General features: G+C 51.5%; 1 protein-coding gene and 1 pseudogene across 1 annotated transcript; one reads left to right on the top strand and one right to left on the bottom strand.

Moving 5' to 3' along the window:
- Positions 1–4,023: 4,023 nt before the first annotated feature.
- Positions 4,024–23,213, top strand: LOC144946960 (uncharacterized). Its single transcript, XM_078876030.1, has 4 exons — positions 4,024–4,986; positions 15,906–16,956; positions 18,206–18,524; positions 21,406–23,213. The coding sequence occupies exons 1-4, from the start codon at positions 4,363–4,365 to the stop codon at positions 21,875–21,877; spliced, it is 2,466 nt and encodes an 821-aa protein (XP_078732156.1). The 5' UTR covers positions 4,024–4,362; the 3' UTR covers positions 21,878–23,213.
- Positions 23,214–38,970: 15,757 nt separating this feature from the next.
- On the bottom strand, positions 38,971–71,280 carry LOC144946920 (patatin-like phospholipase domain-containing protein 4; annotated as a pseudogene).
- Positions 71,281–72,089: the final 809 nt, after the last annotated feature.

The following is a 72,089-nucleotide window of genomic DNA, read 5'->3' as shown; positions in this document are numbered from 1 at the left end:
TCTCCACCTGAAGAAGACCGCTTGTGTTGTGATCGAAACGTCGTGGGTTTTTTGCTTTTGATTTTTGTTTTCTATCTACGTGACTTTACCGAAAGAAGCAAGAATATATCCAGAAACTTACACAGATATCCGTAGACTTACACATAGATACATAGACTTACGCAGACATCCATAGACGCACATAGACTGCTCTGTGAATAAACCGGGTTCTTGAGTGAGTTGATGGCTATCAGGACAGTCACCAGCGACTTACACAGAGATCCATGGACTGACATAGACTGGTTTGTCACTAAACTGGGTTATCTAATCAATTGAATTGATGGTGCAGCTGTGAAACAGTACCGATCTGCGTTTTTCAGATCTTAGCTTCCGAAGAAGTGTATCGTAATCATATTTTCTTTGGTCATCATCAAAAATAAATTACGTGCCTAGTTTGTTGCCCTTCCCCCGCACCTCCATGCGACAAGCACGGTTGGCTACGTACGGTGCAAAAGAAGTTCAACATACATGCAAAATTTATTCGAGCAAATGTGACCGACTAACAGCAGCAGTGAGGGAGCGACAGACCACCGTGCGCCGGTGCAATGGGCTAATGGGCTGCAGTGTGGATATCAGGAGCACACGTATGTGGCTCCCACACAGAGGCAGACTTTGCAGTCGTGAGCAATGATGACTATGCAGCGCTGATAAACTAAAAACTGAAACTATTTTTTTTTATTTTACCAGGTAAGGCCCACTGAGCTATACAGCTCTTTTTCAGAAGTGGCCTGGCAATCACAAATGATAGCTCAACGAAGTGGCTTATCACGTGGACATTTATAGCAGCCGAATACTCGAAACGTGTCATGTTGTTTCTAAATGTGGAGGGGAAAACCCGCAGGACCCAGAAACAAATCTACGTGACCACAGAGAAATACAAACTCCAAATATACAGGCGTCAGGGTCGGGATCGAATCCACGACCTCCTGTATACCAGGCGAAGTAGTTAACATCTCGCCACAGTTGTCTGTCTGCATCTCTGCTGCTGTCAGTTTGGTCTAATTTGTTGTGATGGTGGCCTAAAACAAGGTGAACCACAATGCAGTTCATCCGGAACTGCTGAGGTGTATTTCTTTGCATGTGCACAAAGGTTGTATGTGGTTTTCCTTGAATACATTTTGGGTGAGTGGTTTGGAATCGTATTGGTTGTAGCAGGAAAAGCCATGGCCTGTTTCGATCACTCTGAGTGGCATCAGCAGTGCGTAGCCTGGTAAACACGTGCCGCAGCTGTACAACATTGGTCCAGAAGCAGCATAGGCTGATTGAGACTAAAATTGTATTGTATCTAAATGCGGAGAGACAAACATCGATAATCCGTTATTTATTTATATTCACACCCGCATCAGAACATCAACAGGCCGATGCACACATCTTAACAGTAAACTGAAGACAGAAGCCACGAGTGCAATTGTGGCCATGCAATGCTTATATAGTAAACGCATATAGACCCACAGATATGCATAGAGACTCGTGGAGAACCATAGATACACATTCAAAGCAAGCTACAGTAGTGTGTTTGTGGCCATGCAACCAACACTATGGACCATAACGTAAACCCATACAAGCACATAGAGACTCGTGGATATACATCGAGACACACAGAGACTCGTAGAGCTGCACAGAGACTCAAAGAGTTACCGTATATAGATACCCACATAGATACATAGAGACTCGTGGAGACCCATAGATACACATTGACGAGCTTCACGATTGTATGCATGTTGAACTTCTTTCGCACCGTACGTAGCCACCCGTAATAATCGGAGGTGTGGGGAAGGACAACAAACGAAACAAGTTCCAAAGAAATACGTTTTAAATCGAGACGATGATTTAAATGTGCACAGCTCCAGTGGCTTCCTAATATCGGAAGAGCGTTCCAGACGGCCGCAGAAGCGCATCTGTAAGCGTCGCGCGATGACGCGGTGGCCGCCGTCTTTGTTCCGATGGCCGGCCAAAAGCTGTGGGGGGTTAAGTCTTCCTACCGCGAGTCACGGTGGTGTCGTGACACCGCCGTGTTTATTCTCTGTTGTTAAACCACAAACACAAAGTTTAACAAAAGGAGCGTTGTTAAATATTTACTCGGCTTGCAAGCGCGCGTCGGTGTGTCCGCGTCTGTGGGGAGTGGCGGCGTTGTTGTTTAGCGCGCTACGCTGCAAACCCAAGAGTTCGATTCCTGCTCACGGCCAATAATATTTGAAGCGGTCCTCGGCTTCCCCTAGGTCGACTCAGCCTTAAATGAGTATCTGGTTCGGTGTGTAAACATCAGTACGTGGGAGACAAAGGCGGCCGGGCGTGGTGCTGGCCACCCACTCCCTCGTGTACCGTGTCGGCCTTCATAGTTGCTCGTTAACAGCACTTTCCCCACAGTCTGTTACAGGATATACGGAGATCTTTGCGTATGTGAACACGTGCGTCATGGGGTGTATTTGAGTGACAGACACGCGCGTGCACACATAATACACGCCGACTCTTCAATATACATACAATGCACCGGACAAATATCCCCCGTATAGCCTTCAACAGACAGTTTGGGAAAGTGATGTTAGCGAGCGCCTATGAAGGGCGGAACTGCACACGAGGAGGCGGGATGGCCAACGCCACGCCTGGCAGTCTTTGTCTTCCCAGCCATGATGTTTATACACCGAACCAGGCACTCATTATTTAGGCTGAGTCGACCTAGGGGAGGCCCATCACCGGTTTGTATATTTGCCACTAATATTAGTGGTCGTGAGCGGTAATTGAAATCGGTCGTTGGAGTCGTAGAACGGGATGCTAACCGCTGCGCCACACACATACACATACATACACACGCACATACATACACACACACATACACACATACAAAGACAAAAAACCCGCATAGCCTTGACAGACTGTAGGGGCAAGTACTGTTAGCGAGCACCTATGAAGGCCGGTACGGCACACGAGGGGGTGGGTGGCCAACACCACGCCCGGCCGCCTTTGTCTCCCCAGTGGCGATGTTTACACACCGAACCAGGAACTCATTAAAAGGCTGAGTCGACCTAGGGGAGGCCCGGGACCGGTTCAGATAATCGTCACTTGTGTTGACCGTGAGCGGGAAACTAGCGCGGATCAACACACAAACACTTCCAATATACATACATTACCTCCCCCCCACCACACAACCTCGCAATATACAATGCAATGCACCAGACGAGGACATACACGCATACATTTACGCACTCGCCACTTACAATGCACGTGCAAATTGCCACTCACACACCTCACCACGCGGCCCTATATAAGCCCACCGGCTCTGCCCCCAATCCCCCTTTGCGGTGTGGCCCGTTTCGAGGAAGACTCGGAGTTCGCACGGCGTTAATCGCACGCACCGCGCATTGCAACACCACCGCTCGTCGTACAGGTTGGACTCCCTGATAGTCGGACTTGGACTTGTTTTTTCTACCCAGGTATATAACAAAATGTTTTCGTAACTCTGCACCACAACGACCACGGCCGTCATCATCGTCATCATTGCCGCCCGTGTCTGAAGATGTGATGCGGGATTGACTCCGGTGACGGGATGTGGGCACCTATCGGCGAGTCGTTTGCATGTGGCGCGTGGTAGTGAGGATTGAGGTCCCCGGGTGTTGAACGGTGCGATCATTACACATTGAACTCAAAGAGACTGCGTTAGTCGGCGCTAGTTAGGTGGTTTAGCCACGTACTGACACCCACACACACAAACTAACAAAGACCCCCCTATAGACTTAACAGACTGTTTGAGCAAGTTCTGTTAGCGAGCACCAATGAATACACACATACACTAAGACACACGAACACACAAACTTCGACACTCACACATTCTCACTCACACTAATACATACATACACAAAAACACACTTAATACATACACATTCACACACGTATACATATATTCACACCCTAATATATACAGCAATATAAACACACACTCGCACTCACATATGCACATTAATACAAACAAATACGACGTTGCCCCCGTGTAGCCTACGCAGATTGTTGCGTAACAAATTCTGTTAACAATCACCTATTAAGGCCGGAACGGTGCACTCACACCCCTAAAACACAATACACGCACACCTATAGCACAACGCACACCACACACCTCTAACACACCACACACACACACCTAACACACCACACACACCTAACACACACACCACACACACAAACCACCCCTATCACACAATCACAACACACACACACATCTAACACAGCACACACACCTAACACCACACATACCTAGCACACACCACAAACCACCCCTAACACACAATCACAACACACAAACCACCCCTACCTAACACACACACCGCACACATGGCGCGTCGCGTCCCCCAAGTCGCGCGTCTTCTCGCCACCGCCTCGACCGTCGCCCTTTTCATCCTTGCCACCACCACCGCCGCCGCACGCGCGCGCCCGAGAGCCCCGAAGCCGCCGGTGCCACTGATGTGCGCCGGGCCCACGTGCAGCTGCCACGACCTGGACGTGAAGTGCGAGGGCCAGGGCCTCGATGACCTCTCCCGGCTCGGCGCACCCCCGGAGGGGCCCTTCCGTCTCTTTCTGCAGCGCAACTCGATGCGGCGGCTGCCCGCGCTGGCGTTCGCTCGCCTGCCCGGGCTCAGCCTCCTCAACCTCGCCTCCAACGGCCTCGTGCACATCGCCGAGGGCGCCTTCAGCGGCCTCGCCGAGCTGCGGCGCCTCCACGTGAACCGCAACGCTCTCGAGGAGCTACGCAACGACACCCTACTGGGCCTCAGCTCCCTCGAGTACCTGCAGGCGGACCACAACCTCCTGCGCACGATCGAGAGCGGCGCGTTCGCGCGCGCGCCGAAGCTCAGCGTGCTGCTGCTCAACGACAACCAGCTGGAGAGTCTGCCCGCGGGACTCCTGCAGGGCTCCGCGGCTCTCACGGCCCTGGACCTCAGGGGAAACCGCCTTAAGGTGAGCGAGGGAGACGGACGATCTCCGTCTGCCTTCCTGCGTCGCGTTGGGTGGACGTTTGAAGAGAGCGTCACAATAAAGCTGCGGTAGCGGCAGGACGACGACGCAAAAGCCAAGGCGTTACACTGAGCAGGACTCACAAGTTGTACGATGTTTCATGGTCGATATTGGGGGAGCCACTGGAGCTCTGCACTTTTATACTCGATTCGATCTCGGAGATCTGCCGAAGCCGTCTGCTGACCCTGTCAGGCAACTTCGAGCCACCAAAATCCGGGCACCCTGAATGGTACCAAGGGCAAATCCGCGTTCAGTGGGTGACGACGGAGTTTTCAGTCGCCAGGCGACTCGTTTGTGGGACGCCTCGCCTCAGTCCTTCAGGCTCGTCTGAAAACCACATTATTTTCTCGTGCGTATCCATCTGTGTAGGACTGTTTCACTCTTAGTTTTAAAGTTAAGGGGTTTTACTGCGATTGTGTTGTAAGCGCTGCGAGGCCTTGCGTGAACGGAGCTATAAACAACTGCGTTTTACTTACTTTTACTTGCTAAGTCATCTCGATTGAAAACTAATTTCTTTAGGACTGCTTTTTTGTGTTTAGTTTGTTGTCCTTCCCCCCGCACCTCCGATTCGCGCGGTTGGCTACGTACGGTGCGAAAGAAGTTCAACATACGGCACATGCATCACACGGGCAGCATCCTCGGTGGTGGTAGCTGAGCGGAGCAGGCGGGTTGGTCCACCAGAACACAACGTGGTTGTACTGGGTGGGCATCCACCAGCAAACTAAACCAAGGCCGTAGCCATGGAGTCAACATTGGGGGGGACCAAATCTTCTAGGGGGTCTGGGGGTCCCAACCCAGAAAAAAAATCTAAATTTGAAAACGAATTTCCTGCCTAAAATAAAAAAAAAATCACTAACACAGGATAATCTCTAACAGTGTATTGTATTCCATTGCTCTTTTTTACCTTTTCTTGTTTCATTGTATGTAATGGCAGATATTAGGGATTAATAAAGTACAACCATAACCACTATCATATAAACATAAATCTATTTTATAGCAATTTATTGGGGGGAACATTTTGAGCTTTTTGAATATTGGGGGGGGGATGTGTCCCCCCCCAATATATATTATAATTACGGCCTTGAACTAAACTATGTTTTATTTGACCAGGTAAGGCACACTCATTCAGAAGCGACTTGGCCACAAATTATAACTCAACGAAGTGGCTTATTATCACGTGGAATTGTATTGCAGCCAAATACTCTAAACGCGTGATTGCTGATTCTAAATGTGGAGGGGAAACCCGAAGGACCCGGAGAAAAGTCCACGCGACCACGGGGAGAGAGACACGCAGACTCCAAATATACAGCAGGCGTCAGGGTCGGTATCGGAACCACGACCTCCTGTACACCAGGCGAGGTAATTAACATCTCACCATCGCATTCACAGTTTAGTTGAGCCCCCCGATCGTTCCACTTGTGGATAAAATATCCCAACACCGTCTTCTTCTTCTTCTTCTCCTTCACGTGGCGTGATGGTGGTTGTCGTTGGGACTCGGGTTGTTGAGAACAGGCTCCCGACTGTCTTCAGGGCAGCAGAGAGACAGACACCAGCGCTGTCCCTTCAGTGCCGTTCTCGTGAGGGACGACCGCTGTGTTGCCCACGTCTCGCGGCAGAATCAGAATATGTATTTGTACTGGAGGGATCCGATGAGCTATAAATCTTTTTTCACAGATGTCCAGTAGGGGGCAGGTCAGAACGTTACAACAACAAACAAGACACACACGATAGGAGTGCAAAATACAGGAAACGTGAGCAAATCACTGAAAAAATATACAAATTAAATGTAACTATTTGTATCTTACGAGGAAAAGCCCGCTGAGCTCTTAGCTTCCTTTTTCAGAAGCGACCCGGCCACAAATGATAGCTCAACGAAGTGGTTTGTCACGATATAGCAGCCAAATGCTCTAAACAATCGAGCGGCATGAGGAAGACAATGTATCCTCCACGTAAAAGAGCATCTCTTACTCATCCCATCAGCCACACGCACCGCCTACTGGGACTCCATTCATTTCAGCAGCGTTGATTCATGGCAAGCAAAACTATTGCACCGGTTTCGACACGCAAGTGTCTCATCAGCAGAGTCAGGCTCAATGCTCGAATCGATGCCGGCCAACTGGTGATGTTACAGGCAACGACTGGTTTCGACACATAGTGTCTCGTCAGTAGAGTCAAGCTTGACGCTTGAATGATCGCTGGTGAAGCTACCGAATTTACAGGCAAGAACCATCTCTCCTTACCCCAGGAGGTCCCAATTCGACGCAACATTCGACAGCGGTACATAACTCAACGACCACCAACGTTGTTGAGGAGAATCTAAATAACGAGAGACACGCAGACATTGTCTCTTTCGCGTATCCGTCTCTCTACATTAACCCATCAAAGTATGTATTTACACATCCCATCAGCCGAGAGGCGTAAATAACGACATTATCAGCTCAGGGGTGTGGCAATCGGTCAGGTGGGGCCCCCAATATTTGATTTGTCTCTCGTACGGTCGCACCGAGAGGCTTTAAAATATCGCGGCTCCTTTTGCCCTCATCACATCGTCGTTCCACTCACGGTCTCGAACATTTAACGCTGCAGGGGGGGCTGCGTCTTTGCAAAATGCGGCCACTACTAAACAAAGTAATTGTCATGCAGAAGGACACAAAATAAACGGCGTTTTAAATATGCAGCCGCTGTTCTTTTACACTGTTGTTGAGAAGACACATCTCACGGTGGTTGTCAAGGGGGGCCTCAACTCTTCACTTTGGCCAACGGGAGGGGGGAGGGGGTTGGGGGGGGGCAAGCCATCCCGTGCCCCCCACGCGAAGTTATGCCGCTGCATCAGCTGCAAGCACTTGGTCTGCTGATCTGTTTCGTTCGTTGTATATTTTCATCATGAAGGTGTTTTTTTTTCATTTGGTTAGATCGCCTAAGTATAAATGTGTCGTTAACACAGCCAATTAGGAAGGTTTGTCACGTAAACAAAACGTGACAATTAGTTGCTAGTTCAGCACACCGGTGTGTTAGAGAGTAAATCCACAACATTTACAATTTGAGAACCCAGTGGCGTTTTGTCGGCAATTACATCCAGCATCATTCTGCCAGAATTCTGGCAAAGTCGCCCGATGATGTTGGATATAATTACAGGCAAAACATCATACTCAAGAGTTAACGACACGTGTATACTTATGCGATCTAACCCAACATAAAAAAAACCTTTACTGTGAATAATATTTGTATTCACCACGACGCTGGTGATTAGTTCTATGTGAGGGGAAGGGTCGGTTTCAAATTTTCCGAGGTTGTTTTGGTCAAAACCAGCTGGGGAGATAACTTGGGAGACCAGGGATGGGTCTCGTTCGGGTCACCACTTGACTATAGGAAAACATATAAAGATACAGAAATGAAGGAAAATATAAATCAAAGAAAATAATCAGGAATATCAATGTCGTGCATGTGAAGTATTGGAATGACGGCAAGAAACCACTTGACGGGTAGCACACTTTTTATTAAACCTTGACTTGTCACGATACAACGTGTGGTCACTATTCCTCTGACTACACACACTTCACTTGACACGTGTGGTCACTATTCCTCTGACTCCACACACTTCACTTGACACGTGTGGTCACTATTCCTCTGACTACACACACTTCACTTGACACGTGTAGTTACTATGCCTCTGACTACACACACTTCACTTGACACGTGTAGTTACTATGCCTCTGACTACACACACTTCACTTGACACGTGTAGTTACTATGGCTCACACTGCATTCCGCCCCGTAACGTCCGTGGAGCCTACAGGCCCACCCCAGCTTGGGCGTGGGCCACAACCTCTGGTACTCTCTCCCCGTGCGCCAGTGGGCATCCCCTTATATAGTCCCCGCTCACGGGAGACGGAGTGTATGCGGACCTCGACGTGAGCATCGCTCCTTAGTTGACCAATCACGACGCGCTGTTCCTACGATCCGTTTTCCCCAGCGCGTGTTACCACTACACAACCAATCACGCCGCGCTGCCACACGATCACTCCCTCTCAAGCGCGTCACCGGCACACAGCCAATCACTACCACATAACCCATGACCCCGCGCTGACCCCTGATCCTTCACCGTCAGCGCGCGTCACCAACACACACAGCCAATCACTACGCGCTGACACACGATCCCTACCCCAGCGCGTATCACCACTACATCACCCCCTCCCACATAGCTCGCAGCCGGCCCGGCTGCTAAACAACAACACAACACAACGTCAACACAAGAAAAACCCCACCCCCCAGTGTGCCCTGTAACGCAACAACAACAACACAACAACAACAACCTATGTACAAATCGACAACCAACACAATAAAAGTCAACAACAACACACACAACACCTAGATAAGAAGCTATGTACAGCCCGACGAACAACACAATAAAAGCGAATTCCAGAAAATGAACGCGTCCAGTGTCTCTGCGACTACATGCAGTGACGAGGCGCTCCGGCCGCCTCGACTCCTCAATCGGTAGATCATAACAAGTAGCGCGACCTAGCGCGAGTCCGCCTGGCCGGTCCGTCGTATGGGACGGGACGCTGACGACCGTCCGGTGGCTCCGGCTGCTCTGGACGGCGCGGATCGGGCCTGGAAGGACCGGCCGCGCCGCGAAGATCCGGCCGCCGGTGGTCGGCAGCTGTCAGTTCCGAGACACCTGGGAGCGGATCAGGCGGAGACATGTGAGGATCAGGCAGAGACATTTCCCCCCTTGGGTCGTCGGTCACGTCACATGCTCGGCCCTCACGACACAAAGGGAGGCCATATGGAGGCGAGAACAGTTTCAGTCGGGAGGGGTGGACGTACCAACGGCGCTTTCCCCATTTTATTTGAACGCACTGGGGGCGTGCAACCCGCACGACCTCCACGGGTCCCCGCCATGGCTTCAACAATTTAGGCGACGTAGCCAAAGGTGCCTGAGGGCAATGCAGCCAGGCCCTATCACCTGGTTTCCAGTCGTGCATGGACACCTTCCGTGCACGCAACCGCTCGTTTGCAATTTGGCGAGCCCGCGAATTAAGCCGTGCGGCCTCCCTTGCCTCTGTCAGCTTATGGATATTAAATTTAATATGTTCTGCCAATTTCGAATTTGTTCGTGGTGCGGACAGGCCCAGCTGCGTTTCCATGGGCGGGTCGGCTTCCCGACCGTACATCAGATAGAATGGGGAAAATCCCGTTGCTGAATGGGGGGCCATTCTATACGCGGCGAGGACCCCCGGGACCTGCAGGTCCCAATCAACATGTGCCTCACACACCTGCTGGCACAGCATAGAAGTCAAAGTCCTGTGGAGTCTCTCCACCATCCCGTCCGTCTGTGGGTGGTACGGGGAGGTACGCACCTTCTTAGTACCCAATAGGTCGCACACCTCTTGCAGCAATTTACTTGAAAAATGTTTCCCTTGGTCGGTCAGCAAGCGTTCGGGAGCCCCCTAGTCCAGGACGTAGCCCTGGACAAAGGCGTCCGTCACAGCCGCCGCCGACTGGTTGGCGAGTGGCCACGCCATAGGCCACCGGGTAAAATATTCGACACCCACCAACAGGTACTTATTACCCCTAGGCGTGACTGGAAAAGGCCCCAAAATATCGAGCGCAACGAGCTCGTTAGTGCGCGAGACCTGAATAGATTGCAGCGGTGGATTAGATGCCATGGGCGGTGGTTTCCGTCTGGCGCAATCAACACATCCCTTTAGAATATTCACCACGTCATTCCCCATCCCTGGCCAATAATAGTCACGCTGAAGCAGAGCAAGCGTTTTGTTTACTCCCAAATGCAAGAGGCGTTCATGTGCGGCCAGGACAACTTTCCCCCTCACAGCGGAAGGCACCACAAGTGCGTGCCGCCGAGACAAACTATCCCATCTCATTAATAGGCCTTGCTTAAGTACCCAGGAGCCAGTTCACTCCCGGCCCTCCTCGGGACCCCCCACCCTGCGGCGCAATGCTAGCAGGGAGCTGTCTTCCATTTGGAGACGGCCCCACTCAATCAGCGACAGTGAGAGTAGCGAGTCCTCTCCCTCAGGGGTAGCGGGAACATCCCCGATTGGTGCACCCGCGGTCGCAGCCAACGCCCCCATACCTTCCCCAACTGTCGGTTTACAGCGCGCCGATCCCGATAAGCACGCACATTTGTGACAAGGCGACAATCGCGACAGGGCATCGGCGTTTGTGTGGCGCAACCCCTTACGGTTTGTAGTCGTGAACTGATAGTCCTGGAGGACTTCTAATCACCGTGACAATTGGCCCGAGGGTTGGGCGACCCTCAATGAATACTGAAGCGCCGCGTGGTCCGTCCGGACCGTAAAGTGACGGCCATAGAGATACGGTCTAAATTGTTGTACAAAAAAAAACAATAGCAAGCAGCTCGCGACGAGTGACGCAGTAGCGCTGCTCCGCCGGTGACAATACCCTGCTACCATAGGCGACCACCCTTTCGACTCCCCCAACGACTTGCGAGAACACCCCCCCAATGCCCGTGTTGCTAGCATCCGTGTCTAGCAAGAAGGGACTCGCAAAGTCAGGATAACGCAAGGGTGGGGCACCCACCAAGGCGTCCCAGAGGGAGCAGAACGCGGCCTCCTCCTCTGGTCCCCATCGGAACTTGACTCCTTTTGCCGTTAGAGCGTGCAAGGGTTTTGCAATGGTGGCGAAATGCTCAACGAATCGGCGGTAATAAGAAGCAAAACCGATGAAACTGCGCAAGTCCGAAACTGACGTGGGCGTCGGCCATGAACTGACACAGTCCGTCTTCGCGGGATCGGTAGAGATCCCCGAAGAGTCGACAATGTGGCCCAAGTTTCTAACGGACTTACGAAGAAGGTGGCATTTGGCCGGTTTAAACTTTAAATTAGCCGATCGCATTCTCAAGAACACCCCTCTCAATCGCTGGAGGTGTTCCTCAAACGTCTTACTGAAAACAATGACATCGTCAAGGTAAATCAAGCACGTATCCCATTGCAAGCCCGACAAAACCAACTCCATAAGGCGCTGAAACGTCGCGGGAGCGGAGTGAAGTCCCATGGGTAACCGGTTAAACTGGAACAGGCCCCCTGGAGTCCGAAATGCTGTCTTAGGTTTAGACTCGTCGTCGAGTGGCAACTGCCAGAATCCCGATAATAAATCAAGAGTCGAAAAATATCGCGCACCAGACAATGCATCGAGGGACTCGTCCAATCTGGGGAGCGGATACGCGTCAGCCACAGAGATTTTATTCAGGCGACGGAAATCTACGCAAAATCGCAAGGACCCATCCTGCTTTTTAACCAGCACAATAGGTGCTCCCCAAGGACTGGAAGAAGGCGAAATAATGTCGGCTTCCAGCATATCGTTGACGGCCGACTGAACGTGTTCCTTCTCAGCAGGACTCAGTCGGAAGGGATTTTGCCTGACCGGTGCCGCATCGCCCGTTTCAATATGGTGGCGTAACAGGTTCGTGCACCCAATATCATACTTATGCTTACTGAACACATCAGAAAACTCTATCAGCAACGCACGCAGCGCACCCAACTGTACCGTTGACAAATCGTTCGAGTCCGCGCACAGTGAATCGACCCATCCAAGGTTCTCCCTTGCTGTAATGTTCCGCGTGGGGCTCGGATCAACCTGCCCAACCAGCCGCTCTTCCGCAGGGACCCGTGCCGCGTGAGCTAGCACGGTTTCCTGCTGAATAACGGCCGGCCGCGACCCAGCGTTTAAAACCATCACAAACGGGTCCTTGTCAGCCCGAACCAAAGTGTGAGCCACCGACACATCGAGACCTCCGACAGCCCTATTTGAAGGACCCAAAAGCATGCCTTGTTCCGAGGTCTCCCCCACCCACGGTTTCCGCAACCGGAGGGGAATTAACATCTGTGAACCCGGGGGCACGTGCACGGTCTGTGTCGCCAACGCTTGTATCGTAGCGCACGCCGTCCGAATTTCAGTAGGGTTCGTCAAAAATGAAATACGGCGACCCGATGGTAGTTCAATGCAACGCTGATCGATGAGAATTTTAATGGGCATTTTAGCCAAAACATCTGTGCCCAATAGACAAGGAACCGCCAAGGAAGAAATATCGATCTCGTCGGCCGTGTTGATGGGGATCCCCAAGTCCTGCGCCAACTTGAGCAGTTGCTCCAAGACCATCGCATCCTGGCCCTCCTCGTCCATACGAGGGAACGCGGCGTCGGCGAGAGCCAGCAACGCCGTCCGGTAGGCGAGCACGGTCTCCGTGTCCGCCTTCCGCCTTGCGTAAAAAGGATGGCGACGCGCCGAGGGAGGTCCGTAGACCTTGGCCATGAGACCCAACGCGGCCTTAAGCGTGGAGCGGTCCGACCTCCGTGCTGATGTGAAGGCCGCGAGCGCGTTGTCGTCCAACATGGCAGGCAGTGCCCGCAGCGCCGTAGCGTCGGACCAGGTGGACATTTCCTGATGCGCCAGAAATCTGCGCTGGAATTGGCCCCAGTCCCCGCTATCCGCCTTGAAGGCTGACAATGTTGGAAGGCGCTGTTGAAAGATGAAGTCGTCCTCTGCCTCGTGGTTCCTCTCCGCCGCTCCGTCGGTGTGCGAGATGGCGGCCCCAATGGCGGGTGTCTGATGGCGGTCCGCAGCGCGCGTTGATGACGTAAGCGGGCGCGCTTGGAGAACCGCCGCCACGTGGTGCTCGCCGTTCCCGCCAAAAGATGGCCGCGCAGTAGAAAGGGCGGGAATCCCCCAGTCATTTTGGCGGGAATCCGCGGGGCGACCCTGTTGAATGTCCGCCGACGTCCCCGCTCCTCCCGACGTGCTGATCTCCGCCAGGATGGACGCGGCGGCGAGCAGCAGCTCCGCCAGACGGGAGTGCGCCTCGCGGAGCATGGCTTCGGTCCCCAATCACTCGTCCGGCGCCCTCGGCGGATCCTGCGGCGTCGGCATTTCTTCTTCCTCACCCCCCGATGCCAGCTGGCCCGAGTCGTCAAGGTTATCCTCGCGGTCAATCTCGTGAGTCCGACGGGTCTTCCTTGTATCCATGCTTGGAAGACTGTTTCACTTCTGACGCCAGTTGAAGTATTTGAATGACGGCAGGAAACTCCTTGACGGGTAATACACTTTTTAGTAAATCTTGACTTGTCACTATACAACGAGTGGTCTCTATTCCTCGGACTACACACACTTCACTCGACACGTGTAGTTACTATTCCTCCGGCTACACACACTTCACTTGACTCGTTTAGCTTCTATTCCTCCGGCTACACACACTTCACTTGACTCGTGTAGCTTCTATTCCTCCGGCTACACACACTTCACTTGACCCCGTAACGTCCGTGGAGCCTACAGGCCCACCCCAGCTTGGGCGTGGGCCACAACCTCTGAGTCCCACGAGCCGGCCCTCTCACGGACGTTCGGCCCCGGGTCCCAGGGTTCCGCCTCCTCCTCCGTCTTCAGTCTTCGCTGGTACTCTCTCCCCGTGCGCCTGTGCGCATCCCCTTATATAGTCCCCGCTCACGGGAGACGGAGTGTATGCGGACCTCGACGTGAGCATCGCTCCTTAGTTGACCAATCACGACGCGCTGTTCCTACGATCCGTTTTCCCCAGCGCGTGTTACCACTACACAACCAATCACGCCGCGCTGCCACACGATCACTCCCTCTCAAGCGCGTCACCGGCACACAGCCAATCACTACCACATAACCCATGACCCCGCGCTGACCCCTGATCCTTCACCGTCAGCGCGCGTCACCAACACACACAGCCAATCACTACGCGCTGACACACGATCCCTACCCCAGCGCGTATCACCACTACACATGTAATACGTGTAGGTTCCACGATCGATGGTATGATTCACTAATTCAGTACGTTTAGGAATTGGCACTGCCGTTCTTTGAGCAGAAGGCGATCATCACGAAGGAAGGCGCTGCTCTGTTTCACAGACACAGGCTGCAGTGGTTTCACAGTACCAGGCGATGTTGCTGCTGCTGCCACATGTGATGCCAATTGAGTCAATTGCGGCGTAATTGTTGACATTTGGCTATATTGAAACGTCGTGATGCCAGCACACGGTGGCCTTCCTCGTTCAAATAACGCCACTGGATCTTTAGAGTGTTCACTGTGAGTGAAACAGGATAAATACACCAGCACCACTGCCACTACCGCAGTGTATTACCAGGCGGCCTGCCACATTCGAACCACGAACCTCTGAAATGAGCGGCAGAATGCACGACTGCTGGGTCAAACTAAAACTATATTAACTATTTTTTTTATTTTACCCAGGTAAGGCCTACTGAGCTGTAAAGCTATTTTTCAGAAGCGATCTGGCTATCACAAATGATAGCTCAACAAAGTGGCTTGTCACCTAGAAATTTATAGCAGCAGCCAAATACTCTAAACGCGTCTTTCCAAATGACCTGGAGAAAAATCTACGCGACCACGGGGAGAGAGACCCGCAAACCCCAAATATACATAAGGGTTGAGATCGGACCCTTGCCTCCTGTATACAAGGCGAGGGAGATAACATCTTGCCACCGGGTCAGTTCCTGGCGCGGGTGGCTCGGCGGATTGTTGCATTGCAGGGTCGGGAGAGATGCGGAGGCAGGCCGTCATCCAGCCTGCGGAGTGGGTGGGATGATAGGGAGGGGTAGGAGAGAGAGTGGAAGGGAGTAGAGCGAGATTAATACACATTGGCGCGATCACTCAGCCACTTCGTGACAGGCGTGGCCGCTGCTTGTGATGTTGACGGTGATGATGTGATGATGTCGTGGTAACGCGTGTGGCGTAGCTTTGCTGATGATGGTGTTCAATGTTGATGCTGGCAGTGTAGTTGATAACGATGTTTTTGCTGATGGTGACTTGTTGGCTGATGATGATGACGTGTGTCCTGTAGGCTTTACCGTTGAGTGGAATCCTCGATTGCCTGGGTCACCTGGCTCAAGTGCAGCTCTCCGACAACCCATGGGACTGCTCTGCTTGCAGCCACGACTCCCCTCATATCTCCTCCTCATCCTTCTCATCCTCCTCGTCATCTTCGTCATCTCCGGTGCTCCCCTTGTGGGACTGGCTGCAGCAGAGGCCTGAGACAGCAGAGGTGGCGGCGGGCTCTTTCGACTTCCCACGGTGCTGGTGGCCTCCGTCGCTCCGCAACGCGAGCCTGCGCGACGTCCCCAGGTCCCACCTGGCTTGCCCTGTGGGCCTTCAAGCACCGCAAGGCAAATCCTCTCCCGCCGAGGGTGACGCCGACGGGCAACAGCAGCGGCCCCAGCGGCCCCAGCGGCCCCAGCGGCCCGACGCCTGCCCGGCCGCATGCCACTGCAGCCCCTTGACCGAGGAGGATGCCGGCGTCGCCGTCTTCTGCCGAGAGCGCGGCCTGGCCGCTGTACCGCGGTTCTGGCCGACGCAGGCGCCCGAGGCCAGGAGGCTCGACCTGAGCTGGAACCTCATCGAGGAGGCGTCGCCCGACGACTTCGAGGGCCTCGGCAGCCTCCTGGAGCTCGACCTGTCCCACAACCGCGTGGCGGGCCTGCGCCCCGGCACCTTCTCGCGGCTGCGCTCCCTCCGGCGCCTGCAGCTGAGCGGCAACGCGCTCACCAGGCTGGGGCCTGGCGTTTTCGCGGGCCTCGCCTCGCTCGCGTTCCTCGACATCGAGCGCAACGCCATCCGGGAGGTGGGCGCCGGGGCGCTGGCCGAGCTGCCCGCTCTGCGGCAGCTGAAGCTCGCACGCAACCTCCTGCACGAGCTGCCGCCGGCGGCGCTGCGGGGCCCGGTGGAACTGGCGCGCCTGGACGTGCGCGGGAACCGGCTGAGCGTGCCGCCCGTGCGGGGCCTGGGCGCCGCGGTGCAGCTGGAGCTGCGCGACAACCCCTGGCACTGCGACTGCGCCGTGCGCCGCGACGTCACCCGCTGGGTGGCGGCGTGGAGGCAAGCGGCGCCACAGGGAGGTACGGGCACTGCCAGACGCGGTGGTGGTGGTGTTGGAGAGGTGGTAGTGGTGAAGTTATGGGAGAAGGTGGTGGTGGTGCTGTTGGTGAGAATGGTGGTGCTAGGTGGTGGAGGTATGGGTGGTGGTGGTGGTGGTGGAAATATGAATGGTGGTGGTGGTGAAGTAGTGGTGGTGGAGGTATGGGTATGGGGAGCGGTAGTGTAATGGTTAGCACGCTGCGCACCCAGCGACCCGAGTTAAATTCCCCTCCACGGCCAACACCAGTGACGATTATCTGAACCGGTCCTGGACCTCTCCTCAAATAAATACCTGGTGTGTTGTGTTTAACCTCGCCACTGGGGAGACAAAGGCCGTCAGGCGTGGTCCTGGCCACCCACCCCCTCCTGAGCAATACTGACCTTAATAGGCACTCACTAACAGCACTTGCCCTACTAGTCTGGTAAGGTTATAGGGGCGATCTTTGTCTCTGTCTGTCTTTGTTAGTATTTATGGTGGTGGTGGTGGTGGTGAAAAGAGTGATGTTGGTAGTGGTGGTGATGTAGGTAGGATCATGGTGGTGGTTGTTGCATTGGTAGTGATGGTAATGGTATGTATAATGGTGGTGGTAGTGGTGTTTAGGGTCGTGACCTTATCCACTGTCGACCAAACCCACACATATCTCAGTCAGCATGATGTATATTATCAGAAGGGTGCAGTTTATTGTGATGAGGCTGAACACAGCCATACCGACACCAGATCTCGGTACAAATTAATGCCAACTACAGGAGGTGACCTGAGTGGTGGTGGTAGTGGTGATGATGGTGGTAAGAGTGGTGGTAGAGGTGTAACTAGGAGCGTGGTGGTGCTGATGGTAAGAGTGGTGGTAGTGGTGTAGGTAGTGAAGCTGGCAAGCAGTTGGATTTACAACTTACACATGGATCTAGAGCTGCTACTCAACTCGTATTCTCCCTATTTTGCGGCCGTCTGGAACGCTCTTCCGATATTAGGAAGCCACTCCAGCTGTGCACTTTAAAATCTAAAATTAATTTCGTGAGAACTGCTGTTTAGTTTGTTGTCCTTCCCCCGCACCTTCGATTAGCGCGGGTGGCTACGTATGGTGCGAAAGAAGCTCAACGTGCATACGTCGAGCATGAGAGAGAAACAGAGTAGAGAGAGAGTAGAGAGCAGTCTCCGTGTTTGTGCTTGAGAAGTGTGGAGACCCCTTCCCCGCTCACGCGCTCACCACTACCACCACGTCTTCCCCGCAGCTCTCTCCGCGATGCCTCCCGGCGTGAGCGGCGCTCTCTGCGAGGTCCCCGCCGCCATGGCTGGCCGGTCCCTGGCGTCCCTGCGGCCCGATGAGCCGTGCGTGGAGGCCCCCACTTCCACGAAATCTGCTCCCGCCGGACCCCAAGCAGGCACCCCCCGAGCGCCCGAGACCTCCTCCTCCCCCTCGTCGTCGTCACCTCCTCCGGCGGCCGGGCCCGAGACCTCGCTGCCGTTGCACGTGTTCGTGGCGGGCGTGGTTGCCGTGTTCATCGTGACGGCCGTGGGCACCGCCGGGATCTTTGTGCTCGCGATGCGCAGGTGTGGTGATGCTGCCCGGCATGGTGGGATCTGCGATGACAATAATAACAATAACAACAATAATCAAACCCTTTTCCGTTTCGAGACGACTGCAAGGTGCAGGGTGGGTAGTATCCCGTTCACCGCCCAATCTCGGAACGTGCAAGCGGCTCAGCATAGCGCCATTGTTTTTAAAGACATTGTACTCACCGCAGAGAACTGTAGCGACACGACCGCACTATGATAGCTGGCGCAAAAACTGTACCATGCCCTCCCGCATTGACTTGTGGGAGCCTCGTTACTAAAAAAAGTTATTTTATATTAGTTCTTCTTACAGGAAAGGGTTAATAATGTTTACATTTTTAAATTGGTGCCGCTGCTGCCACACGGCATTCACTTATGAGGAGAAACCATAGATGAGAGGCAAGGTCGTCTCACAGTGAGGAGCCGGTGCTACCAACTATTGCCCAAGTTCTGCGGTCCTCTATATGTTAAGGTGTTGTCAGCCAGTTAACGAGTGTTTACATGTGGGAGGAAACCGAAGCACCTGGGGAGACCCCACACGTGCAAGGGGACAGCACTCTACCCCGCACCGATCGAACAGGTGGAGTCCACACTTTGCTGTACCGCCTTTCCCTGGCGATCCAGAGTACGGCTCCTCCTCGACGCTCATGGGAGATACTTGCACAGTGGATTACATGCCTAAAAACGAAACTATTTTTATTTTACCAGGTATGCCCACTGAGTTATATAGCTTCTTTTCAGAAGTGACCTGGCCACAAATGATTGCTCAATGAAGTGGCTTATTATGTGGAAATGTACATCAGCCAAATACTCAAACCCACAACCTCCTGTATATCAGGCGAAGTAGTTAACATCTTGACACCGTGGGACCTGAAGCCCACATCACCTGGCTGATTAGGCCACGTAACAATCTGGCCAAGTTTTTTGTGGCGTTGCGAGCATTTAACAATGCAAATTGTTCACACAAAAACCCACAGATCCTTACGCGTGACATTCAAATGCATGTATCGTTAGCTCAAGCGTAAATACTAATCCATGTAAATGTGAACATTGCGAGTAGGATCACACATGTTGAACTTCTTTTTCACCGTGTATAGCCAACCGTGCTAATCGAAGGGGCGCGTTTCTCCGAGGAGTCACTTCTCGAGTCATCGCGTGACGTCGCGACTTTGCCCAGACGTGTAGGGTTTTGGCAGCTGCTTGTAAATCCATGCGTCACGAGGGCTTCATCCCCTGAGCCTTAGCCACCAGCGACTCGCTGCATGCGGCACGTTCGCGGTTGTTGTTTCAGCTCAGCTCATCCGAGGAGTTGGAGAACAATTCTCACAATCAAGATTGAGTAATCCAGCATCCAGATCACCTTATTTTTTGGATTATAGAAATATGTAATACCCTAAAGTAGGTTTATTGTGGCAAGGCATACGTTGTATTCCAGTGGTAGTGCCTTACGCCAATAAATCCCTACTCCGAGAGAACTAGCAGAGTTGCGAGATATATCAATTGAGACATTAACCCTTTCCCGTTCAGATGACGTATGTGCATGTCATTGGTTTTCCTTCCGATTCTGTTCAAATGACGTACGTTTACGTCATCGGAACGGAATTGAATCAGAACGCAATCAGAAGTAAAAAGCCATGCGGGAGGGTCATGTGGTGCACTTTGGCACCAGCTATCATAGAGTACGGTCATGTCACTACAGTACAATGTCTTTTAAAAACAGCAGGGCTGCGCCGGTCTAAATAAAATTAACGTTGAACCGCTTGCGCGTTCTGAGATGAACCGGTGAACGGGACTCACCCTGCAACTTGCAGATGTCTTGGAACAGGAAGAGTTATGCTCAGTGCATAGCACAAGCTTCGAACCCTGTGTGCTACAAAAAGGACTGATCTTCCTCCAGACCAACAGCAAAGATGTAGTGGAACTCAGACACCCATATGCATTCCGGTGGTGATTCCACTGAGCTGTTAATGAGACTGCAGTCATTACATTTGGTTGAGAGGCTTACGTTGGGTGCACGGCAGTTCGGGCATTTTGAGTCAAAGTGCTCATCTCCCATATAAGAATAGGTTTAACCAATTCTGGCAACAAAACAGATGTTAAGATCTTAAACACCAAACAGAAACCTTTTGCAAGGAATCATGTCTGCACCAACTACACGTACTTGTGGTGAACATGCAAACCAAAATCATGCTCTGGTAGTATATGAATTATCTTTAAAACTGATTGGTCAACACCAGAGACAGCTTTGTTTAGAGTCTAGTCTCAAACAGAGTTAGACTAGAGCACGCCAAAACCGAACAGCACAAAGGCAATGCACTCTCAGGACATTGAGAGCTCGGTGTGAGCACCTAAAACATGGGACCTCCCTTTCCAGTATCAAAATACAAAAATAAGTTTTACCCTTTCTGGCAATAAAACAGGTGTTAAGATGTTAAACACCAAGGAATCATACTTGTGGTGAACATACTACCAGATGATGTTTTTTATTTGCATGATGCTCATCTCCCATTTACAGCCCTGCTCAGAGCCAGTGGTGGAAATTCCGCATTCCTATGGCCGGGACGAGTCTGTCCATAGGACAACCACCGTTGACTTCCCCACGAACCTATTTTATTGACCCTGGAGGTGATGAGCTGAGTCAACCCATCCAACCCATCCTTTGAACTCGTGACCTTCCGATTACCAGCTGCTCGCTCTTCCGCTGAAATCTTTACTTGTAACTTTATCGCAGCAGAGCGCGGAACATAAACACGATCAAGCGTGTGAAACACGCTGACAAAGCGAGCGTGAACTGACATCGTGACGATCGCCACATTGCGAAACGTAATATCGCAGTCGTGCAACGCTTATCATGTGTAAAACACTCTCGGGTTCACAGGAAGCAGCAGAAGCAGCAACGGAGTGGGGCGAAGCACCGAGAGTCCATGGTGGGGGGCGGCAGCGGCGGCGGCAACAACAGCAACAAGGGCTCGGGAGACGCCAACAAGCGTGGGCCAGGGGGGCCCAGGGGCACGCCGACGACGCCGACGGGCCGGCGCGGGGCGGGAATTGAGGAGGCGGCCCCCTTCCAGGGCCGTGTGGTGCACAACCCCATCTACAAGCCGCTCCTCGTCAAGGGCTACGGCGACGGAACCGCCGATGGCCTCTACCCGGGCCTGCTGCTCAAGCACCACGAGCTGCACGGCACCGCCCGCGCCCTCTGCCCCACGCCCCCAACGCCGTGGGCCTGGGCCGGGTCCGCTGTGGCGGTGGACGGGGGCCAGGGGGTACCGGGGGTCGTCCAGGGGTACGGCGGCGGGCCCAGCTCTGGGCCTGGGTCGGTCCCCGCCATCACTTGGCAGAAGCTGTAGAAGGGACGTGGGGGTGGTGGTGGTGGCGGCCGCGTTTCCTCCTCCCACCGCCCTCCGCCCACCACACCTCAGGGCCCTCCGGTGTTTCCCGCCATCATTTAGAATCAATGTCAAGCGTTTAGAGTATTTGGCCACTGCTATAAATTTCCACGCAATGATAAGCCACTTCGTTGAGCTATCATTCATGATAGCCAGATCGCTTCTAAAAAGAGCTAGTTAGCTCAGTGGGGCCTTACCTGGTAAAATAAAAAATAGTTTACAGTTTAGTACAACCTGCAGGCTGCCTGCACTCATCTCCTGCTGCTCACAATGTTCGCATTTACATTGATTAGTATCTTTGCTCGAGCTAACGAAACGTGCATTGGAACACCACACATAAGGATCGTAGGTTTTTTGTGTGAACATGTTGCATTGTTCCATTGCGAGAGACGATGGCAGCTTGGGGAAGCCTCCATCCAGCAGTATATTTTATCATGGCTGATGATTACGATGTTACGATGTATGTAGCCTATAGCAGCTGTTGTATCCGTGGCTACACCACTGGAAGTGAGAGTGGAGAGAGAAGGATGCACTGTGTTCGCCGCCAACCTCGAGTTTGGTGTAAAAATCAGGGCGACCCAGGTACACGAGAGTTAGCTTGAGTTGGCTATACTTGGGAGTCAAGGCGTGAGAGTCTGGGGAAGAGCCGTAGTGTGGGCTCGGCTGGTAGGGCCGCGGTGCAGCAAGAGTCGAGCCTGCTCGGCTCGAGTCCTCCATCCCCTAACCCCTCTCTAGCAAACATGCCAACATAGGGTTAACGTTGGCATGTGGTTGGAACCGTTTCCGAAACGTTGGCCCCTTATTGCCAGCTTTGCCCCTTTCACACGTTTGTTCGTTTTGCACTGCTGCCATTCACAGCGGCACGAGGGTTTCGCCGGGGTCGTGTTACTGGCAATGGTTGCATCTGGCTTTGGAGCGAGCAAATTCAAGTCACATATGTCTCCCCGGCACCAATCTGTCAGCTGCCGCAATTCAACTGTCAGAATTCCACGGTCTTTTGGTGGAGGCTACTCTACGGATAGGATAACCGCAGTTGACCTCCCACAAAGTGCTATTTGTTTTAGGTACCCCACACAGATGATAGGCTGAGCTGACCAGCCACAAGCAAAATTTTAATGTGTGACTTACGATGTTGATTTGGGTGCTCTGAGCTGAGCTGGCCTGTACTGATTGGGCCCCCATGGCTACAAGACATTGGCCTACGTGGCCACTCACCTCTAAACGTAAATATAAGCTACAAGTGCCCAGTTTTCAGTCACGGAGATGTGACGCCTGTGGCTTTGATTTCATTGACAAAACTCAGTAAATCCTCTTCTTTGTGCTTCTAAAATTTAACAAAAGCGACGTGGTTGTGGTTGTGTGTGATGTTTTTTTTACGCGTAGAAGATCATTGCCGTTTAACTTACACACGCAAAGACCAAGAGTGCGCGACGTCGCTCGCATTCGGGAGCGAATTTAAGTTCCTAAAGTTTGTCGAGTGCAGTTCAGAGATCAGTGCAGCAGCATTACGGCTGTCAAGACTTCACTTTATGTTTTACATCTTTGTACCCAAAGTGGCTTATAGCACGGGAAGGGAAGTCGATTAAATTATAGAATGCGTAGGAAATGAGAAATGGGAATGGGGAAGGGAAGCGAGAATAGACATAATTGGATAATAAGAATAGGATGGAAAAGGATCAGAGAAACGGGAGCAATGGGGATTAGGAAAGATGAAGAGGCTGCATAAGGGCCTCGACGCTGCTGTATGGAGGGAGCGGCGTCTGTTTTCACAGTGGGCGGCGGTGGGGAAAGGGGAGGGATCCAGAGTGGGGGTGGCCACACAGAAGTCACGTGATTTATGGGAGGCTTGAAAGAGTTCACATGTTCAGTTTCTATCTAGAGATGTGGATGAATGTATAGGATACACAGCCCTGTGTTGTTGGAGGATGTAAAAAAGTGGTGTTTGTTTCCTTTTGTCAGTGCTCGTCCAATAATTAATCCGGATAAAATGAACAGCTTAGTTCCTAAACGCGTTCTTTCACGGGATTGGTGGACGACTCACGGCCACTCCCATGCCGCTGGCCAATCACATCTTGGGGGGAGGGCGGGCCGAAGGGAAGCCACTACAGCATCACGATGTCATGATGCAAGCCCCACCTTATGGACGGAGCGCACCAATCGGGCTCCGGTCTGTCTGTCACACACCTGCGCGTTTGTGCGCAGGTGTGTGGTAGTGTAGCGGTTAGCGCGCTACCCGGCGACCCGACTTCGATTCCCGCTCACGGCCAACACCAGGGACGATTATCTGAACCGGTGCTTGAGTCTCCCCTAGGTCGACTTAGTCTCAAATGAGTACCTGGTGTAGTGTGTAAAACATCGCCACTGGGGAGACAAAGGCGGTCGGCTGTGGTGTTCTGCACCCACCCCATCGTGTGCCTTTCCGGTCTTCATAGGTGCGACTTGCTAGCAGCATTTGCCCCAAGTCGGTGAAGGCTACACGGGGGTCTTTGTCTTTTTCAGTGGTCAGCGCGCTGCTTTCCATTCTCGGCTCATCACCCATAACAATGGCAAATTTTTGAAGCCGTCCTTGGCTTCTCCTCGGTCGACTCGTGCCTTAAATGAGTACTTGGTGCAGTGTGTTCCGTGATGGCCTTCATAGGTGCTCACTAACAACTATTGTCCCAACAGTCCTTTGTGCGTGTGTGTTTGTTCATCTGTTGACAGAGTAGGGGGCACAGCTGGTGCATCTGCCAGTCATCTCGGTCAGTCAACCCATAGCACGTGGGTCTGTCCCGTGACCTGTCAGCGAGCCTTCGACACTTCACTTGGCCTCGAAGTGCACCTGGCCTGGCACAGGCGCCGTAGTGACGTCACAGTCACTTAGTGGCGAATGTCTTGTTGGTGCTCACGAGTGGCGGTCGTTCGGAATGTGAAGGTTCTGCCACAGGCACTGGCAAGGCCTGTGGCTCATCGCCATGGGGCTAGCGTCGAGTCAGTGGTGGTAATCTCGCATTCCCATGACCGCGTTCAGTCGACCCACAGCGCCACTGCTGCTACTGCTGTTGACGATGACAATGAAGGCGATGATGTTGCAGATGATGATAATATGTTGCTGCTGATGATGGCGATGAAAATGATGAAGAAAAAATATGATAATGATAATGATGTTCCTGCTGCTGCCGATGTGCGTCTGTGTGAGTAACAATGTGAAAGCTGGTGGGTTTGCATGGGTTAGGCTGGTGTCTTTGTGTGGGTGAGGCTGGTGATTTCGAGAGCGTGAAATTTGGAATTGTATTGCTATGTGTCAGTAAAGGTACGTTGAATGTTTGTGATTATAAATGTAAGGTCGCACTTTTTTAAAATGTGTTTTTGAGGCGTCCTCCCGCTGGGATCCATCTCTGCCAGGGTCCAAGTACAGACCGACTCACGCGATTCAATATATGTCATAAGTTCAGGCTTGTCGTAACTCCGATTCCATGAGGGGATGAATACGATAAACCTCGTAATTTTGGGAGAGCACTTAGGGGCTCTCAGGACCACTCACTCGAAGGTCGATTGTCAAATTGAAAAAAATAACCGATAACATAACAATGAATTACAACATTCATATTAAAAGCATTCATAATATCAATAACATGTATAATAAATATATTTACGTCCGTCACAGTTCAGCTGAATCAAACAGGTTGCATGGGGTTGTCTCAAGGCCGTAATTATAATATTCGAATATGCTCAAAATGTCCCCCCCAATATATTGCTATAAAATAGATTAATGTTTACATGATTGTGGTTATGGTTGTACTTTATTCATCCATAATCTCTGCCATTACATACAATGAAACAAGAAAATTTTTAAAAGAAAAAACAGAGCAATGTAATACAATACACTTTTAGACATTATTGTAAAAAACAAAGAAAAAGTCCATGCTATGTGTTAGTGAAGTTTTTTATATTTTAGGCAGGAAATGGCAGGAAATTAGTTTTCATATTTAGATTTTTTTTCTGGGGAGGGACCCCCAGACCCCCTGGAAGATTTGGTCCCCCCCAATGTTGACTTCATGGCTACGGCCTTGGGTTGTCTACACAGCAGCTGATTGGTTGGTGCAGCATTTAAAAATCTGAAGCACGCCTCAACGTTTTGATGCTGTAGTTTCATTTCTTAATCGAAATGGCCTGTCTACACTATCACACAACAACTGCAAATCATTTAATTAAGTGTATTATTTTTACTCAGTTCCATTGGTAGCCAAAAATCCTGGTGGAAATTCGTTATTCCTATGACGAGGCCCTATACCGCCAAGGGATGACCGCTGGTGACGCTCCACTAAATGGTACAAGTTTTATCGACTCCGAATGGATGATGATTCAACAACTCGTAGCAGTGACGCGAGGTTCGCGGTTCAAACACAGCGGCTGCCCTAATAATTGCTGCAGGAGTGACAACATAGCAAAACACGCGCCGTCCGCTTTACTCACAGTGGACGTTAATAACCCTGTGACAGCATTTGCAAGAGTAGGTCAATGTGTGCCCGGGCATCGTGGTCACATTTTTGGGTGAAATTGCAACGCACATCAATCACACGTACAAGCCCCCCCCCCACCCCCCTCAATGATGCACAGGGGTCACTCTTGCAAATTAGACTCATCCTAGTCGCTTGAGCTCTCATCACGTGATCGATGAGCCGTGGTTTGAACTCGCGACCTTCCACTTATGAGCGGAGGGCTCTGGTCACGGTGCCACGACACGTGCCTTCGTGTCATTGATCATCGCGTGCAGCTCCTTGCCTCGTCCCGCTGGTCGGAGGAATACCTCCCCCATGCCGTGCCAGTCACGACGGTTGTTTAAACTTCACACTTCACCACGCGTGCCACTGTTGGTAGCTCATTGGACGGGGGGGACCAAGTCTCGGGGGGCTGGGGGCCAGGCATAGGCGGAGTTTGACTTTATATTTGGGGGGGGGGCAGAGGTTCGCTTTGTCTCTCATATTAGGAATTGCGGGTGCATTTAATTAGTAGTAGTAGCTTGATTGCAAACTACTAAACACAAATTAATGAAGGTGTCCAGTTGGGGGGCCTTGCTCACCGGTACCCCCCCCCCCCAAACTCCGCCCATGGGCCCAGGTCCTCCATACATCTCACTTCTGCTCATTCTCTCTTCTCCCCTCTCTTCTCTCCTCACTCCCATCATCATCACGATCGCCCTCTCATCCCCCCAAAGTCTTGGCCTGGTCATTTCTCCACCCCCGCCCCCCCCCCCGCCACCATCCTTCCTGTAACGGCGCTCCTCTTCCTTTCTCCCTGCTGCTCACCTTGAGCCGTGCCCTCCTCTCCGACCGTCTGTGGGACCTCCGTCCCGGCGTCGCGTCCCTTTGCCATTCCCATCGCTTGCCCTGTGAATTGCACAGTCAGTTCTCCTATCGCGCATAGTTTTCATGAAACGAATTGGATATAACGCGTTGAATGTATTCGGGAAGACATTTATTTTATAACGCGGATGCGAATTGGACGTAACGTGATTAAAAGTGAAGAGAACCACGTGGCGCGAGTATGAATAAGCGGTCGTACGGCTGCCTCGGCATAACGTCACACAGGGCAGTGGGATGCTGCTGGATGCTTCTAAATGCTACCCACATGACTCGCTCTTTGTTGAGCTTGAGTACGCATCTCACGCGTCATCGCGGACTGTGCTTTGCCCCCGATATTATGTAGTATTCATTATCACGCGATGTTTTTGCAGGAATGCGACTGCCACCGCGTTATAGGAGAAGGGGCTGTATCCTTGACCCCGCCCCCCTTCCCGCGGTGAGCTCCGGGTCAAACGTGCCCGAGTCTACGAGCACGCTTGAGTCATCGTGAGCCGTTGCGTTGTTGAGGAGCGGTGCGTGTTTGACCCACTCAGAGCCCCGTGTCGTGCTTGTCCGTGGATGTATGCTCAGTAAAGTACAATTTTAACTTCAGAGTGTCCCATTACTATTTTACAGCGCACCGTTGGCTCATTACCCCAGCCAATGGTGTAAACATTCCACATTCCTATGGCGAAGCTCGGTTCTGGCTGTCATCACCAGTGAAACGTCACAGTACTCGAATTGTAGATGGTGTGCGTTTACTCTCCAACACACTGGTGTGCTCAAGTAGCAACTAATTGGCACGTTTTGTTTATGTGACACACCTTACAAATTGGCCGTGTCGGGTGGTGGTGGGTTTCACGACACATTTATATATTTTGCGATCTAACCCAAAAACCTTTATTATGAATAATGTTGGTCGCGAAGGCCTCCAACGTGTTCAACTGTTAAATAGTGAAACACACGCACAGGGTGGTGCACTGCTGTCAGGTTGCGAACATTTTAGCGAGCCTGGAGGGAGGATTGTAATGATGATTGTGGTGATGAATATTGTGATAACTGTGATGATCGTGATGGTGATAATGATGATGATCGTGATGATGTTGATTATTGTGATATCATTCACTGATGGTGTTCATTCCTAACCGTGTTGATGATTGCGTTGGTTTATGATGTCAATTGTTGATGATGTCGATTGCTTTACATGATCATGCATGACGGTGATGATGTTCAATGATGATGATCATGCTCTCGATAACAACTGATCACCGTAATTATGTTGTTTCATTATGATAATGTAGTTGTTTTCTGTAACATGCTCATAAGTAACTCACATATGTAACATGTACACAAGAAACATTAAGCACACACGTGTAACGCACATAATACATACACACAACATCCGTAACACAGAAAGACAAAGATTCCCCCGATAGCCTTAACAGACTGTTGGCGCAAGTGCTGTTAGCGATCACCTATGAAAGCCGGAATGGTACACGGGGTAGTGGGTGGCCAACATCAAGCCCGAGGGCCTTTGTCTCCCCAGTGGCGATGTTTACACACCACACCAGGTACTCTGTAGAGGCTTGATCGACATAGGAGAAGCCCAGGACCGGTTCAGATAATCGTTGCTGGTGGTGGCCGTGAGCGGGAATCGAACTCCCAGCACACGAACCGCTGTGCCACAGCATCCCACAAAACACATATGTAACACACACAACACACACGTGTAACACACACAACACACATATAACACACACGTGTAACACACGCAACACACGTGTAACACACACGTCTAACATACATAACACATACACAACATACATGTAACATACGCAACACACACGCAACACACATGCGCGTGTACCTTTAGCACACAGCGCACGATGACATTTCGCACCATCACGTAAGAGTTTATATTGTTTAATGAATGCATATTTAAAATTAAATATATGGTGTGATTACGTATATATGTGAGATGCATATCAAAGGTATATCAACATTGTCTATTTTGAGCAGCACCGCCGCTGTCGTTCGCCGCATTAAACGGGACCGACGCTGTGTGAACCCGGTGACCGGTGAATCCGTACGAGTGTCAAATTCCTTGCTGCAGTGTAGCGACACTGCCAGCTGCCATCATCTGCCATCAGCTGCCAGTCCGTGCATGAGGATTCCATTCGTTCGTTCGTCACGAGTAGTTAGCGAGGGCGCGTTCACGCCCAAATGCGTGACCTCTTGCGACGGTGTTCGCATTAAAACTGCTCTTTGGCTGCCCCCCACACATCGGCGTCTCGAGTGATTTTGTTTGACCCGCGGATCAAGGTGGGGGGAGGGGCGGGGGACCACAGTGGGGGGGGTGGTTCGCAGTCCTCACTTCGAAAGTCGACCGACAACTGAAGTGAGTGCAATTTGACTGCAGTAGTTTTGCGCATCAAAGACGGCGGCGACGTGGGTCCAGAAAGTGACACCGCTGTCGCCTCCATCGAGCTACCCAGCACTCGATCGTTCGGAGAACCGGCTTGTGGAGGTACAAGAGGATAGTCCCTGTCGAGCACTGCGGGGTTGACTCAGCCCTTCGATAAAGTGAGCACCCACGTTGTGGCGAGATGTTAACTGCATCTTCTGGTATATAGGAGGTGGTGGGTTCGATTCCGACCCTAACACCTGTATATTTGGAGTTTGCTTGTTTGTTCTCCCCGTGGCCGTGTGGATGTTTCTCCGGCTTTTCCCTCCACATTTAGAAACATGCGTTTCGAGTATTTGACTGCAATAAAAACGTTTTATTAATAAAATGTCCACATGATAAGCCACTTCGTTGAGCTATCATTTGTGGCCAGGTCGCTTCTGAAAAAAAGCTACATAGCTCAGTGGGCCTTAGCTGGTAAAATAAAAAGTTTAGTATTAGTGAATCTCTTCATACGTCGATTTACAAAACTGATCAGAACACAATGTGTTAAGTACAGTAATTCTAATCAGACCCTATGGTGTTAAACAAATTCAGTCTCCAACTCTTATCATTCACTCTGTCTCTGTGTCCTCTCAATTTATATGGTGTGAAGGTTTATTGGCCGAAACGTCGCATATTATATATTAATTTTATTTTAAGGCCACACGCGCAGTGTGTTATCCATAATAGAGGGGGGGGGGGGTGGGGTTTGGGGTTAGATCGCGTAAATATAAGTGTGCCGTTAGATCCGCCACCACCCCACACAGCCAATGAGACCAACACAGGAGGATGTCTTCACAGTTCTGGCTGTCGCCTGATGATACGAGTCGTATTGCCAGCGAAACGTCGTACTCGAATTGTAAATGTCTGTGGGTTTACTCTCCAACACACCGGTGTGCTGAAGTAGATTCGTTTACGTGACAAACCTTACTTATTGGCTGAGTCGGGTGATGGCGGGCTTAACGGCACATTTATATATTTATACGCGATCTCACCCAAAAAAAACATCTATTATGGAGAATATTGGTCGCGACAACCTACTACAACGTGTTATACACAGTGTGTTATTGACGAACGTGTTGAAGTTTCAATTTGTAACTGTGCTTATGCACCACTGACAACGCAGTAGCATCACCAAACGACGTTTGCTATGGATGGACTCGCCCCTGGCATAGGAATGTGGCTGCCTGTAATCCAGCACCGGAGGCAGCAGCGAGAGTTGGTGGATCACCGCACGAACGCTGTGAAACTCCCTTCGCTGTGAACGTCGAGGAGCCGTGCCCCTGGCTCGGTACAGCAAACCGCGGGACTCTACCTGTTATGCACGTATGGGATAGCGCGTTTCTCCCTCGCACACTTGAATTTTCTCTGGGTGCACCAGTCCCCTTCCACTCATTTATTGGCCGATGACACTAAAGTACATAGAGGACTGCAGAGCTTGGGGTGGGGGACTTTTGTGCCGGCTTACCACGTGACTGCTGCTGCGTTCCCGCTACTCGTCTGTGGTTCCGCCTTCTGAGTCGTCCTCTCTCAGCTCTCTCTATATTCGAAAGCGAGCGACCTCTGTGCGGTCACAAGTCGACGCTATTAACATCGCACGGAGGAATTCAGCCAAATGTTTATCGTTAGGATTGATGGGAATGCATGTTGGGCACTGCTCATGGGATAGACGCCCCGTATAGCACGTGAAGCAACGTTCAGAACATCGCGGGGCACGCTGCATTGCTCAACCTCACGAGTTATCAAAGTCGTGACCGGTAGGTGGGACACACAAAGTGCTTTCCATAAATTAACCACAACAACCTCGCTGATCTCGTCAAGGAGCATAAAGGGATCACCCAAGCTCCAGCCATCCAGTGGACAGATCAGCTTCACTGTAGGTCCTGGTGTCAAGAACATGGGCCCGCATCCGCTGTTCCATCACTATGTAGTCCAGCAGATGTTCTTGCTTGGACCCGACATGCATCCATGATGTTTTGTGGATGTGCCAATGCCGGAACAGCGTGTTGGTAATTAGAAGCCTATGGGCTGCACAACAATCTAGCAGCCTCCTGCTGTTGTTATTGAGCTGATCTGGCCCATTCCTTCCAATCACTCCAGACCAGGTGCCAGCATCATGACCAACTCGCGCATTGAAGTCACCCAACAAGATGACTCTATCCCTTTAGCTAGCACCTGTGACAGGAGGTCATAGAAGGCATCTGACTCATCGACTTTTCCTGCATCCCTCCACGGATGTTCGTCTTCGGTGGGCGGCATAAGTAAGCACGACCACCACTCCTCGCCTCTGGTTGATGGGAAGGCGACCTCAAAGTAGCCTGGGGCTTACAGCTTCCCACACCTCTCCGCCACGCTCCCATGCCCCCTTCTTTTGTTCAGAAGAAGAGCCACTCCCTGTTGTTTGGTAGTCTCCTGCCCCGAATAGAGGACTGTCCACCCCTCATGGTGGCAGGAGCCAGAGCCGGTCCACCGGACCTCCTGTATACCACAGCGATCCAGGCACTACCGGTCCAGCTCCCGACAGAGGAGTGGCAGCATCTCCTCCGCAGTGAGCGTTTGAACATTCTACGTGGCCACCAACAGTGGTTTTTTGTGGTTTTTGGAGGAGCCCCAAGGGTAAGGATTCAGTCTCCTGGCTCCGCCAAATGGGGTTTGGCCAGGAGACGTCATAGACACCTGTCCCCCGGGGGCCTACGGCACAAGCTTAGTTATATTTTTTAAATCGTGGATTGGTGGTAATAAATTGAAGGTGAAGGGGTTACTAGCCCCTCGCACCCGTCTAAAGCCCCCATTTGGCCGATGTGGTGGTTACAAACGCCATAAGGGGAATGGCCAATCTAAGTTGGCCCACCCCCCATGGCACTGCCCACCACAGCGTTGCCATCCGGCACCTAAGAGGAGGTAGGGGGTTGTTTTTTCACCACACTGCAGGTCACAACAACAACCGCCATTCGCCACTAAGTGGCGGTGACGTCACCACGACGCTTGTGCCAGGCCAAGTGCACCTTGAGGCCACGTGAAGTGTCGAACGCCCGCTGGCAGGAGTCACGGGGCAGACCCAGCAGCAGATGCCACGGGTCGACTGACCGAAATGACCGAGATGACTGGCTGATGCACCACCTGTGGCCCCTACTGTACCAACTTGCTGTGCTTTAGCCACCCGACGCTCAGCTCGTTGTTGTGAGCGTCGCTCCTCCGCCCTCCGTTGATGTTGGAGGGCGACTGCCTCCAACTGCCCAGTAGCGTCCTTCACGAGCCTCCTCCACAGAGGCCGATCGTGACACCGTTGGTACCAGTCATCGGCAAGTCCACTCAGCTCCACGTCCTCTTGTACCACATCACTCCATCTCTTCTTTAGCCCGTGCCGCGCCCGTTTAGCCCCCTCGATCCGGCCGAACAAAAGCTGTTTAGGCATGAGGTGGCTGGGCATGCGGGCTACATGACCCAGCCAACGCAGCCTTGCCTGCCGGAGGAGCTCACTGATGGGACTTTGCCCAGACCTTTCAAGGATTTGTGAGCTCCTCACACAATCCAGCCTGGTTAAACCCAAGATGGATCGTAGGCAGGCCAGCCTAAATGTTTCCAACCGGCGAAGATGCTCCATTAGGGGGGTCCACGTTTCGCAAGTGTAGAGAAGGGAGGGAATGACATTGGCCGAGAAGACCTGAAGCTTCGTGCGGAACGACAGACCAGGTAGCTTCCACACATCATTATGCAACCGATGAAAAGATATTGCCGCTCGACTGATTCGGAGTGAGACCTCTGCTGATCAACTGGAGCCGGTCATAAGCACACTGCCCAGGTATGGGAAACTCTCCACTCTCTCCACAACTGCCCCATTACCGATTGGGAGTTGTGGGGGTGGAGTGTCCAATGGTACAAAATACCCAGGCAGGTGCTTAGTTTTGGTGGGGCTGATGGTAAGGCCCCACCTCTTAGTGGCATGCTCCAGTCTCAGCAGCAGCGTCTCCAACTCCTCTTCTGAATGAGCAGCTATTACCAAATCATCGGCATACATAACGTGGTTGACCAATAGGGAGCCATCCCTTGATCGCACCCGGGCGTCGATCAGCCTCCCATTATATCTGTACCAGATGGAAATTCCTCCAGTACAGCTATTGAAGGCTTCACGAACTACGCAGTCGAAATAGATGTTAAATAATGTAGGAGCCAGAGGACATCCCTGTCGCACCCCAAGGTGTACAGGGAAAGGCTCCGACTCCCGGCTACGTAGTTTTACCCGGGCCCGCTCACCATCATGAAGGTCCTTAATGATCGTGAGCAGAGGGGCAGGGACTCCGAAAGCACGAGGAACAACCCAGAGCCCAGGCCTACTGATGGTATCATAGGCATTGACCAGGTCAATAAAGCAGAGATGTAGGTCTTGTTGGAATTCCCTACACCTCTGCTGTAGCAGACGGACAGAAAATATGGCATCTGTGCAGGACCGCCCTTTCCTGAAACCGCATTGGGGTTCCGCAAGCCTCTCCTCAGCGTGCCTAGCAAGGCGATGTTGAATACTCCTTGCCAGGACCTTTCCCGGCACACTGAGGAGTGAGATGCCCCTGTAGTTGTTACAGCTTGTGCGGTCCCCCTTCTTAAAGAGGGGGACCACCAGGGCATCCTTCCAATCCTGCGGAACCCGTCCAGTGGTCCAGACTGTTGTTATGATGTCATATAGGGCAGTCTGTGCATAAACGCCACCCTCCCTCAGCATTTCGCTTCTCTGCTCGGTGCCTTTCCTGGTCTCAGACTCCGGATCGCCTTCAGTACTTCCTCAACAGATGGCACCTCAGCCAGCCACTCTCAGGGGGTTACCTCTTCCAATATTTGAGGCACCGCAGCCTCAGCAGGGTTATCCCCACTTTGTGCCATGATGTTTTCCTGGCTGAGAGATTTTCCCTCCCCCAGGACCTCACAGAAATGCTCAGCAAATCTGCAAACCTGTTCCTGGGTGTCGGAGATTGGATCACCGTTTTTTCCCCTAATGATGGTAATAGGTGTGGCGCTGCAGGTTACTTTTTTGATGGAGTTAAATAGTGATTTGTGATCGTGGGCCACTGAGGCAGACTCCATCTCCTCAGCAACCCGCGACCACCACCCATCCTTGCAGCGCCTTACGGCTCTCCGAACCTCCGAGCGAAGGCTGCGGTAAACCTCCTCATTCTCTGACGTGGGATGCTGTAGCCGATGAGAGTGGGCCTGTCGCTTTTTCTCAATTAACCTGAACACATCCTCTATCAGCCAGGGTTTCTGGGGAGGTCTGGACCGCGTACCCAAAGCAGCCATTGCAACTGCATGAGTCACAGTCCTAAAACCTCGCCCATTTACCCTCGACATCAGGAGGAGTGGGGGACGATGCCAACCCCAGCTGCAAGCGATGATGAAATTCTCGCTTGCAACTTTCATCAGCTGAGACCAGGCCACTTTTGGCTGGAATGGGGTCCTGGGTGTACACCCACCACCGGAGTGGAAGAATGGCAGGCGCATCTTACAGATGACTAGTCGATGGTCAGAGGGCAGATCAGCTCCACGGTACGTCCTGGTGTCAAGGACATGGGCTCGCATCCGCTGGTCCGTCACTATGCAGTCCAGCAGATGTTCTTGCTTGGACCCGGCATACATCCATGATGTTGTGTGGATGCGCCGATGCCGGAAGAGCGTGTTGGTAATTACAAGCCCATGGGCTGCACAAAAATCTAGCAGCCTCCTACCGTTGTTATTGAGCTGATCTGGCCCATGCCTTCCAATCACTCCAGACCAGGTGCCAGCATCATGACCAACTCGGGCATTGAAGTCACCCAACAAGATGACTCTGTCCCGAGTGGCCACTTTAGCCAGCACCTGTGACAGGAGATCATAGAAGGCATCTGACTTATCGGCTTTGCCTGCATCCCTCCACGGATGTTCGTCTTCGGTGGGGGCATAAGTAACCACGACCACCACTCCTCGCCTCCGGTCACAACAACACACTCACTCACCCACTCACCACACTGCAGGTCACACCCTCTCACCCACTCACCACACTGCAGGTCACAACAACACACTCACTCACTCACCACACTCAGGTTACCTCACTTCTCTCTCTGCTTTGATCCCTCACACCGCTCCACTCTGAATGATCTCCCCTCATCGTCTCTCTTCACCGCCAAGTTCTTAATGATAACAACCGAGTTTTATTTAAGACACGCATTACACCCTAGTGTATATATATTTATTACGACTTTTATTGTGTTCTTTGTTGCTGGTCTCTTGACATGTTGGGCCTTTGACGTTCAACAACTCTGTTTATAACAAAGTAACTGGTATATATATATATAATTACCCTTTCAGGCAATAAAACAGGAGGTGTTAAGATATTCAAACACCAAATAGAAACATTTTGCAAGGCATCAAGCCTGCATTAACTACACGTACTTGTGGTCAAACAAACATGCTCTGATAATATATGGGCATTGTCTATGAAACGGATTGGCCTACACCAGAGACAGCCTTCTTTAGGGCCTAGTCTCACCACCGGTGTCAGGCCAGAGAACGCCAAAAGGCGAACAGTACAAAGACAATGCCACGATCAGAGCATTTAGAGCTCGGGGTGAGCAGCTACAAAATGGGTAATAAAACCTATTTTATTTATAAATTGCCAGAAAGAGTAAAACCTATTCTTGTTTTTCATGCTTTGATACTGGCAAAAGGTCCCATTTTTTAAGACCTGGTAATGGTGCTGCTACTGCGTGGGCAGTGATGCACAAGCACAAACAACAAACTCAACACGTCCGTAAACACAAGTAAACACTCTGTATGAGGCCTTTAAAAGGAAAAGTATATATTTTATTTTACTTCGAGTGGAAATTAAGCACCTCGCAGATCAGTAAAGGAGAAAAAAAAACCAAGCCAATATATTCGTCTCTATAACAAGTTGTGGTCTTAAAAGAGCATATATATATACACATCGGCAACGTTTCAGGCAATGGCCCTACTTAATGGCACGTACATTCTTCGTGGATTTTGTTTTGCTATGAATGATCATTGCCTGAAACATGGCCTTTTATACATTTGTAGTGACAGTATATCAGCCACTAGGGGGATAGAGCGCGCCACAGGATAAAAGGGGAGCGCGGAGATGATCGAGGGTAGACTGAGTGAGTAACGTTCGATGGGTCGGGTCACGTCGTCGGGTCACGTCGTCGGGTCGTGGAGCTGCAATAGCTTCGTGTCTAGGGGGTTACGTAGAGACAAGGACGTCTACACCAACTATAGAATTAGCTCCGAAAAGGTCCTGATTAAAGGAAGTGTTAATAAACGGATTGCCTCCAACCACGTAGTGTGTGTCTTCATTAGGAGCACTACACATTTGTATTAACATGGAATGGGTCACTACGGCGCGTCGCGCTGGCTGCTGGCAAGAAGGGGCTCGGCTGCCATGGCAACCCTGTCAGGTCAGCAGGTGAGGAGGTAGGCGGGAGGAAGGGATGTGGGGAGAAGGTGACGGAGGGGGTACGGGAGAAAGCCCCGGAACCTTCTAGGAGGGGCAGCGTAGCCGAGGGAGAGCGAGGCTATGCCGGGGGGATAAAAGGGGGACCCGGAGAGGACTCGGAGCCGTTGTTGGAGTGGACCCCTGGAGCTCGTCAAGTCTCGTCAAGTCTCTACCCTCGTCTCCATCGTTGTGGGTTAAGCAGCCTGTTGCTGTCCTGACCCGGTTATAGTATTCCCTGTGCCTGGGAAGGCCATAAATAAACAGAGTGCCTCCTACTACAGTGTCTCCCGATTGCATCAATACACATTTTTACTTTTACCACACAAACACGGCGTCATTTGTTTTTAAACGATATAGCTATTTTTTATTTTACCAGGTAAGGCCCGCTGAGCTGTACAGCTCTTCTTTTCAGGAGCGACCTGGTCATCAACGATAACTGAATGCAGTGACTTATCACGTGGAAATGTATAGCTGCCACATACTCTAAACCCACGTTGATTTAAATGTGGAGGGAAAAACCCAACGACTAGGAGTAAAATCCACGTGGCCATGAGGAGAGGTAGAGACATGCAAACTCCAAATATACAGCAGGCGTCAGGTTCCCACAACCTCCTGCATACCAGGCGAGGGAGTTAACATATCGCCACCACGACGCCAAGTTGACGAGCGTGTCGAGTTCCGTGTTGAACCTCCGTGCACTGGCACCCATTGGAATGGGGCACCGGCTGCAGGAGTCTTTGCCCGCATTCAGAAAGCCGCCGTGGGCCTCGCGCGGCGGCATCCTCCTGCATGTGCCCACGCGCTCGGATCGACTCCTCGCGGCAAACCTCTCCACCCCGAGGCCAACTTCACGCGGCCAATGTTACGATTGATAATTGAAAACAGAAAAAAATCATCTTGGGTTGTGCCACTACTATTGTCGAATCTGGTGGAATGTTTTTTTGTCGTAACCCTCCACCACCCGACGCAACCAAACAAATGAAATCGTCCCGCGTTGTGAGCATTTAAGGAAGGACGCGCCAAATGTTATTTTTTGGCAAATTTCTCACGGCCCAGTTTAGCAATCAGATAGAGCTGATGGTCACCTCATCAGCTGATGCTGCAGGGTTGTCACCCGCCTCCTGCCAGTCTACAGCACCAGTCCCCCTTCCACATCAGCTCCTTATCGTCGGTTTGAGTCGACACTGAATGAAAACAGAATAGATTCAAATAGAACTCGCATAGAGACCCAAACACTCAGTCAGGGACCCATAGACTCATACAGAGACATCTATAGACTCACAAAACAACCCATAGACTGGCACAAACTCACACCCGCACCTCCGATTAGCACGGTTGGCTACTGACATGCGAAAGAAGTCCACCATACATTGAGACCCATAGACTGTTAAAGTCCAAGCTCTAAAGATCTTTCTCTATCGCTCGGCCTCTGAGAACTTCCCCCGTCGCTTGGACACCTCGATAACCGCCCCCTCTCACAATCACTCATGCGGCACGGTGTCTACGGACGCCTTCACGGTTATACACGACGCGATTCCCACCCCCCCCTGCTTGTGAAAAATGTAGATGTTATTGATATTTACCAAAATATATATTTTTTAAAGTAGGGCCCCGTTTAAAAAAGACTCGACGTTTCGGGGCGGCAGCAACCCCACCCCCCAATCAGGACGCGTGCCCCTCTCCCTCCCTCCCCTCACCCGTAGGACCGCCTCCACATTCACTCCAGCCCGGTGCGGGTCCCTGCAGCCTAGTAGGGTTCCCTCCTGCGGGTGGAGGGGAGGGGGACCCTCGCCCCCCCCACCGGCCCCCTCTACTGGGGGCCTAGGTCCCACTTCTCGGCGTGCAGGAAGCGCGTCGCGTCCTGGAAGCCGCAGCGGAAGACGCCCTCCATGGTGCGCCGAGGGGGGGGCAGCACGGCACGCGCCACGCGCAGAGCATTCCGCACGTTCACCTGCGGCAGAGGCAAAGGTCCCCCGGTACGTCCTGTGAACGATGGACTGATGGGGCAAGTGCTGTTAGCGAGTAGCGCCTCTGATAGCCGACACGGCGCACGAGGGGGTGGGTGGCCAGCGACAACGCCCTTTGTCTCCCCAGTGGCGATTTTTACTACACCACGGCAGCGGGTACTCATTTGAGGCTGAGTCGACTTAGCGGAGGAGGCCCAGGACCGGTTCAGATAATCGCTGTCACTGGTGTTGGCCGTGAGCGGGAATCGAACTCGGGTCGTTGGGTTTTGTAGCGCAGCACGCTAACCGCTGCCCCACCGCTCCCCACGTACACCTGCGTGGCTACGAGTCGGGTGTTAGAGGATCTTCCGAGACAAATTTGATGACAATGATAATAATGTAATAATGCCAACTTGCAACACCGCGCTCTCCGATAAAAAGCATCATTCCGAGGTAATAATTTGTATAGCGCCTTGACCACCACGGCGCTTCATATGGAGAATAAAGAACGGCACAACGTGTGAGTGTAATGGTGGAGATGGGGTGAATAAAATCGATGAGAGGAAGCAATGGGGGGGGGTGAATCTGTGACGATGCGTCGACTCGGTGAAAGCGAAATTGATGAGAGAATGATGATGATGATGCTGTATGGATTGAATACATGATTAAAGAGGGGAGTGAAAGCCATTCTGAACTGCGAGACACGCGGCCCACCACAGGGGCCCGCGTTTGATGAGAAAGAGGAGAGAGGAGAGAGAGACGAGAGAGGAGAGAAACAAGCTGAGGAACTTCCTAAGCGGGCAAGACCTTCAAAGCAAGTTACGACTGCGTTATACAGAAATAGCCAAAAGGACGCAGTCACCCCCGAAACCTCCAGTGAGGCCCAGCCACAAATTCGCCAATAATATTTACTGCCTTAGGGATGGCCGGAGACTGACCGCCCCTCGAACGGTCCTCATGCCATCGCAAAAAGTCCTGTAAGCTGGCACCGCTCTACAGAGCGGTGAGTCGGCAGTGGAAAAAGTCGAGAAGAAACCCATGAGACCCGGAGAGCTACCGCTGTGGAAAATATCAAATGACCAGCCATACTTGTAGACAATGCACGTGACGTACAATGCCACCCAGAATCATTCGTTTCAATGTTTTCGTTTTAAAAAGTGTCCAAGCATCGTACTAGAATGCAGTCAAAGTTTCCGGTGCCTACATTGGACAATGTTGCGTTATAAAACGTGCTTGCTGTATAACATGCGCATGTAATAAATCTATCCTGGACAAAAAAAAATTAACCCGTAAAAACAAAGTTTTTCACTATAAATCCTTTATATGTAAGATCACCTCTTGACATGCCCCGTATATTCCCGAGGGCACTAGCGTTGACCCGTTTTACCACTTTCAAGAACCTGGCGGCTTCAATTTAACTGCTCTATAAATAGTCTCCATTGTACAGCGTGGGGGCAGAGATTTCATGCCATGTGGTTAGTCAACATTTGCGTCATCATGAAACGGGCGGCTAGAGTCCTCTAGTCCTCTGGCTTGAGATGGCTGCCACCTATGGGTCAGATGATTGTCTGCCACCATTAAGCAATTGGTAATTAAATACTTTTCCTTAAACAGTGTAAAATGTTGGAAATTTTTTTCAAAAAAAATAATTGTCATGCACAACGAGTCTGTGTGCAAAAAGTCAGCTCGATTGGATCACGGGAAGTGGGTTAAAAAACGACCGAAAGATTTGCACAGTCGTAAGCAAGCAAGCAAGCACGCAAGCACGCAAGCAAGCAAGCAAGTGAACTTAATATAAAGGATTTAAAAAAGAGAGACAAGGGAGAGGAGAGAGAGAGGAGAGAGACGTGAGTCGCCGCCGCCACCGCCGCCTGCTGCAGCGACGATGACGACGCGGCGGAGGCGGCGTCCCGGATGTCCACGCACCCTGAAGTTCTCCCGCGACACGCGCACAAAGAGCTGCACAGCGCCGGGGTCGCAGGGGCAGATGTCGTGCTGCCCGCTGAACGGGGACACGGTGATGGTGCGGCCACGCTCCAGCACGGGGAGGTTGTTGGTGAGTCCCCCGTCGAACCAGCACTGGCACCGCGGGGGAGCCGGTGGGAGTACGCACGCAGAGAGAGAGACGAGAGAGAAGAGAGAGGTGTCAATGAGACATTTTTTTCGCCAGTATACAAAAAATGAAGAACAACAATAGTCTTTACCCCTTTCTGGCAATAAATCAGGAGTTGTGTTTAGATATTGAAAGACCAAATAATTGCCTTTTTGCTAGAAATCAAGTCTGCATTAACGACACGTGTTTGTGGCAAAACATGCAAACAAACATCCTCTGATAATGTAGATGGCATTGTCTTTGAAACGTATTGGCCTACACCAGAAACAGGCCTCGTCTCACCAGTGTCAGACCAGAGAACGCCCGCAAGCGAACAGTGCATTACAACGGCATATTACTATCAGAGGATGTTCATAGAGAGAGGGAGGGGTGGGGGAGGCCGAGTGAGACACCGCAACCCACGCAGCACGGCTATCGTACCGAACCATTCCTCCTTTTCCACTGCGTAACCGAACCGCACCAGTGCCGCGCCGGGTCAGCCAAGAGGTTGTCTTTTTTATACCACTGGAGAACCCGAGCCGTGCCGCGAAGCCGCTTGTCGAAATTCTACATTCCTATGGCATGGGTGAGTCTACCAAGAGGGCTGTTGACTTCCCCGCAAAGTGGTACTCTTGTTATCGACCGCAAAGAGACGATGGGGTGAGCCAATCCCCGACCAGGAATTGAATTCGCGAGCCACTTGCTCCGTCGCTCAGCCGCCCGGCGGGAAATTAGTGCAGGTCGTGCTCAACTCTCAACTATTTTTCATTTTACCAGGTCAGGCCCACTGAGCTACTATATAGCTCTTTTTCAGAAGCAACCTGGCCATAATAAACAACTCCACGAAGTGGCTGATCGTCCTGTGGACATTGAGAGCATCCACAAACTCTAAACGCGTGTTGATTCTAAATGTGGACAGAAAAGCCAGAGGACTTGGAATATGCAAACTCCAAATATGAAGGCGTCAGGGTCGGGATCAAACCCACGACCTCTATATACCAGGCGAGGTAGTTAACATCTCCTAGCCACCATGATGATAAGAGAGAGACACGCAAACTCCAAATTTTCCAACAGGCGTCAGGGTCGGGATCGAACCCACGAACTCCTCCATACCAGGCGAGGGGGGTAACATCTCTTAGCCACCGCGGCGCCCTAATGTCTGCCCTTGGGACGATTCGACCACTCGGGGCGGTGGTCGTGACCTTGGCAGTGAGGTCTGTGAGGGAGCGGTACCTCTCCGTCGTAGGTGACCGGTTCGAGCCCAGCGTAGAACGGGATGAAGCTGCTGGCCAAGATCACCTGCACACGTGCACACGACAGGACACGCTCAGCTGTAACGTGCACTGCTCACGCCTGGACAGCAACTTGCACACACCTCCCCCTGTATGCACACCCGTGCGTGCGTGTGGATGTTGAACTTCTTTCGCGCTGTACATAGCCAACTGTGCTCATCAGAGGTGTGGGGGAAGGACAACAAACTAAACACTAAAAGCACACCGTACAAAGACAAGGCCTTTACAGACTTTTGGGGCAAGTGCTGCTAGCGAGCATCTACGAAGACTGGCACTGCACACAAGGGGGTGAGTGGCCATCACCACGCCCGGCCGCCTTTGTCTCCCCAGTGACGATGTTTGCACACTGCACAAAGTACTAATTTGAAGCTGAGTCGACCTAGGGGAAGCCCTGGACAAGTTCAGATAATCTCCACTGGTGTTGGCCGTGAGTGGGAATCGAACTCGGGTGACCGGCATCATAGCGCAGCACGCTACCCGCTACACTACCGCTCCATCACACCCGTACACACACCCCCTGAGGAACACACACATACAAAACGAGCACACACACATCCAAAACGAGCACACACACATCCAAAACGAACACGCAAACATACAAAACAAACGCAAACAACTACGAACGCACACACAACTCCCCCCACCTCCCGTGCAGGACACACCAGGTAAGGCTCACTGAGCTAAGAATCTCTTTTTCAGAAGCGACCTGACCAAAAATGATAGCTCAACGAAGTGGCTCATCACGTGGACATTTATAATAGCCAGATTTTCTAAACGCATGATGTTGATGCTAAATGTGGAGGGGAAAAAACGAGGATGCAAAGAAAAATCCACGTGGCCACGGGAAGAAAGGAAGCCGCGCAAACTCCAAATATGACAGCAGGCAATCGTCAGGCTCGGGATGGCACCCACGACCTCCTTACCCCCCTCCTACCCACACCACCACTCCCCCCACCCCCGCCCTTCATGCTGTGTGCGTGGACACGGGCACCTGCACGAGCTCCTGCCGCGAGCCGTAGCTGGAGACGACGCGGTTGTGCCCGGAGCGCGCGCTGCTGATGGAGATGTGGAGGCGCCCCTCGGCGCGCTTGTGCGCGTCCTCAGGCAGCAGCGCCTCAATCCCGTCCCTGTCGGGTTCACAACCACAGCGCGGGTGTGAGACACGGGGTGGCCTGCCGTGACTACCGAGTTCACAACCACAGCGCGGGTGTGAGACACGGGGTGGCCTGCCGTGACTACCGAGTTCACAACCACAGCGCGGGTGTGAGACACGGGATGGCCTGCCGTGACTACCGAGTTCACAACCACAGCGCGGGTGTGAGACACGGGGTGGCCTGCCGTGACTACCGAGTTCACAACCACAGCGCGGGTGTGAGACACGGGGTGGCCTGCCGTGACTACCGAGTTCATAACCACAGCGCGGGTGTGAGACACGGGGTGGCCTGCCGTGCCTACCGAGTTCACAACCACAGCGCGGGTGTGAGACACGGGATGGCCTGCCGTGACTACCGAGTTCACAACCACAGCGCGGGTGTGAGACACGGGGTGGCCTGCCGTGACTACCGAGTTCACAACCACAGCGCGGGTGTGAGACACGGGGTGGCCTGCCGTGACTACCGAGTTCACAACCACAGCGCGGGTGTGAGACACGGGGTGGCCTGCCGTGACTACCGAGTTCACAACCACAGCGCGGGTGTGAGACACGGGGTGACATGCCGTGCTTGCCGGGTTCACAACCACAACGCCTCCCTCCCATATCCGTCCCTCCACGTAAACAAATATATAACAGCGTTTCTTTACACATCCCTTCAACTAGTACAGCCTTTTGGCAGCGTGTGACTTCACGGCATTGGTTCAATACATAGGCAACTCTAAAAGTGATCGGTGGTGCAGCGGTTAGCTCACTCCGGGGTATGAACCCAAGTCCATGCCTCGGCGACGGCTAACGTAAGTTGCCGAGCGACATCCAAATCAGTTCTGGTGCCTGCCGTCACGAGCCCGCGCTGGCCCGCGTGGGGAAGTATGGTTAATCACAACCCCGTAGACTGGCAACGCATGTGAATGTCGTTATCATGTGGAATATAGAATGGGTTTACGTATGTCGCTCTAAGTCGCTTCTGAAAAAGAAGCTAATAGTTCAGAGGGCTTTAACTGGTAAGATACAAAAAATATATCATTTTATTTGTATATATTTTAAAGAGATTTGTTTCTTATTCTTGGTTCTTTCGGTAAAGTCACGCAGAAGGGATATAATAAAATAATACAAATATAAAACAATAAAGAATTCTCACGACGTTTCGACTGCAACACAAGCAATCATCATCAGGTCTGAAATCCACAGCAAGAAAATATTCTTGCTGAGGATATTGTTTTATATATATTTTTTCCTTCTACATGACTTTACCGAAAGAACCAAGAATATGAATCCCTGCAGTCATGAAAGCTTTAAATCAAGATGTGTTTCTATTTTCTATACTTTGCACTCCTAGCGTGTTTGTGTATTGTTTGCTGTTGTAACGTTCTGACCTGCCCCTACTGGACATCTGTGAAAAAGAGCTTTGTAGCTTATCGGATTCCTCCAGTATAATTAAATATTTAGTTTTTAATTCTGCATGTTGAACTTCTTTCACACGTACGTAGCCAACCGTGCCATTCGGATGTGCGGGGGAAGGACAACAAACTAAACACAAACAGCAGTTCTAAACAAATAGAGTTTTCAATCGAGATTTAAGAGTGCACAGCTCCAGTGGCTTTCTAAGCACCGCATGGAACAGATTGCATTGTCAGAGTGAGTGTCATCGGTGAGGTCAGCTGACAGCGGTGACGCCTGCTCTGAGGGTGTTCTATTGGACATCTGTGAAACTACTTGACATCCGTGGAAAAAAGCTTCACAGCTCATCGGATTCCTCCAGTCTAAATAAATATTCTGATTTTGAAATATTCTTAGGCGTCGGGCTCACGAGGAAAGGAGAGGTCGTGGCTCTTCGCGTTGAGGCTCCGTTACCCTGGAACCCGCTACTCTAAAGGGTTCTGTGCTCACAGCGGCTACTTTGCATTCAGTGTTGAAAATTTGGCATGGATGTCTGTATGCAATGTATCCTTGTATAATTATTATTGTTTATTTATTTTTAGTGATTTGCTTACCTTTTCTCTATTTTGCACTTCCTACCGGTTGTTGATGTTGCTAATCCGTCCCGACTGGACATCTGTGAAAAATCGCTTTGCAGCTCATCGGATTCCTCCAGTCTTAATAAAGATCTCATTCTGACTTTTCAATCAAGGCTTGAGACGTATTTATATAGCACAGCCACCGTTGCGGTAGTTCGCTTACATTGACATGCTAATCTCCCGCAATGCAATGGCCACCTCCACATCTGCGTCGTCGTGGAGGTAGCTCAGCTCTCCGATCTTACATTGGCATGCAAATTCCATCTCTAGCCCCGCCCACTTACCCTTGGGCTAAACCCATCTCAAACCTATCACATCCTGCTTCAGCAGCTCTCCCGCTATATATTTTTTTCACCTGATGACGATTGCTTGTGTTGCGATCGAAACGTCGTGATATTTGTATTATTTTTCTATCTACGTGGCTTTACCGAAATACCCAAAGAATAAGTATTTATATCATTTAGCCTTCTGATTGTACTTTGAAATATTATGCTTATCTTACTGTTTCATTCTTTTTCCTTCTTTTTATGTTGTTGTATTTTTTCTGAGTGTATTTCAGTCCTCCGTTAGCTAGTATCTTTACATTTATATTCGAAAATGTTTTATCCTAATTCCGTACCCCTCATTAGCACGGTTGGCTATGTACGGGGCGAAATAAGTTCAACATACACACGAAGCGACATTTAACCTCGTGGTATATTAAAGGTGCTCTGTAAATCAAGATTAGATTAATATTATTATTATCTATGGCTCCCCACCAGCTCCATTTTTGCTAATTTAATATCTTTGCAAACAAAAGTAGAATCCATGCACCGTGTGTGGTTTTTCTTCATCGTCGCTTGATAGTCTTGTTGCTTACCAGTTGGTCCACACAGAGACGCACACAAATCCCCGCCTTGTGCTCAACCACCGGTTCGGCGGAACTGTACGTGTGGCCGTGTCTTGGACTACAAGGTCAGCACACTGTGCAGAATTACCTCGTGGTGCTGCTGTTGTTACTACATTGGATAGTGGTGCACAATTAGCAACAAACTTCAACACATTGGTCAATAAGAACATTGTGTGTGTATGGTCTTCATAGTAAACAGATATAACAGGCGATGTTCCGGTCAATGGCCAAAATGTCATGGAAAAAGAGCCATTGCCGATGATATACTTTCCCTATCAAGGCCATGTACACGGTGTTATTATTGGCGAATGCGTTGAGGGTTTTTTTATTGTCGCGACCAATATTATCCATAATAAAAGGTTTTTTGATGAGATCGTGTAAATCTAAATGTGTCGTGAAACCCGCCAACACCCGGCACAGCTAAATAGTAAGGTGTGTCACGGAAACAAAAAGTGCAACTGAATAACGAGTATAGCACACCGGTTGTGTGTTGGAGAGTAAACCCACAACATTTACAATACGAGTACGACGTTGCGCCGGTGACTACAACCATCATCATCAGCAGGCGATTAGCCAGCTGGCTAAATTGTCAATGCTGTAAATGTTGCTGTGGGTTTTACTCTCCAACACACCGGTGTGCCGTCGGGGAAAGAGACGGAACGGAACTTAACTCAGGGTCTTCATGAAGTCGAACCCCGGGGTCACGACCCCGAGCGCGAGCTCCCGGACTTCGCGACCAAAGCTGTAGACGAACTGAGTCGCCTCCTGGCGGAGCACGGGACGGGGGGGGGGGGGGTCAGAGACTCCCCGCGCTTCCCAACGCCGTGCGGCCTCAACCCCTCCCGCTCTACCCCCCGCGTCTCGTCGGCCGCCCGCACAGCGGCGTGGCCGGCGTGGACCCTGGTGAAGAGAATTAAATAGCTCCTTCCTCGCGCCATGTGGTCATGTCCCCACTTGCCCCTGTGCCCACGTGCCCATGTCCCCATATGCCCGTGTCCCCACGTCCCCGTGTCCCCATGTGTCCATGTCCCACATGTCTCATTGCCCCACATTTCCCCGTGTGCCTGCATCCCCACGTGCCCCCACGTGTCCATGTCCCACATGTCCCCGTGTGCCTGCTTCCCAAGTACCCCCACGTGTCCATGTCCCCGTGTCCCCGTGTGCCTGCTTCCCACGTGCCCCCACGTGTCCATGTCCCCGTGTCCCCGTGTGCCTGCTTCCCACGTGCCCCCACGTGTCAGTGTCCCCGTGTCCCCGTGCCGTCACCGGGATGCGGTGTGGCGCTGTGGCGAGCATGGCGGCCGTCATGGCCCCGGCGCTGGCCCCGGCGTAGGCGCGCACGAGCGCCGTGAGCGCCGCTCCGCGTTCCAGCAGCGCGCTCGCCACCCCCAGGTGGTACACGCCCATGAAGCCCGAGCCGGCAAACGACACGTTCACCTCCTGCTGCCCCGCCTGCTGCTGCTGGTGCCCCGGCTGCTGCTGCTGCTCCTCCACGGGCATCGTTTCCTGGATGTGCAGCGGAGCGACCATAGACCGCACAACTCACAAACTGGCCAAAAAATACAGGGTGCTTCAAATTTTTATTAAGGTTGGCTGGGTCGTGAATTAGGGTCATTGGGTCAGGAACAAAGAGGGGAGGTGAGGGAAGAGTGGAGAGGGCAGTAGGAAAAGAGATGAGTCACAACATTCCATGGATATTGGACGGACGATGTGAATATTTTAATAATATAATTTTAATAATATGTTAATAATAATACAATCTTCATCCACGTCGAGGAACTTCACAAGTCCGATTGATGCAAAACGTTGGCAGCCTCATTGCAAAAAAAAATGTATCACTACAAAATTCCCAACATTACGAGAATTGTACAAACATTACCAACAATCCATGATCAGTCACAAGATAGTTGCCATCACACAAAAACAACAATCAGATCACAATAAACAAATGTCTTAATCACAAATCATAAAATGCCCATCAATGGCAATGCTATATCATTGTTGTTAGTGTTACTTATTGTTGCTTATTGCCGAATGTCAATCCGCTCCTGCACTGTTTCACAACAGGCGTGTCGCCACAGAGTCCCAGGTGGCGCCACGGTTTTCTTGGAATTGCATTTAAATGGAACAAAGGAACTAATCTCAGTGCGAAAATCGTCATCGTCATCAACTCCAGAGGCCCTTTTAAGTGTTGCCCTTTTTGTGACGAGCTTCTCAACTCTCACCCTCGTCAAAAACAAACGACAAGAGGTCGTGTCCCCACTATCAGTCGGGATCAGCAGCTTCGCATGGGCTCTTTCCACATCGAGTCGGACACAAAGGGGCCTCCGTTCCCACAAGGCACGCGCGCGAGTGTCTGGCTCGTAATTTTGAATGGCAGCGCGCGGAGCCGTCGCTCTCTCGCTCTCATGGCGTCTGGGAACTGTTTTTTGACTTAATCTTTTGACCGCCCTGTGATTGTCGAACGATTATCATGTGTTCTTTGCCAAGTCGTCGGGAATATTTTCGCTCAGGTTGACTGATGTTCACTATTTGACAGCATCCAGACTATTTTTTTAAACCTGATTAAATTTGTACATGTTTGCTTTCCCTTTGTTATCACTTTCCAAGGACTTTAACTTCCTCCGTGAAATCATCTCCACTCGTCGAAAATAAATAAATAAACTCCTGCCACGGATTTTTCCAGCGGCACTTGGATTGCCTTGTTCTCGATGAGATGGCGATATCAAATGTCACGACCTGGGATCTGTCATGCGCCCGATCGGCCTGGCCTCAAAATAAGGAACGGTTTGGTCCCAGAAATTTTTAAGTCTGGGCACCAAATTGAGAGTTTACCAGTGCTGTGTTTTGACACTTTTGTTGTACGGTGTGGAGGCCTGGACATTGCTTACAGCTGATTTGTATTGGTCACAGTCCTTCCACACGCGTATACAACGGATCGACTTCGTCAAAAATGTCACCGTCGCATCTGCGAGACGGGTCTCCGAGCGATCGAGAGCTCAGCTAGAGTGGGAGACGGCTGTGGTGTCACTCTGTGGATCCACGTCGCCCCGTCTGTGATGCGCAAACTCCTGCAGCAAATTGCGCTCACTTCGGTTGGCGGTCGACGTTCGAAGTGAGGATTGCGACCCCCCCCCCCCCCTCAAAGAGATGGCGCCCCCACCCCTGTGGTCCTCCCCCCCCCCCCCTCCGTTATCCGTGGATCAAACAAATCACTCGAGACGCCGGTGTGTGACAGCCGAGAGGAGTTAATGTGAAGGCTGTTGCAAGGGGTCACCCGTTTGACACAAACGCTCCTTCGCTGACTACGCGTGACAAACGATGATATTAGAATGGGCAGCGGATCGTGAACTCCCCCCTCTCTCTCTCGCAGCTACAACACATTGCCATCCCATGTAGGGCCCACAGCGAGCGATTGCATTCAGTGTGGCCACAACCTCATAGCCAGCTCTACGGTGTGATCGGCGCCGTGGAGTCAAAGATATTGAGGAGCACTGCAACCGTGGAAAGAAATCCTTCCACACCGTGAAGGTGACAGCCCAGGACTGGTTCGGCTATCACTTGTACAGGAGGTCGTGGGTTCGATCCCGACCCTAACGATGCATGCTGTATATTTGGAGTTTGCGTGTCCCCTCTCTCTATCTGTCCCCGTGGTCGCGTGGAGTTTTCATTGGGTCCCCTCCACATTTAGATTCGACACGACGCGTTTAGACTATTTGGCTACTGATATCAATTTCCACGTGATAAGCTTCATTGTGACCAAGTCCGCTTCTGAAAAAGAGCTACAATATATAGCTCAGTGGGCCTTACCTGGTGAAATAAAAACAAATAGTTGAGTTTTTATTGTTCACACGCCACTGATGTTACCCAGCAGTGGCGGCAGTTCCAGGACATTGTAGTTACATCGAGTTTGATAGAGTTGCGTCGAGATTCATAGGGAGAGCCTTGGAGTTAGATAGAGATCCATTGAGTTAGATAAAGTGCCTTAGAGTTACATAGACATCCAGAGTTACATAGAGATGCAGAGTTATGTCGAGAGCCATGTAATTACAGAGACTCACGGAGTTACATAGAGAGTAATAGAGTTACATAGAGACTCACAGCGTTACACGTAGACGCATAGAGTTACATGACGCATAAAGTAACGCAGAGACTCATAGAGTTACATAAAGACCCATAGAGTTACATAGAGACTCATAGAGTTACAGAAAGACTCATAGAGTTACATAGAGACGCATAATGTTACATGGAGACTCAGAGTTACACATAGACGCATAGAGTTACATGGAGACTCATAGAGTAACGAAGAGACCCAGAGACCACAGCCCAAGGCAGTCGGCAGTGGCAGCAATTGAATGTCGTTACAGGGTGTGAATGTGCCTAACTCACACGAGCGCAAATTGAACTTACAACAGCAAAGGATTTACACAAAATCCAGGCCAGAGCTCACTCCAAATAGCACAAACAATCAACAGTGCGTACATAAGAATCAACAGCGGTGTAAACAATCCGTACCAAGCGCGTCGAGAAGCGGAGTAACACAACCTCGCACATCGCGCGGCTTTGCCGCAGCATTCACAGCAGTGACAGAGGTGACCCAGAATCCACTGTGTCACCTCCCAACCGGTATCACGAACAATCAACACCACGAAGTGAATATGGCATCGCGCAATCTGTCACAATGGCGTGTTCAAAAACAAATACACAATACGTCCATCGTCATAACAACAACAAAATCAACATCACAAAAATATCATCAACATCACGGTGCTCACGAACATGTGAGACGTGGACACGTGGGGACACGGGCACAGGGGGACACGGGCACAGGGGGACACGGGCACGTGGGGACACGGACACGTGAGGACACACTCTGTCTCTCTCACCCTGTCTCTCTCACGCTGTCTCTCTCACTCTGTCTCTCTCACCCTGTCTTTCTCACTCTGTCTCTCTCACCCTGTCTCTCTCACTCTGTCTCTCTGTCTCTGTCTCTCCCACTCTGTCTCTCTCTGTCTCTCTCACCCTGTCTCTCTCACTCTGTCTCTCTCACTCTGTCTCTCATGCCCTTACCATCATGGCTCTCGTTCCGTTGCGGTAGCGCCTGAGGTGGGCACAGAGGTCGTGGCTTCGAGTGCTGGCACTGAGTGAGTTTCCCACCACTCACTGGCACTGAGTGGATAAGCTCCTGGGTGTGAATGCTGGGCTGCGAGGTGGGGCCTGGGTAATGATGCTGATTGTGACATGCGCGTGCGTCAGGTAATGGTGCTGAATTATGGAAATATGTGCCCAGGTATTGTACACGTGATTGCGCATGAGTTGGGGGGGGGGGGGGCGGGTGGGTGGCACAGGGGTTAGCGCACTGCGCTATGAATCCGGTGACTCCAGTGGCGAATATTAGCATCGCTCCTGGGTGTTCCCTGGTCGCCACGGTGGCTAGGATATGTTAACTACCTCACTGGATATGCAGGAGGTCGGGGGTTCAAACCCGACCCTGACGCCTGCTGCTGTATATTTGGAGTCTGCGTGTCTCTCTCTGCTACTCCACATTTCCACATGAAAAGCCACTTCGTCGAGATATCATTTGTGACCTCCCCCTACTGAAAAGCTGTGAAAAGTGATTTAAAGCCCATCGGATTCCTCCAGTATGAATCGTATTCTGATTCGCTATGTTGAACTTCTTTCGCACCATACGTAGCCAACCGTGCTAATCAGAGGTGCGGTTGGAAGGAGAACAAACGAAACACAAACAGTAGTTGTAAACAAATGAGTGTTCAATCGAGATGTAAACGTGCGTAGCTCCAGTAGCTTCCTAAGCACTCAACTGGAATGGTAACAGATTTCATTGTCAGTGTCATCCCGTTTTGGCCTCAGCGTGAAGCAGTGAAGCCAGCTGACAGCGGTGCGGGGTCAGGACAACAAACTCAACTTCATGGCCAGCCCTGACTGGACATGTGTGAATAAGAGCTTTATAGCCCAGTGCATTCCTCCAGTATAAATAAATATTATTATTCTGAGTACCTGGTGCGTTGTGTAACCATCAAAACTGGGGAGACAAAGGCGGACGGGGAGGGAGTGGTGTTAACCACCCACCCCCTCGTGTTCCGTCAAACCTGTGTATAAAACATCCTGATTTGAAGCTTTCGTGACTGCAGGAATCCATAATTAAAACCTCGGCAGGCTTTGCCTGGTAGGATGGGGATGATACTCTTTGATTCTTTCGGTAAAGTCACGTAGGTATCAAATAAAATATATCACGACGTTTCGGGCACAACACATCAGGTGGGAGCGCACGGACTGCGGTTGCACCCGATTCAAGAGCCGAATGGTGCACAGGGCTATACCTAATACATGGACTGAACTGAGGTCTTGGTCGATGATGGGTTAGGGTCTTAGGGAGGTTGTCGTTGGCAATGAATACGAGTAAACTCCCTCGCGGTTTGCTCGCGTCCATTACGGGTATCTGGGGCAGAATGTCCCTACATTGTCTATCTCACTCTCTCAAGTCTCCGTATGGCCGAGAGCCGCGGGCCCACGTACGTCTTCACACGCAAACACACGAGAGGGTCATGTGATGTGGTCACGTGGATGTAGCGGCCACCACTCGGCCACACATTTCTGAATTTAGAAATCTGTGGGATCGCCCCAGGAGCACTCATGCTGGTCTAGTGCAGTCAAGGGCCGAGAGCCCCCCCCCCCTCCCAAGCCACCTCCTGCTTCCGCAAATTTCTCCTGTTTTCAACTTAAGTTCGATTTGAAGAGTTTAGAAGTTCAGCTGCTTTCTCTGTCAACACTTCCAGCGCTGCCGTGATGATGAAGATGATGATAATAAAGTCAACGTGTAATGAGTCGCCACTGCACGATATTCGCTCGTTCTCGTAGACAGAGAGAAAGACGACTCAGAGGCGCCAGGAGGAACCACGGACGAGCGGGAGAGGCAGTAACGCGGTGAGCCGGCGCTACCTACAATTGTCCAAGGTCTGCGGTCCTCGACACGTGAAGGTGTTATTGGACAATGAAACCGTGTTTATACACGTGGGAGAAGGTAACTGGAATGCCCGGAGAAACAAAAACACGATTTAATCCAGAGAAGAATCGTCAAATATCCCTGCGTGGTCATCATAACGTCTCCCTCTATTGTCTGTTTATTAGTCATTATTCCTCGCTCTCTTCAGATCATTCGAGCCTAACAACGAAACGAAACAATTTTTTTTATTTCACCAGGTAAGGCCCACTGAGCTATATAGCTATTTTTTTAAGCGACTTGGCCACATATGATAGCTCAACGAAGTGGCTTATCATCACCTGGAAATTTACAGTAGCCAAATATTCCAACGCATGTCGATTCTAAATGTGGAGAAAAAACCCGGAGGACCCGGAGAAAAATCTACGCGACCACGGGGAGAGAGACACCGCAAACTCCACATAAACAACAGGCATCAGAGTTGAGATCGGGAACAAACCCACGACCTCCTATATACCAGGCGAGGTTGTTAACATTTCGCACCGTGGCGAGAGCCACACTTGCACTGCCATTCACGAGCCTAAGTTTGGGCCACTCCTGGTGTGTGTGTGTATGCGAGATAAATGTAAACACCGTTTAGCTCAATATGTTTTGTGTGTGTGGTCATCTTATTCTTATCATGGTAATGTGGAATTTCTACCACTGGCTCCGGGGATGCCAATGGGAGATATAGCTTGTTCTCATATCAAGCGGTAGTTGTTGTGTTCCTCAAGAACACCGCGTTATGGGAACATCGCGTTATAATAAATAAGATAGGGGTAAAAGCACCATCCGCGATAACACGTGAGATGTGTACGCAGGCTGAACAAAGACCGAGGCGCGTGGGTAGCATCTAGAAGCATCCAGCAGCATCCCACTGCCTCGTGCGATGCTACATCGAGGCAGCCGTACGACGGCTTACTTTTACTCCGACGTAGTTCTGTTCACTCGATCGCGTTCTTTTCCAATTCGCAATCCGCGTTATAAAATGTGCTCCCTAATACACTAATCGCGTTCTATCAAATTGCTGTTTTGAAAACAGCGCATGACAGGAGAACGGACTGTAATTAGAACCGCCCCATGCTCGCTTGAGCTGGGAGGGAGATTTTGCTGCGACTCAACCGATGTTGACAGTTATGCGGAATAATCCTACTCAAAGTTTCAGAAAATTTGTCTCAAGTGGAATTGGGTTTTTTTATTTGGAGAAAGAGAGCTCAGAGCAGCATGCGGATCTGGAAACTTCCAACAGAGGGATGAGGGAGGCAGCGGGGGGAGTTCCAAAATGTCAAGTTTTGTTTTTATCTGGCCTTACATTAATAAACGCACCTCCGATTAGCACGGTTGGCTACGTGTGGTGCGAAATAAGTTCAACAATACACACATACATACCCTCTATGCGTTTTCTCACATTAGTTGGTGATGCTGCTGCTACGTTAGCCCTGGTGCACAACCACCAATAAACTCAACTGATTCATCAGAAACGGCACTGTGTGTGTGACTTTACAAGAGAGAACAACAATATATGATAGGCGACATTTTGGGCAATGGCCCTTTGTGGCCCAGATAAGGCCTCCTTTATATCGAGGTGACCCTCCTTCACTACATGCATACAACGCCATGTACAGGGTGGTCCAACAGTCGGGACACATTGGGTTATTATATTTATTTTACGTATGTTTGTATATTGCACTTTTTTTGCACCGTACGTAGCCAACCGTGTTAAGTGAAGGTGCTGGGGAAGGGTAACAAACTACACACAAATAAGTGTTCCAAAGAAATTAGTTTTCAATGGAGATTTAACTGAAACGTCGCCGATATATATTTATTTGAAAGCGAATGTGTAGAGTGTTATGTAATTTGATTTCCTGGGTTATCAATCAAACACTGATGTTCGCGGTTTTAAGGGAAGGGCAATCGCCTCCATGGGCCCATATCCCCCCACCCCCTCCCCCACCCCCATGGCCTCCCTTCTCCCTCCAAATACAAGGACTCCTCTAATTACGAACATTCGACTTACAAACTTTCAGAGATACGAACCAACCTATCCGTATGTCCAATTGCCTGTTAGGAAAGAGAGTCGTAAGTTCAACCGCCGCGCAATAGATGGCGGTGGTGGCATCTACATCTGCAGAACGTAAGCACATTCCTGCGGAGGGAGCTGGTAGGAACCGTTTGGTTGTGTAATGTAGTAACTCGGCGGGAGACGACTTCACGGGTAGCACACTCTTTATTTCACCAACTTCGTTACACAAGTGACTAACACCCACTGTAGTTACTCGGGTGACTAACACCCACTTGGTTACTCGGGTGACTAACACCCACTTGGTTACTCGGGTGACTAACACCCACTTGGTTACTCGGGTGACTAACACCCACTGAGCTACTCGGGTGACTAACACCCACTTAGCTACACGGGTGACTAACACCCACTGAGCTACTCGGGTGACTAACACCCACTTAGCTACACGGGTGGCTAACACCAGCCTACCCCACACGGTTCTCCTGGCTACACCCACACGGGCTCTTACGCCCCGTAGCCTCTCGGAACACACCCAGCCGGGGTGTCCCTCTCGACTCTGGGTCCCACAGTCCCGACCCACATGGGCGTCGGACCACGGGTCCCACAGTCTCGCCTCCGAGCCACACAGGGCCCCGGTCCCCACAAGGACAGCGGGACTAGGGGTCTCAGGGCACTACCTCTTCACTCCGTCTTCGATCTTCAACTGGTTAACAACAACCCCGAGTGCTCTCGCGCGTCACCCTTTATACACCTCCTGCGGACGTCGCTGAGAGCACCCATCCCATTTGACCAATCACTGGGCGCTGGCTACGATCCTCTTTTCCCACCGTGTCAGCGCGCCTCACCACTCACGCCGCGCCGCCCCGTAATCTCTCACTCCCGGCGCGCGCGTCCACACCACGCCCACAACGCGTGCCCAACCCCACACCCCGTGCCGCCCCGTGATCCATCACTGTCGGCGCACGTCAACACCACCACTACATCACCCCCTACCACATAGCTCGCAGCCGACCCGGCTGCTATAAAAATATACAACACCCCCTCATGTGTGCCCCGTAACACAACAACAACATAACAACATAACACAACACGAACACCGCCATCCGCAAAAATCAGCAAATGCCACCACAACAACAGAACAATATGTACAATCCGGCGAGTGACAACAATAAATGTGTATGCCAACATTTTTTTTTATTTTTTTTCTTTCTTCTGACTCGTGCAGCGTCCCATTCTTCCCGAGCGTCCCTTGAACGGGACATTACCCCGGCAGAGGGGGAACACGGCGGTGAGCCCGGGTTTAAAAAAAAAAAATTTCTTCTCATGAAAAGTGTTGTGTCCTAGCCCGAGTCCGCCTTGCCGGTCCGTCGTACGGCACCAGACGCGGTTGACCGTCCGGTGGTGCCGGCAGTTCAGGAAGGCACGGGCCAGGCATCGGGGATCCGCGCGTGCCGCGGGGTTCCGGTTCCCGACGGTCAACCGCCGTCAGGCCCGAGACACCTGGGGGTGGGTCAGGTGGAGACACGCCTGCGACACATCCCTCCCCGAGTCGACAGTCACATCACACGCTCGGTCGTTACGGCACAAAACGGGGTCACGCGGTGCCGCGTAGGGTTTCAGTCGGGAGGGGTGCACGTACCAACGGCGTTTTTCCCATTTAATCTGTATACTCTGGGGTCGTGCAACCCGCACAATTTCCACCGGTCCCCTCCACGGTCTCAACAACTTGGGGGACGTAGCCAACGGTGCATGTGGACAATGCAGCCAGGCCTTATCGCCTGGTTTCCAATCGTGCGTATGCACCCTCCGTCCATGCAATATCTCGTTCGCGATCTGCCGAGACTGCGAATTCAATCTCGCAGCCTCTCGCGCTTCAGCCAATTTGGCGATATTAAACTTGATGTGGTCTGCCAATTTAGATTTTGCACGTGGCTGGGAAATCCCCAGTTGGACGTCCATGGCCGGATCGGCCTCCCGCCCATACATAAGAAAAAATGGGGAAAACCCCGTCGCCGCATGAGGGGCCATTCGATAGGCCACGAGCACCCCCGGTACCTGTAAGTCCCAATCAACCTGATCGTCGCAGACCTGTTGGCACAGCATAGACGTAATCGTCCTGTTCAGACGTTCAACCATTCCGTCAGTCTGCGGGTGGTACGGGGAGGTACGCACTTTCTTTGTACCCAACAGGTCGCACACCTCGCGCAACAAAACACTCGAAAAATTCTTCCCTTGGTCCGTCAGCAAGCGTTCAGGGGCGCCCTTGTCCAAAACATAACCTTGGACGAAGGCGTCCGTCACTGCCGCAGCCGACTGGTTGGCGAGTGGCCACGCCATGGGCCAGCGGGTGAAGTACTCTACGCCAACCAGCAGGAACTTATTTCCCCTAGGTGTAGCGGGAAAGGGCCCCAAGATGTCTAACGCAACCAATTTGTTTGTGCGCGAAACCTGAATGGATTGCAGCGGTGGATTAGCCGCTACTGGTGGCGGCTTCCTTTGGGCGCACCTTACACATCCCTTAAGAATGTTCGCCACGTCGTTGCCCATCCCGGCCAATAATAGTCTCGCTGGATTAGGGCGAGCGTTTTATGAAAACCCAGATGCATGAGTCGTTCATGAGCAGCCAGAACGACCCTTCCCCGCATAGCAAATGGCACAACGAGCGCGTGACGCCGGGACATGTTGTCCCACTTCATCAAGAGGCCCTGTCTGCACACCCAGGAACCGACCCGCGTTTCCCCCCCCTCGGGAGCGTCAACCTTCCGACGTAGCGTGAGTAGGGAGTTGTCGGCCATTTGGAGACGGCCCCACTCGATGAGAGGCAACGCTAACAGCGAGTCCCTCCCCGTGGGAGCGTCGACCCCCGTAATATCAGTGGCGGTGAGCACAACTTCCGCGGGGACGGCGACAGGGGGTTTACACCGCGCCGATCCCAGCAGACATTCGCATTCCGTGCGCGGCGGCAACCGCGACAAGGCATCCGCGTTCGAGTGGCGCAATCCCTTGCGGTAAATCGTCGTGAATTGGTAGTCCTGAAGGACCTCCAACCATCGGGACAATTGGCCGGATGGCTGCGCCACCCGCATAGCGTACTGGAGAGCCGCATGGTCCGTACGAACCGTAAAATGACGGCGTAAAGATACGGCCTGAATTGCTGTATAAAAAACACAATCGCCAGCAATTCACGACGTGTCACACAGTAGCGTTGTTCCGCAGGGGACAGAACCCTGCTACCATAGGCGACCACCCGTTCAACCCCCCCGACCACCTGTGAGAGCACTCCCCCGATACCCGTGTTACTGGCATCCGTGTCGAGCAAAAACGGTTGCGTGAAATCGGGGTAACACAAGGGGGGAGCCTGCACCAAGGCGTCACGAAGGGAGCAGAACGCAGCCTCCTCTTCCGGCCCCCAGTGAAACCGCACACCTTTAGCCGTCAAAGCGTGCAGGGGCCTGGCTATGGTGGCAAACTGCTTGACAAAACGACGGTAATAGGAGGCGAATCCTATGAAGCTGCGGACTTCAGTGACCGAGGTTGGCGTTGGCCATGAGCTGACGCAGTGCGTCTTAGCAGGGTCTGTCGAGATCCCTGAACGACTAACGATATGGCCCAAGTACCTGACCGACTCCCGAAGCAGAAAACATTTAGCCGGTTTAAATTTAAGCTTAGCGGAACGCATCCTGAGGAACACCGCTCTCAGACGCTGGAGGTGCTCCTCAAAAGTCCGGCTGAAAACGATGATATCATCGAGGTAGATCAAACAGGTGTCCCATTGGAGGCCCCGACAAAACCAATTCCATGAGCCTCTGGAACGTGGCGGGAGCGGAATGTAAGCCCATGGGCAATCGGTTGAATTCAAATAGGCCTCCCGGCGTCCGGAAAGCGGTTTTAGGTTTTGATTCGTTATCGAGGGGCAATTGCCAAAATCCCGACAGCAGATCGAGCGTCGAAAAAAACTGTGCTCCCGCCAAGGCATCCAGCGACTCATCCATCCTGGGGAGCGGATACGCATCGGCCATAGAGATTTTGTTTAGGCGGCGGAAATCGACACAGAACCGCAAGGACCCGTCCTGTTTTTTAACTAGGACGATAGGAGCACCCCACGGACTGGAAGAGGGCGAAATGATGTCGGCCGCCAACATGTCATTAACCGCCGACTGCACATGCTCCTTCTCGGCTGGGATGAGCCGGAAGGGATTCTGTCGAATAGGAGCCGCGTCCCCCGTAGCTATGTGGTGGCACAACAGGTCTGTGCAGCCAATATCGTACTTGTGACTGCTAAACACGTCAGCAAACTCGAGTAGCAAGCCCCTCAATGCTCCCAACTGCACACTGGACAGGTTACTAGACCCGGCACACAACGAGTCCACCCACTCTGTCTCCTCCTTACTTTGAGGATGCGTATCGGCACTCAATCCCGCGTGAGCAACGAGCTGTTCCTCGACGGGTAGCGGCGCGGCGTGAGCCAGCACCGTTCCCTGTGTAATTACGGCCGGCCGCGACCCCGTATTCAGGACCATAACAAACGGCTCACTGTCCCCCCTCACCATGGTCTGAGCTACCGCTAAGTCGAGGCCCCCTTTGGCTCTGTTAGACGGCCCCAACAGAACTCCCTGTGCCCCCGCATCCACCCCAAGGGGTTTTCTCAACCGAAGGGGTACCAACATTTGCGATCCCGGGGGCACCCGTAGAGTCTGAGTTGCCAGCGCCTGCACCGTCGCACAAACCGTGCGTATTTTAGTAGGGCTCGTCAAAAACGGAACCCGCCGTCCCGATGGAAGCTCAATGCAGGCTTGATCTACGAGAATTTTGATGGGCATTTTGGACAGAAAGTCTGTACCTAGTAAACAAGGAACGGCCAGCGATGATGATACAAAAATAGGACCCGCCAATTTGATATCGCCAATACAAATAGTCGCCCGAATCTGGCCGATAATTCCCAGGGATCCCCCGTTCACCGCGTAAAATGGTACGTCCACCGGCAGAAGGGGTCGACATTAGACGGGAAGAATGTTATAAATAAGGTCCGAAATGATAGTGGCCGACGCACCCGTGTCCACAAGCACCCGGACCTCAACCCCGTCAATAAACCCCGTTACCACGGACGACCCGGCCGACGCAGCCACCATCCTGTGGGCCAATTCGGACCATTCGACTGCTTTCGGGCCGTGTACGAACCCCCCTCGCCGAACCGAACCCCCGGTACCCTTATGCGGTCCCCGCACCGCCAAGCGGCGACCCGAACGTGCCGTGTATGGGGACCGAGCGCGTGAGGTGCCGCGACTTGCCGGGTTTAGTTGCGATGACTTGTGGCCCCGGTCGTCGTCCGGACGTGGTCCCGTGGCGCGCTGACGCGGAGCCCGGCACCCGGCTGCGACGTGACCCCGAAGGCCGCAGTTGTAGCAGACGACGAGGGACGTCGTAGGTTTCGGTTGCTCCAGCTTGCGGGATGAACGTGTGGGCGAACGACCTCCCGTTCTCCACTCCCCCGGTCTCGATACAGTGAAGGCCTCCTCCCGAGCCGCAGCAGGCTGAGGCTCGGCGACCGTGGCAGCCACTGCCGCGTTCCCCGCCGATGCGCAGATGACCGTTGGCTTGCGCTTGAGGACCTCGTATGCGTGAATACTCGTGGCAATCCCCAGGGAGCAGATGTCCATTTCGTCCGCCGTATTGATGGGGACTCCCAAGCCGTGAGCCAACGCCAACAGCTGCTCCGTCACCATGGCGTCCTTCCCCTCCTTGTCCATGCGGGGAAAAGCTGCGTCCGCCAGGGCGAGCAGCGCCGTGCGATAGGCGAGCGTCGTTTCTCCAACCACCTTTCGCCGATCGTAGAACTGGTGGCGACAGGTCGAGGGCGGCCCGAACACTTTAGCCATTAGGTGTAGCGCGGCCTGGAGCGTTGAGCGGGACGACCTAGGGGCCGATGTGAAGGCTGCAAGCGCGTCGTCATCGAGCATCGCTGGCAGCGCGCGCAGGGCAGTGGTGTCGGACCACCCCGACATTTCTTGATGTGCGAGGAACCTTCGTTGGAAGGCTCCCCAGTCGCCCCCGTCTGCCTTGAACGCCGACAGCGCGGGCAATCGTTGCTGGAGGACCCGGTCATCGTCGTCGTCGAAACGATTTTCCCGTGCGCCGCTGTGGTTGTAGAAAATGTCGGCTCCGTCTGCAGGCGCATAATGGAGGGCTCCGGCGCGCACCGATGACGCGGGCCGCTCTGAGTGGAGCTCTCCGCCCACGTGGTGTCCGCGCTTCCCGCCAATTAATGGCGGACCCTCAAAAACGGCGCCAACTTCAAAACTTTTGGCGCGAAGCGCCTTCTGGCGGGATCCCTCCAGCCGCGCCGCCTCCTCCAACCCCGCAGCCGTCCCTCCGCCCGCTGGAACGGAGATCTCCGCCAAAACTGCAGCGGCGGCGAGCAGCAACTCCGCCAGGCGGGAGTGTGCTTCCTGTAGGCTGGTGTCGGAGGCGAGCGGAGCGTCGGCCATCGCCGCGAAGTGCTGCATCTGCGGCAACTCCTCGTCCTCTCCTCCCGAGGTTGGTGTCTCCGGTACGCCGTCGTCTTCCCGATCTCGCTCGTGGGTACGGGTAGTCTTCCTAGTATCCATTCTTCTTGAAGACAGGTTTACTTCTGACGCCAGTTGTAATGTAGTAACTCGGCGGGAGACGACTTCACGGGTAGCACACTCTTTATTTCACCAACTTCGTTACACAGGTGACTAACACCCACTGTAGTTACTCGGGTGACTAACACCCACTTGGTTAGTCGGGTGACTAACACCCACTTGGTTACTCGGGTGACTAACACCCACTTGGTTACTCAGGTGACTAACACCCACTGAGCTACTCGGGTGACTAACACCCACTTAGCTACACGGGTGACTAACACCCACTGAGCTACTCGGGTGACTAACACCCACTTAGCTACACGGGTGGCTAACACCAGCCTACCCCACACGGTTCTCCTGGCTACACCCACACGGGCTCTTACGCCCCGTAGCCTCTCGGAACACACCCAGCCGGGGTGTCCCTCTCGACTCTGGGTCCCACAGTCCCGACCCACATGGGCGTCGGACCACGGGTCCCACAGTCTCGCCTCCGAGCCACACAGGGCCCCGGTCCCCACAAGGACAGCGGGACTAGGGGTCTCAGGGCACTACCTCTTCACTCCGTCTTCGATCTTCAACTGGTTAACAACAACCCCGAGTGCTCTCGCGCGTCACCCTTTATACACCTCCTGCGGACGTCGCTGAGAGCACCCATCCCATTTGACCAATCACTGGGCGCTGGCTACGATCCTCTTTTCCCACCGTGTCAGCGCGCCTCACCACTCACGCCGCGCCGCCCCGTAATCTCTCACTCCCGGCGCGCGCGTCCACACCACGCCCACAACGCGTGCCCAACCCCACACCCCGTGCCGCCCCGTGATCCATCACTGTCGGCGCACGTCAACACCACCACTACAGTTGCTCGGTCAATGGCCAGGGTCAACGGTAGCTTTGTGTATTCCACAAATATGGCCGACTGTGAGGGCGGGCACAAGCCGACGTGAGTAGGTTAAACGTTGAGTTTTATAAGGAGACCACGGGGTGACCAGCCCCTCCCCACCCAGCCCCACCCCTCCCAGCCCCTCCCCACCCAGCCCCTCCCCACCCTCCCCACCCAGCCCCTCCCCACCCTCCCCTCTCCACCCAGCCCCACCCCTCCCATTTTTGGATGCACGACGGATGGACGGACACAATAATCCCCTGTGGGCTGGTTTAACCAGGAGGTTCCTACCAGTAAAAAACAGTGGTATCTACATCTACAGAAGATTATACAACATTTAAAGCCATTCTCTCGTGTATAGTGTACATGCCGTACAACATGTTTGGAATCGACAGGAGTAAAGTTGGACAAATCGGCTTACGAACGGACCTCTGGAGCCTAACTCGTTCTTAAGTAGAGGAGTCACTGTACTGCTATGAATTTCCACTTGATAAGCAACTTCGCTGAGACATGATTTGGGATCGCCAGGTTGCTTCTGAGAAAGATACATAAGCTCAGTGGGCCTCACCTGGCAAAATAAAAACAACATTTCATAGTTTTACAGTAGTTTAGTTTCGTTCTGCTTTATATTTCGAGGACGCCCTTGACTTTTGCTTACTCGGGGAGTTTTTTGTTTGTTTGTTGCTTTTGCAGTTTTGAGATCAACAGAGGCCGGAGCCGGGTGCGCAACAGCTGACGTCACCACGCACAGGCGAACGGCAGCAGCGATTACGCGCGCGCCGCCACGTGCGGAGTCACCGCTGCCTAATTGCCCGTCAGCCCCAGGCCGTTTAGAACTCGTTGGCAAATCTGCTAATAGGGTGCTGGAGCGTGTGTGTGTGTACAGCGTTCATTGCATAACCCCACATAAACCACCCACCCGGTACCATTGTCACCACCACCATCATCATCACTTGTATTGCGTGAGTAGGGCAGGTTCTTTTTTTCCCTTTCGCAAAAACCACTTTGGAAGAAGTGAGAGATTAACTTTTGTGTTTTTTAAAGTAATTTGTCCTCGCCAAAGTTCTTGTTTTTACATCGATGTATTCTCGTATGGCGTGTTTGGTGTCACTAGTTACACGCTTTCCTTTGCTCGTATTTCAAGTTGGTTGTTGTTACTAAAGTCACCAGGTACTCAATCGAGGCTGAGTCGACCTAGGGCAGGCACAGGACCGGATGAGATATCCGTCTCCGATGTTGGCTGTGAGCGTGAATTGAACTCGAGTAACTGGGTTCATAGCGCAGCACGCCAACCGCTAAGCCACCGCTCCCCTACAGATACCAATGACATAGATCCCCCGTATAGCCTGAACAAACCGATGGGGAAAGTGCTGTTAGCGAGCACCTATGAAGGCCGGCACGGCACACGAGGGGGTGGGTGAGCAACACTACGCCTGGCCGCCTTTGTCTCCCCAGTGGTGATGTTCACACACTGCACCAGGTACTCATTTCAGGCTGAGTCGACCTAGGGGAGGCCCATGGCCAGTTCAGATAATCGTCACTGGTGTTTGTCAGGGTCGTAGAGGAGCCCGCTAACTGCTATGCCACCGCTCCGCTACAGATACACACACACGCATACCCCTATTGCGATATCAACGAATCAAAGTCTTAGTTCACTGTTTTATATATATTTTGTCCAACATTTGTTCTCACTGCGACAACGATAAGTGCTTAGTTTATGGATAAAATACACCGAATGTAAACTGTTGACAATTCTAAACGAATCCAGTGCCACCTTCAGTTGGGATTGTTTGCCGACGCGTCGATGGATGAAGTAAGATTGTATATCCATGTGAGCCATTCACTCACATTGATTCTATAGCGTGGCAGCATATGCTGAATGTCACCTAAACCGGTCAGAGACTCATCCAATCCAGGGTCCTCGTGGCATCATATACAGCACCCTAGAGTCACGCAATGCAACGCATGGGGGTGGCTTCAGTGGCACAGCTGCTCGTACTGGCCACTCAAATTGATTGCTGCTATCCGTCTAAGAATTGTCAAAAGGGCAAATCCTGGCGAAGGGGCACTTTGACAATGGAGCACAACGCGACAAAGTCCATAAGGCATCGGTGACTGTGCGTTGAATCGGACACGGGGTGAACACCGTGTGAGTACACGGAAATCAACGTTCGGCGAGGGGTGTAAGAGAATCTGAGTCATTGCAGAAAGAAAAAATATCCTTCAGCTTCAAGAGCCAGCCCGTGCACCATGATACACAGGCTGGCTCTTGACTTTGACGATCATAACGGTATAGAAACGACATTACGAGGTAATAAGGCACTGTGGCATACGATTCTTTGGTTCTTTCGGTTAAGTCACGTCTAAAGATAAAATAATACATTTAATAATAGCATATTACGACGTTTTAGTTCACTGTTTTTATATACGACCTCACCCAGACCAAGTACACACGAGCAGGGTTTGTATTAGCCAGCCGGACGCCCTTCCAGATTAATCAGGTTGAGTCAGAAATGAATGAGTACGGGTGCATAGACAATCGGTCGCGAAGTAACCGTCGCAACGCTCTGTGTAAGGGAGGGGAAACGAGTTAGGATCACCGGTAGGCACACGATTGGCCGCGCGGGATAACGCGACCCTGGGTTTTTGAAGTGAGGGGGGTAATAAAGGGAACCCGAGGCATTCAATACAAGAGTCTTCTTCAACAGCTCGGTCGCCAAGCCCCCTCCCCCACCTGCCGTCCTGCCTCATCGAGCCGCTCGCAGCATCCGTGTGATGCCAGCGAGTGCTGCTACGAGGCGGTGATAGGCGAGGTTTTGTTGTCATCCTCCCTCCGACTACTCTCACAGCGTCCGTGCGACGCTGTGAGTACAGCTGCTAGGTACGTGATAGGGCGTGTGAGTATTTGGGGACTTGAGTAGCAGTAGGCTCGCCTCTGCTCGTGGAATATACCCTCCGGGTAGTGCGCGGTTTGCGCTGCGAATAAAAGTTAGCAAAGAGAATAGGTGTGGTGTCTGTGATTGCTGTGTGGAGTTGCTGTGTGGGTGGACGCGCGGCGAGATAATCGCCTGCAGGTGTGGGCCGCGTAGCGTGAGTGGCGGTGTGCGCAGAAGAGTGAACACGGAGCCGCAGAGCGCGCGTGTGAAGAGGAAATCGCTCGCAAGGTGTGGGCGCTGGCGTGCCGCTGTCCGCTTCGTTAGCTTTGGCTGTGGTGTGCACGAGTGAGTGTGGGCTAACTCCCTCAGAGAGGGCGCCAGCGCGGGGGGGGGGGATCACCCGGTCGGCAGGGGCCTGGCGGGAGCGGATTGACGCGATGGAGGAGGGAGTGGAGAGGGCGGACGTCACGCCCCACCTGCCCAGCGAGGGCAGTGGGGTGGACGCCCCCCCCACAGGCTCGTATAGCGTATGGCTATAGCATGTGCAAATCACACGTCCAAGTTTAAGTCTGTGAGCCATGCGAAAGCTTCAGGAGTCGCCGCGACTAACACCGCTCAGTCCGCCGGAGAGAGCGGGCGTGGGATGCATTTGCTGGTTCCCCCATTGTCTGGGTCGGGTGGCCGCAGTCGCACTGTGGCATGTCTTCAATTCTCCACTTGTGGAGCAGGAGCTGCGGGCGCAGCGGCCAGTCGCTGTTCTGAAGCGGTTGACGGAGCTATCGTAGCCTCCGCAGATCAAAGCCGTACTGAGTAATGGTGGGGTCGCTTGTGGTAAAAAATGCAAAACAAACATGCTTCGATCGTGTATTCATTGTCCTTGAAACTGATTGGCCTACACCAGGCAGCCTCCTTGATGGAAAGGGTCTCTTTTCCGTACGGCTGCTGATGTAGATGCAGAGCATCAACTAGAATCTCACATTCAGGTGGTCAATCCAGATAACGGCGCCAGGAGCTAGCGGAGTGGATCATCGTCGCTGTGGTGGCTCCTTCGCATGTGTGGATCAGGGCATCGCGTCGTTATATGCTGCACGGTCTGTTCTGGATAACCACAGTCGCACGCTACTGGACATTTTTTTAAGTTTCTATTTTGTGCATCAGGTATCCGCATCTACTGCTATGGTTTGTGCAGTGAATGAATTCCGAAAAGGTTAAGCCTATTATATTATTATTATTTTGTTTTAATATCAAAATGTCTCCACTTGTAACGTGACCGTGAGGCAGTCTTCACTCGCGTTCCCTGGAGAGCGAGCGAGCGACTCGTCGGCGCCAGGAGGAGGAACCACGGACAAGGCGGCAGCAGCAGCAGCATGGCGATGAGCCGACACCAAAACTTTGGGGTTTGCATCGTCCTTGTACTGCCCGCTCTTTTGGTGGCCCTTGGTCTCACTGATGAGGTAATGCCATTAAAGAGACTTTCTCTGGTGAAGGACAATCCGTTTCAAGGACAGTGCATACATTAGGGGCCGTCCATAAATGACGTCACGCGATTTTTGACCCCCCCCCTCGTCACACGGCGTCACAAAAGTCAGACCCCCCCTCAAATATGACGTCACAAATCTCTGCCACCCCCCCTCCCCCAAAACCATATTTCCATTTTGAAAATAAAACATGCTTCAAATCGCTTTGCGATATTGTCATTGTAGTGCGTATTCAATGTGGCGCTACACTCTGATGTTGTAGAAGTGTTGTTATAACAATTAGTGTTATTATAACAATTAGTGTTGTTATGACAATTCTATATTTATTTAAAGTTGCGAATTTTGATGTGACGTCACATTTCTCAAACCCCCCCCCCCTCCTCGTCACACATCGTCACAAATGTCTGACTCCCCCCCCACCCCTAGGTGCGTGACGTCATTTATGGACGGCCCCTTATCAAAGCAATTATGTTTGAGGGTTTTTTGTAATACCACAAATGTGTGGTTACACAGCCATGATGATGACGTATTCTAATTGGTGTCTATTGGTGTTTGAACATCTTAACGCCTATGTGACCCTTTTGCCAGCATCAAAAATGATGAAAAATAAGAATCGGTTTGACCCTTTCTGGCCATAACACAGGAGCTGTTAAGATGTTCAAACACCAAATCGAAAGCTTTTGCAAGGCGTCAAGGCTACATTAACTACACGAGGAAAAACATACAAACAGACAAGCTCTGATAATAATACTGTTTACGCATTCTCTTTGAAACTGATTGGCCTACATCAGAGACAGATTTCTTCGTTTTATTGCCAGAAAGGGTAAAACCTATTCTTATTTTTCATCACCTTAACACAATTTTAACGTAAAGACGTTATTTATTTATGTAAGGGGCGCCACGGTGGAGAAATGTTAACTACCTCGCCTGGTATACAGGTCGGGGGTTCAATCCTGACCCTGACGCCTGCTGTATATTTGGAGTTTGTGTGTTCTCCCCGTGGTCGCTTGGATTTTTTCTGCGGATCCTACGGTTTTTCTCTTCCCAATTAGAAATATTCATTGAGCTTATTTAGATTATTTTGGTGCTATAAATGTCCAAATTATAGGCCACTTTGTTGAACTATCATTTGTGGCCAGGTCGCTTCTGCAAACTAAGTTAATACCTCAGTGGGCTTTGCCTGGTAGGATGGGGATGGTTAAGTTTCATTTATACGTGTTTGGGTGATTTGTTTACTTTTCTCGTACTGTTATTGTGTTGTTTGTTGTCAAGTTGTTACTCGCCCATACTGAACATCTGTAATAAAGAGCTTTATAGCTCATCGCATTCCTCATGCAGTATAAATACATATTCTGATTCTGATCTGTATTTACGCCAGAAAGGGTGAAGCCTATTTTGATTGGAACTCAAAACCTGCAGAGTATATTGCCACATTTGAAATGTTAACCGTTGGCTTTTAAATTCGTGGACAATACAGCTGCATGCACCTTGACACTCCTGCTCAGTTGGAACCCAGGCAGCGCGAGCCGAAGCAATTCAATTCTGCAGCCATGCCTGACGCTCGGTTACAAGTTGTGCTTCATTGCCGACGAGCACAACCGAGCCAAACTCAGTTAGAGGATAGGAATAATCGGTTTAAACCGAGGCTCGTTTATAATATCACGCATTGGCGGTCACGACGGAGATACATTTTAACGAGATGGATTACGACCAGTTAATGAGGCACACCGAAACTCGATGGAGGGAAAATATCAATTTGCAATTATTACTACTGAGTTTATTGTGCTATATATGTATGTGTGTAAGATTATAAGGCAGACAACCAGACATTCATCTTGCTGCACACAAAGCGACAAGCACGTGATCCCCACAGAAACGACCAGAGGCTTCAAACCGTGGCTGTGCAGCTTCATCGCCCTTAACAGGGATTGACGGGACCAGTCAATGCCCCTCTTCTTGTAAAAAAAAAAACACTTACAAACTTTATATATATATCTTATGTGTGTGTGTTTTTGGTCGTTACATTGAACACACTAGGACACAATATAAGTACTGTACTTGTTTGCTAGGGAGGCCCCGCGGCGTCGTTATTTGTTGCAACAAATTTCAGCCACTCTGCCGTGTAGCCGCTTCACAGCCACCCACACCCCGGCAACCCACGAGGATAGAGACAACTTCTGTTAACCGACAGAGTGCGAGTAGGTCCAAACGCGTGGCTTTTTACTCGGTTCGCCTACGAGAGAGTGCGCGTTCTTTCTCCACAAGGGGACCACAAACGACCGTGGTGGATAATGGCGTCGGGCTCTACTCCACTGGTTCTCAGCCGTGGGTATGCAGACCCCTGGGGGTACACGTGGCAATGTCCCAGGGGGCTTTACCGTAAGGTGGTTTAAACAAATGTGTGAAATTATATCATAGGTGAGAGTCATTTGGTGTCTAATCACGTATGAGTCTGCCAATATGAAATAACCACGATACAATTTAAACCCGTACGGTAACCAAGGACGATGTAAAATACATTTCTAAACTCACTGATGGTAAATAATGCGGTTTCCCACAGTAAGCAGCGAGCGTGAACAAATTACATCACGCGTGCAGAGCGTCCGTTGATTTTTTTCTATTCACTTGCAATCACTCGCTAGCTCGGATAACCTCACAACAATGACAATTGGTTAACATAGCGACGTTCATTATTTCATACATTCATTTCTCAGAACCATAATTGGGTCAGGCCAAGGGGGATACTACTCGGTCGAAACAAAAGTCAACAATTAGGGGAATAACAGCAGTAGCCAACGAAATGTTGAGAACCACTAGGATCGTCCAAGCGATCCCAAAACATTAAAATAATTAACGATCCCCTTTCTAGCCGTCATGCGGGGCACTGGTCGGGTCCCGTCCACCGCAGAGCCGATCTCCTCGTCTAAGCAAACCCAAGGCGTTCATCTAATTGCCTTTTTTTAACTATCCCAAGAACAACAATTGGAATCGGTAACGAAGCCTTTGCCCGTTGTCGCACCGAGGTTTTCTCACGACCTCGTTTCCTCCCTTGGCATCGTGAATCCGCCTTCAGAAAATATCCTGAAGCAGAAGACTATTGCTGGATACAACCACATTTGTCAATGTTATTTTTGAAATGTGGTTGGCTACGCACGGTGCGGAAGAAGTTCAACATACATACAAGGTTGAACCGTGTCCATGCTTCGATAATTACATTTTCATGTGCAATTTAAGTTAGGAACTCTGTGTTGTTGTCTTGGTGTGGTCTATGGCTGTTCTTGCTGTTGTTTTTCTGCCTTGCCCCAGCTTGGGAATTGGTGTACTTATGCAATTTCAACGGATATTGATTTATATTTGGTGATTTGCTTACCTTTCCTATGCTTTGCACTCCTATCGTGTTTTGTAATGCATGCGTGTATGTTCACATTCTTTCGCACCGCACGTAGCCAACCGTGCTAATCAGAGGTGCTGAGGAAGGACAACAAACTAACACACACAAAGCAGTTCTACAGAAATGAGTTGTCAATCTCGATTTGTCCGAAATAAATATATTTATTTTAAAGCGGATGTGTTTAGTCTGTATTTTATATTCCTTGCTTATATACTTTTATTAATATTGTTTATTTATTTATATTTACTTTCTTACATTTTCTCTACTTTTCACTCCTATAGTGTTTGAATATCGTTTGTTGTTGTGACGTTCTGACCTGCCCCTACTGGCCACCTGTGAAAAAAAGCTTTGTAGCTCATCGGATTTTCCCAGGATAAATTAAATAATCAAGATTCTGAAATAAGGACACCGGCGTGGGTTGTAAATCGCGTCGGCCTTGGACATGCTCGGCACCCTGCAGACCTTGCTGCAGAGTTTCTTCATGGTCACAAGATCCGGATGAATTACATGCAAAGTTATTAATATGCCCATAAAAAGTGTTAATCATTAAACTTTATTTTTCATGTAATTCTCATCAGGCCCCATGATTTAAAATGCAGTCTCCAACTGTTATCTACTATTTGGCTTCCCTAGTCATATGCTACAATGGACCATTGCCCGATAACATCACCTATTGTATACGTTTCCTTGTAAGTCCACGTTGTTATTGACGCATGTGCTGATTCTTTTGTATGTTGTAAAAGCCTGAACACAATCGAGTGCAAGAGTTGTTTTCTTCACCAGATGAGAGCTCGCGAGACCAGGAGAGTCTCATTTGCCGGAACCTCCTTCAGAATATTTGGTGTTGACATCCGAAAATTGTTGCCACGTCTCGGGCTCCAGATAGTTGCCTCGCACTCTCGGATTCACGGGGTGGATTCAGACCCTCCCATGAGGTGGCCACTTCCTTCAATGCCCTGCAGGCACCAGGGAAAAATAAGTATAACCCGTAAAAACTAAGTTTTTCACTATAAATCCTTTATATGCGTGGCAGCGAACTTAATATAAAGGATTTAAAAATATATTCGCCTGTGGAGGACGCGGGGATCGATCCTGCGACCTTTGGCATGGGAAGCGAGGGCGCTACCAACTGCGCTACTCCGCCACGGCCTGTGGAGGGGTTACGCTCTGGGCTCTTACACTGTGACGTTCAGCCAAAGCCATGAATGAGTTCTATTTGAATATCTGTAAAATAATTTTTTTTGCCTAAAAAGTGTAAAATTTTGGGAATTTTTTTTCACGAACATCAATTG

The sequence above is a fragment of the Lampetra fluviatilis genome, chromosome 43 (assembly GCF_964198595.1).
Source record: "Lampetra fluviatilis chromosome 43, kcLamFluv1.1, whole genome shotgun sequence".
NCBI lineage: Eukaryota > Metazoa > Chordata > Hyperoartia > Petromyzontiformes > Petromyzontidae > Lampetra > Lampetra fluviatilis.
The sequence above is the reverse complement of the archived record's forward strand: the minus strand, read 5'-3'. Positions and strand labels throughout refer to the sequence as shown.

Coding starts and splice junctions, on each gene's coding strand:
- LOC144946960 (XM_078876030.1), top strand. CDS start 4,363: ATGGCGCGTCGCGTCCCCCAAGTCGCGCGTCTTCTCGCCACCGCCTCG. Junction 4,987..15,905: donor TCAGGGGAAACCGCCTTAAG/GTGAGCGAGGGA, acceptor TGTGTCCTGTAG/GCTTTACCGTTGAGTGGAAT. Junction 16,957..18,205: donor GCAAGCGGCGCCACAGGGAG/GTACGGGCACTG, acceptor TCTTCCCCGCAG/CTCTCTCCGCGATGCCTCCC.